Source organism: Zingiber officinale, chromosome 2A, assembly GCF_018446385.1.
Source record: "Zingiber officinale cultivar Zhangliang chromosome 2A, Zo_v1.1, whole genome shotgun sequence".
Lineage (NCBI taxonomy): Eukaryota > Viridiplantae > Streptophyta > Magnoliopsida > Zingiberales > Zingiberaceae > Zingiber > Zingiber officinale.
Window position 1 is genome coordinate 878,912 of NC_055988.1, and position 72,089 is coordinate 951,000.

Here is a 72,089-nt window from a genome sequence, read left to right on the forward strand (position 1 = left end):
TTATTTTGTATAAGAAAAGAAAACAAAATTATAGAAAAATGATGAAGCTGCCAGCCTGACATATCAATCTAAGGACTCGATGGTAGATTCTGCTGAGCTGCCGGCGGTCACCTGAATTCCTCGAGAAGAGAGAGACGAGGAGGATAGCTGCCAATCGGCACATCGAGGGCGGCTCTTCTTCCCGACGAAGCGGCGCGGAAGGGGCGGTTTTGGAAGAGGTGAGTGATGTCCTGTAGGGGCCTCCGGATCCTGTTGGACCTCTTGCGCTTGCAGCTCGCCAAGGAGACGGAGAGGCGAAAAGCGGAGGTCGTCGCGACGTTCTCCTTGTCGTCGGATCGAAGAGCCATGCCTATCGGCTAGAGTAGAGATGGAGGGGAAGAAGAAGGCCGGAGAGGGGAGAGGTATTTGTAATGGAGAAGCTAAGGATCGATGGAGGGAAAAAATTTCAAAAAAAAAAAAAATTGATGCGGACTTGAATTTTGATCGTGTAGCTGCCGCGGAATTTGATGTTACAAACTAACTCCCGCCATGAAGCCCCGCGCCAAAAGGAATTTGGTTTGGCGCAAAATGGATTGGAATGGAAAGTTTTGATGGGTAATTGGGAGAAGGGATTAATTGGTGTATGCTTGCTATGGATCAATCAGCATTACTACTTGCTAAACTTATTCCTATTGGGATCCAATATATATATATATATATATTTGATATATCAATTTGGTGTTCTTGGATGATAATAATATTTGGATATTGGTTATGCGAAAGATTACTTTAAACTAGACTCTTGGTAAAATTTTCACTTTTTCATTGATATAAAATTCTTTTAATTCATATTAAATTGCTTTTATCTTTCATTATATAATTTTATTATTCTATTAGGATAAATAAAGATTCTGCAACCATGCGATTTTGTAATGGATATTATATGGTGTTGCATTTTGGAGATGTAAATTTTTGTTGGACAACATAAGTGCATGTTTACATGATTTATGAGATGATACGACGTATAGTGAATCATACATAATCAAGTTTACGGGGAATAAAACATAATCAAATGTTGTTTAGTTCAGAAATGCAATAAAATTTTATTTGTTTGAAAGTTTAATGAATAACCTAATTTAATATTTTACTATATTACTAGTTACAAAACCAACCATATATATTATTATTATTTTTTAAACTCTACCTTTTTTTATTTTTTATTTTTCATGTTTTTCATTATTTTTATGTGTTAATTTTATATATTTTTTATGTTTTTTCTATTTTTTTACATTTTAATTCTTTTTTATGTTTTTATTTTTTTTTAATTTTTAATTTTTTTATTCCCCCCCCCCCATTTTATTTTTATTTTTTCCATTTTTTCTTTTTAAATTTTTTTATGTTTTTTAAATGTTTTATTTTTTTAAATTTTTTTATTTTATTTTTAATATTTTTTTGCTTTACATTTTTCTTTTTTATCATATTTTTCTCTTATTCGAGGGTATTTTGGGTAAAAAAAAAATTATTAACCATAGAATCAAGAAAACCCTCAATTTTTCGAGGTTTTTCGATTCCGGATTGTATGTCCTTTTGTTGACGTATCGGCATAGAATATTACTCAGAAATCATCGATTACCTAAACCAAATAGGGTTTTCGTTGACAACCTTGGATAGATAACCAAAGTTATCAAGGACAACGCCCAACCAAACGTACCGTAAGGATAATGTGTGGTAAATTGTTAAGATGAAGTAATAATCAAAAGTCAAGAGAATGTGACAGTCAAAGTCGAGAAGTACTTGTCCAAACTAATTATTTTCCCTAGGACTTGGCTCCCCTCACTTCTCCTAGACACATCTCCCAATTTACTTCCGGTCCGCCCAACATCGGTGGGACCCCATGGCTTCACCCATGATCACTTCTCCTAGGCACGGCTCCTAGTCTACTCCAGGCCATCCCTAGTGTCGACCAGATCCCCAGGGCTCCGCCCATCACTTCTCTTGGACACGACTTCGAGTCTACTTCCGGTTAGCTCCAGCATCAGTCAAACCCACCCCCGGGTTCTGCCCATCACTTCTCTTGGATACAACTCCCAATCGGCCCAAGCACTAGCCGGACCCTAGGATTTCACCCATCACTTCTCCTAGGCATTGCTCTCAGTCTACTCCCGGTTGAATTCACCCCATGCTCTGCCCATCACTTCTTCTGGGCACGACTCCCAATCTACTCCCGGTCGGTCCTAGCGTTGGTTGGGCCCCCAGGGCTCCACTATTACTTCTTATGGGCACAACTTCTAGTCTACTCTTGGTCGGCCCAAACGTCAGCCAGACTCCCAGGGCCCAATGCATTACTTCTCATGAGCATAACTACCATTCTACTTCCGATCAACCCCAGTGCTAGTCGAATTATTGACAAGGGACAACACTGTTAGGGAATCGTAACTATTTGTTAAAGAATAATGGCAATTCATTAGGGAATATTCTGATATTCTGTCATATGCAAGCCATGAAACCTTCCTCTACCTAATAGAAGTCTGTCATGCATCCTCCATCATCCGACATACTTTGACACAAGATATTTTTTGACGTCTCATTATCACAGAGGTTATGAAAGGTAATAAAAAGGGGGCCTCTCCGTTGGTCAGATACACGCATACACACACATCTACTATAGTCCAATGTTTTTCATGCACTTTTTGCTCTGCCGTTGTTTTGACTTGAACATTGGAGGGCTTGCGCCAATGACCTCTTCCCTGGTTCTCGCTCTAAGGTCCCTGTATGATCTCTCTATGAAGTGTGCAGACTCGTGGGTACCACTTTCGATCGTTTTTCCTTGCCCCTTGTGAAGATCATGTTAGATAATACAATCTGTTGTCGGAGATTTTACAGGGTATTAGCTGAATTTAAATTGCACTGAATTAAATTCAACTTACAGTAGAGATGACTTGAGTGGATAATCTCAGACTGCCAGCAGGGGCTGATTTCTGCTTTGAGCCGAGAAGATCGGCTGAGCCACTAGTCTGTGTTGCCGAGCGGGCGGTCGGCCGAGTAGAGGGCAGATCAGCCAAGCAGATCGGCCGAGATAAGGTCAGATCGGCAAGTCAGGTCGGTCGGTCGGCCGGTCGAGTCGGTCAGTCGGGTCGATAGGTCGGCCGTTCGGGTCGATCGGTCGGCCGTTCGGGTCGATCGGTCGGCCGTTCGGGTCGATCGGTCGATCGGTCGACCGGATCGGTCGGTCGGGTCGATAGGTCGATAGAGCAGGTCTTGACAGAAAGGAAGACCAGGTCTGTTTAGAGTAGATCTGCAGAACAGAAGATCAGGTCTGCAGAGTAGTCTCGACAGAGCAACAGCTCTTGATAGAGCAGTAAGGTCGGGCAAAATCCCGACCGGGCAAGCTGACCAAGGCATGCAAGTAGCAGTTTCCTTAAAACAGATTCGCCCCCACCTCCGGCTGTGCTTCGAGGCTTATTTGGGTGGTCTGTTTCCCAGGATACAACGGTCTGACCATGAACTCCACCAAGCACTGGTGGTCACGGCAAACTGAGTGGTACCCGAATGCTACCGCGAGCAATCTGCCGAGCAGGAGTTGCACGACAGAGAAGGGGAATGAGGAGGAGAGCTTCTGCTTGCTTTCACTGTGTTATCTACATAACCTTTTGCCTGTGGTCGCAACCTCCTTATATAGGAGCTCAAGACTAAAGGACAACATTAATGATCAATTAATGATCATTACTCAACGCCAGCTTTTCACTTGGTCGTTTTGATTATGCATTAATCTTTCTTTAATGCATCTGTTACACACGCAGCAAAAAGATATATGTGGCAAAATGTTGGTTGTTTCGCTTGGATAAATTTTACCCCAACTGGTCCGGTATTCGTGTACGCATGACACACATGATGCTCTCAATAATTATCATGCAAACATGTGGCAAAAGGCGATTCGCTCGCCCCCAGCGCCCCCGCCAACCCGTCCCTAGGCCAACACGGAGGAGGTAAATCACGGGTGACTACTAGCCATTAGTGCAAATGGCTAAGACATGGGGGAGGTTATGCTCGGTCACGCCGAATTTCGACCCCAAGACCTCATGTGGCAACTCCCCATGTCTTAACCATCACACCGCCCCGAGGGGACATAATTATTAAGCAAACAGATCCTATGCTTAATTGTCATTTGAACAAATCAAGACCGTTGAATGAATTGTTTGCTGATTTTGAAACAAAATTAAAGACACAATTGATTGATGATTATAATTAAACAACTTAATTATAAAAATTTAAGTTAATAATTTTAATTTAATAAGAATTTGATAATAATTAGATTGGCGTGGTTTGCCTATAAATAGGGTTAGCTTATGTGTAGGGGTGATAATCTTGATTTTATTACACTATTTTGATTCATACATACATGATTTGATATCTTGTTCATAGTTGAAACTCATATTTATATCACATTTCATACATTGTATTTATTCTTGAACTTAATTACAAATTATCTTATTAATGTGTTATTTGATACTAATATTTGATTGTTATTTTGTAGACAATAAAGGATCTTGGACTCGGATTAATTTGAATCAAAATTGTGCTCGAATTGGAGTTTAAGCAAGACGATCAAGCTTTGGAGTAATTTGGACCGTCCATCCAAGATCAAGAAAGATATGAGCTTTACATCGAAGATCTACTCCATCTAAGCCATGTGAAAGTAGATCACAACCATTGATGAAGACTCAGAGCTTTTGATTCAAATCTGAGATGTTTGGATTATTGATCAAGATAGAAGAATTCTGGATCGTCTGAGCAGATTAGAAGTTTATTTAAAAGGTGTGAGAAGCTACAGTGATCTTCGAACTCGGCGTTTCTCTTCTTGCTTTTTTTTTTGTACTGTTCATCTTCTTCTTCCTCCAATGCCCGATGCTCCTGTTCCCATTCCAAATCTAAAATTAAGTCTTCTCCACTGACGACGATCTCTGAGCTGTCGGTGTTCATCATCTGAGGTCAAAGAGCAGCAGAGCGAGGTACCCCAGTCTGTGGGGTTTTGAATTTCTGTTTCACTTCCGTAATATAGATCGAGGGAGGTTTCCCGATCTGTGATTTTCGCCATCCAACGGAGCTTGAAGGGAGGTACCCAGGAGTTTCCAATTCCATTCTGACCTTCATTTCCCAGCGATACCCAGATCTATCCAATCAATCGATTGGGTTAAGCTATTTCAGAATTCAACCTCTGTTATTTGAGTGATGAGATTGTGAGCTTGAAAGGAGATACCCAGAAGCATTTCTATGTCACAACAGAGTGAGTGGATTGTATCTTAGGGTTTGGTTGTAGAACGTGTTTTGTTTCATTAACTTTGGTTCTCGTTCCTTTGCTCAGATCTGATAATCTAATTAGCTAGTTTACAATGTTATTTCTGTTTTGAATTTTCCATTTCGTTTATTGCAATTTTTGTTTAGTTTCAATTGTTGATTTTAGCAAACCCCTGTTCAATGAAATTGATCTGTTGTGATTAGATATGAGATCGACATTGGACTAGGAGATTTAAATGTTGAATGTTTGACTTGAGCTATTAATTGTTTCAGCAGTCGAATCTGAAATCTTAGGTTTAAATTTAATGATGCGATGAATCTGAATTTTATTATGTTAATTTGATGAAGTGATAGCAAATCATGAGATCTTTTGGATTGTATATTAGAGCTAGATGAAGAAAAGCTTGATACTAATTATAGACTTGAATCTAGAATTCACACACATTTAATAATTATTCCTGTAAAAAATATGACTTAGGACTCCTTACTACAACTCTTCTCTTGAGTTTTAATGAGTTTTTGATCTTTATTAATTTTGAAGTGCCTAGTGACATGCAATAAGGTACACATCAAGGGGTGAAGCAATAAATAAAAGAATACATAGATTATCGATCTAATGATAGAAGACACTTTTACAAGAATATAATTCTCTCAATTGGAGAAGCAATTTCTCCTTTGGAAAATTCTGCACATCAAATTCTTGAAAGGGAGAGATAGATCATAGGGATTCTACAATAGGGATAATCCTATCTGAAAGCTAGAGATGGTGCGTTGAGCAAGTGGTTACAATGTTGACTGAGCGAAGATCTCCTAATTGAATCAAAAAACTATGGGTTGGTGTGATAAGTTCCATGCACACACTTGAACGAGCCAATAGAAACTCAGCACCAATGATCAAGGAAAGAACCCCTGGCGAAGGTCCTCCGACACTCAAGTCAATGTCTTGTCCGAGCGAAAAATAGAACAATAATTGAATTGTAAAGTGCGTGTGAGCAAAATGTTGAGTATTTTTTGCATACCTTTTCATCGGAGAGGACCGTCCCTTTATACACCATCTTTTTAACTTCCACAATCATGAGATGATAGGAAGTCAAGTGTTAGAAGTTGTCGAGTAAGGGAAGATGTACAGTCTGGGAGGCATATAATTATCACGCGAGGAATCTTCCATTACCCGTGTACGCCCTTTTTATAACTGACATCATTGATGAAGCTATTGGAGGAATATGTTATAATAAAATGTCAGATAACAGACAGTGTAGAGTAACATTTGAGGAATGTTCTATTGAATACTCATGTTATCATAGAGGAATATTCTTTGACACACGATTGTTATTCTCTGACAGATTGCTATGATTTTCTAACAATGTTGTTCCCTGGATACTTTCCAGCAGGGAGTTTAGCCAACCGACCACCTAATCAAGTGATAGATCAATGTATAATAGAGTTACTTCTTTCTGTAAGAACATACTATTTTTAAGACCACCCGTGTATATGCGGTGGGATGCTTGAGAAGAGTGAAATAGCATAGAAACGAGTTCCATAAGTTCGAGTGATTCTATTTCTGTCCGATCATATTCAGGGATGCTTACTTCCGAAAAATAGGGAATTGAACCCTTAAAAGGCCCGACCAATTATTTCGGCTTATTGTCTTTGCGCATAGAGGCTGATCTTCTAGTCACTTGGAGTGATATCTTGAGCCATAAGAATTTGGCCGAATTTCTTAAAGTTACCTGACATGCTCAGTAAGGCTAAGGATATCGAGTTCTGTGACTAGTCACCTTTTTACTTGGTCAGTTGTATATAGGATGGTGGGAGAACAAATATACATATCCGGAGTAAGACCGAATCACGAAAATCCCACCGAGTGTGTTCTCGATCGTCCTTTAGGCCGATAAGCCTTCTTTTTGACCTGGAAGGGTAATGGGCATTTGGATATAGTGTTTTGGCACCCTTAGAAGGACCGACCGTCTCTTGGGCCGATTGTCCTTGGATTAGGGTTCTGAATACTAGGCGAAGGATTAGGCCTCTATTTAGGGGTGGCCTTTTGACTATCACCTTCCCTTGACTTGGACCATCACCTTACCTTAACTTTATTTTTCCATGTGAACTTGGGGGTCCGCATCTAGCACCATGTATTAAGGGACATGATAGGCATAAATCTAGTCAATGTCATTAACGAGCTAATTAAAGAGATCAATACTCAAGTATACCAAAGTCAACTGCATGTTGATTAAGATTCAACAAGTGACTAGATCTTGTTTTTGGTGGTCTCTCTCCATTTGATAAGTCAAAGCAAATATCATATAGATCGTTAGCACTGTCAAACGACTATCAGAACTCCTTTTAGAGAGACACGCGGGAAGGGACAACTCCTTTATGAAATTCCAAAGTTCTATCGAGAGGGCTTCTGCCACCAGGACTTGGAGTGAGAACACATCGAGAAAAGAAGGTGGTGGAACACCCGAGTGCCATTATGTACCGGAGAAGAAATTGCAGGAGACGACATCGATATGGCTAGGAGGAGAGGAAAGGTCATGGATTAAGAGATGGGTGATATCCTGGACTCCTGGTCCAATGCTTGCAGCCCAACTTGGTGGAAGAGTACCCCAAGAAAGCACAGGGAGGAAGAGAAAGAGGAGGATGGATATGTTGGAAAAATGTGAATGAAACACGATATGTGGGTTCTTAGTTCCACATCGGTTGAATGACATTACAATTAATTATTTGGGTAGAGGGGGTGTGAATCCATGTCCAAATTATATCAATCCAAGGATTATTATGTGAACAGTATTGTACATAGCAAACCGTGATCGAGACACAATGTATCAATGTAAATCAAATCAGTCAATATTTGTCATAATTTTTGCATACATGTGCAAGTGACATGTTCTTGCATGAACAAGTGTCGAATGCAAAGTCTATCACATGCCTTAATACATGAGCAATGTCATGTATCTTACATTCAAAAATCTATGTTGCTTGCTACAAGCATATTCAAGTGACTCATGCTATTGTATGCATGTTGGACACTCCTTTAAAACGAGGTGAAGCTTGTGCATAAGAAAAGAATAAGCATGAGAATGAATAGATTTTTTGTTGAGCAATATTCACTCGATATATATCCATAATAGTGTTCAGGTATACACTCAGTTTGCTATGTCAACCTGTACTAGATTGTGTTGTGGTCTTGCAATTTTATCATGGGAAGCAGATATCTAAGCGTGACCTCATAACACTGTTAGAGGGGACAAATCTATTTTAAGAAGACTGCCTCGCGGTATGACTCAGTGTCTTTATTCCTCGGGCGACGCTACTTATGCAATTCGGACTCAAACTTCAAGTTTGTTCAGCGTCCATTTGGAGCCTTCGATATCAGTGATGCGACGATCCACAGAGGGTGCCACGTGGTGTAAAGAAGGCAGTATAACAGGCGAGGTGGCAACCACAGTTCGATCATATAGAGTACTGGTCAGGCGCTAGATCCCCACTTAGGAATACTAGGTACTAGTTGGGGTAGCCGCGACATCGGTCTGAGACACCTCTCAGGCATATAAGAAATTCATAACCTTACCTGACCAAGGAAATAGAGCGACACCGCCTACATTAAATTCTTACCGTCTCCTACATTAAAAGGCATCATTTGGCCTTAAATACATGAGAAGAGGAATAGCCAGAAGAAAAAAAATGATAGTCTTTTTCATTTGTCATGATTTCAATATTAATAGCTTCATTAAAAGCTAGGAAGAAGACAAAAAGAAGATCCTTTGTGATAAATGCAGTATCATTAAATGAAAGAAAGGTGAAAGGTTCTAGAGAAAATGTATAAAAGGATAGTAATAGAAAAAAAGAAGGGCTCTCTCTCAATTCCAGAGACTTCTTTTGTTTTCCTCTTTCAAAACTCTAATATCTACGCATCTCCAAGGGTAGTCAATGTTGGATCAACGGGGTCGGCAAAAGGAGGGTGAATTGTCTGTAAGAGGAAAATAAAATCTCTTCCCGTTCTTTTGGCTTGTATTAGTAGCACAATTCTAATTAAGCAACAACAATAGACGAAATAACAACTTAAAAGGAAAATAAGAGAAGACGATTTTTACTTGGTTACAATCTAGGTAGTTGTTAATCTAAGACAGTTGCAAAGCTCTACTAAAAATGTCTCCTTTGATGAAGGCAGATAAGCTTCTTACACTCTTTGAAAAACTCAAAAAGTTGCTAGGAAGTTAATACAGAAAGCTATTATATAATTCCTACATCCAGGGGTCTTTTTATAACCTCTGAAAAATCTTATCCGAAGCTGGAAGGCGCCTCCAAAAAGGTGGAAGGCGCCTCCAGTGAGGCAAGCTAAGACAATGCTTTATTTTCACCAACGATCGCTTTTGCCTAGTCTAAGGCGCCTTCAACTACACTACTAGAAAAAAACACTTTTTGAGACACAACAAAATATGTCTTAAATAATAAATTTGGCGCCTCAAAATATTTTTGAGACAACGATGAGACGATAATATAGCCTTCCCCAATACAAGCATCTCAAAAAAATATTGAGATAGTTGTACCAACTCAAATGCTATTTAAGACAATGATGAGACGGAATACGGCTTACCCGAACTCATTTTTTGACCTTCTCCTTGAGCAGACTTTCTCCTCGGCTTCTCATCCCTCAAACGTCGTGCACGTCCTTTTTGTCCACCGATGTACTCTTCTGTAGCACCTCGTCCCTCGGATGCACCGAGCTTGTCGGCTCTCTCCCGTGTCATCCTTCTCACTAGCTGCATCTTCCGCTCGACTTCATGTAATCCTAAGCTCCTACAAACTTAGACACAAGGATCAAATACAATAGGTCCTAACGAGTCAACCTCGAAGATCTCAAAGTAGGATCAAATTGCTGTCGTCTGTGAGAATTCTATACCTGAACTGAGATACTCATGGAGGACACTGGGCATGCTATTCTGACGTAAGCAAAGCTAGCCAAAATTGTAGCGGATGCTGGGAAAGAGGTCTTAGGGAAACATCAAGTAAATCAGGTACAACAGTAGCAAGTAAATCAAATGCAACAACCACAAGCAATAGTGCCTCAGGAGCGAACGAATCTCCCTTCACTCGTACCTCCCACGCAAGTGGAGCAACCCCACTTATCCAATCGACATCAAGTCCGAATGGGGGCTCTTTCAATTCTAAAGACTTCTTCTATTTTCTTCTCTCAAGACTCTACCATCTATGTATCTCTAAAGGTAGTCGCTACAGAAGTAGTCTACTCCCTTACCAACATACCGACGAGTTACCCTCGAGGATGTTGGTGCGGGAAGCATCCGACGATCGAATCTGAGTTTTGATTATGTCAAAGGATCCAAAGTTAAGTTGTGATCTAACAAGTTTGAATGAGTTTGCAAGAAAGTCTTAAGTGTTCTTAGGTAAAAATCTTAGTGGATTCTAGGCAGGTGAAACCCCCTAGGAGGTAGTAATCCTAGGTCCTAGGGGGCGGTAACCTTAGGTGATGGGAAGTTCTAATTGCAGTTAGGTAGGTGGAAATTCTAGGGGGTGGTAACCCTAGGTGATGAAAAATCCTAAGGGGCGGTAACCTTAGATCCTAGGGGGAGGTAATCATAGGCTGTGGAAAACTCTAGGGGTGGTAACCCTAGGCAGAAAGTCCAGTCGGTCTGGAAGACCGATCTTGCAACATGTAAACTCTCGTGAGTGGAGTAGGTGAGGACGCGTTCCCCGGTGAGGGAACAGTAGGCGTTAGTTCGACCTAGGGTTTCTGGAGGTGAAATTCGAAGTCAGAATCGAGCAATTTGGAGACTGTCAAAATAACTTTCTATTTATCTTATTTTATTATACTAACTTTCTTTTGCAGGGTATACTTTGTTTGCAGACTAATATGCCTTGCAGGAAGGAAAATGCACAAGAAAAGCCTTGGATGAACAGTCCCGAGGCGCCCTCTATGGAGCTTGGAGGCGCTTCAGGTGTCCTGGTCGACAGCCTTGCAGCAAGGCACGAGGACACCCTCCATGGAGCTTGGAGGCACCCTCAGGCGGATAAGCAGTGAAGATGTAGGAGTTTATTGACGTTGCGATTTTGGTAGGCTTGGAGGCACCCTCCATGCGGTTGGAGGTTCCCTCAACGGACTATTTAAGCCTGGTTCGAGCAGCATCTTAGATAACACTTGAAATCGCAATCCTTCTTCTGTGTGTTGCTCAAAGAATGATTCGACAAAGCTATAACTCGACTCCAACGACTAGAAGTTTCAAGTTTACTGATCTTAGTTGTTGGTATAGTTTACTGCACTTAATTAACTGTACTTAAAGTTGTAATATTTTGAATTGATACTGATTTCCCAAAGTAAACACTCAACGAGTGTGGGTCTTAGAGTAGGAGTCGCCACAGGCTCCGAACCAAATAAAATTCTTGGTGTTTGAGTATTTTTTTTATTTTTTCACTGCGTGTTTTACTCTAACGAACAAATTAGCCACAAGCGCTATTCCCCCCCCCCCCCCCCCCCCCCTCTAGCGCTTTCGATCCTACAGTGGATCTCAAAGCATGATCAAATTGACGTCGTCTATGAAAATTCCCAAGTCAGATAAAGTAAAGGGAACTCTCCCATTTGGCCTATATTTATATGCAACCTCAGAATATAACCTTTCTTCTTGTACTTATCGAGCGGCATTGGTTCAGACAGTTCTCCTCTCCATCCGGTTAGGAAAGTAAGGGAGTTGGCGACTTTAAGTAGAAAAACTTATTATTCCAACCTTTATGGGACGAGGGATTGCCTTCGAAAAACTTGTTAGAGTAGGTGCCTTGTAAAGCTAATTGTTGGCTAGGGCTTTATTGACTCTTATAAATAAGTAATCTTTATTTTAATATAATTTAATTCAGCTTGGCATTTACTTTATCTTTATACTCATACTAGATGTATAGATAAAGTCCTTGAATATACTATGGTGACATGTGATGGTACATATGATGGTCATCATGAAATATATCAATATTCATTGTATATTTTAAATTTATTCCTAGTCAATTGGACCGCCTAATAAAAAAGGATAAAAGACTGCTTGAGCTAAAAGAATAGTATTTGTGATATAGTGTACCATATTTCATTGGTAAGGACATAGAGATGTTCAAACATACAGATGGGTGATCATATGATGAGGTCATCGAACATCCATCATACGGACTCTTCAAGTGGTTATCATTTATCGAGTGGATAAGTCTTTGGTTGTGGTTATATACTAGTAGTCCTTATGACCTGGGACAACACTGAGACTCATATGCTGGGGTTGCACTTTGAATCATTTACCAACTCTGTTAGGGTTATTAGGTGGTGAGATTGGGTGTAGTAACGAAACATATAAGAGTTAGTGCATTATAGTCGAGACTTCACCGCACACCCACAGGTGTGGATATTCTATGTAATATATTATTTATAGTGTATAAAGTCTTTGATCAAAGCTATAAGATGTACTTTAGGAAAGAAGTTTTCTAGTTACACATGCGATATCACTATAAGATATATCACATGGTTGTCGAATTAATATACAATCCTCGATGTACCAATGGCTGTAGATGCGATCGGGATATAAGAGATGAAGAGATCGGACTGTACATTAACTATAATTGACTGATTCTTGCAGGTACTATTCAGTGATACCTAAGGAATCATGGGATGGTGCTACTTGACGCTCTTACCATAATTCATTGGATGTTAATCAGATTCTGATGTCATATAATTAAGAAGTTGATCATAGGAATGAGATATTAAGGGTATGCCCGAATAAAGAATAAGTATAGTACTGAATCACAAAGAGTTGTGAACCCATAGCTAGCTGTATCTCTAAACCATTAAGGGTCATACAAGTATTGACTTCCCTATTTCCCATTGAGAAAGTCAAATTCAAATAGTTGAATTTGGTGAATAAAGTTTGATGTAATCAAACAATATATTAACAAATAAAATTTGATATGATCAAATGTTAGAGTGATATTCAATCAATAGAAACAAAGAGAGTGGAAGAGTTCTATACAAAGTCTATAAATTAGATTTATATTATTGTAATAGCGAGTAAATATGCTTGCCATATCAATAATATTGAATCATTGATATGATTACAATGGACTTATATTATTAGGTTCTAAAAAAGTTTTAAAAATCCAATAGACCAATATGAAAAAGATAATGGGTCTTGTAAACTCAAGCCTAAAAGAAAATGCAATACATTAAAGATTGTATCAAAATATAAAAATTAAAAAGAAAAAGGAAAAGAGGAGTTCATTTTCAACGTAATATGAGATGAAAAAAAAATTGTTTCTTTTTCACCTTTATCCACTACTTACCCTCACTCCTCCACTAACCCCACTTCCACCACTCACCCCACTCCTTTTTGGAAAACACGTGAGCCACATTTTTTTTATCCATGGAGAGAACAAATTTTTGTGGTTGCTTCTTCCGTGGAGTGTTGTGAGTGAAGTTTTTAATTTGTTTCTTCCTTGAAAATTTTGAGTGGCAACCTCTACAGCTTTTCCTTGGAAGAATTCGAACAAAGAAGCTTCTTCTCTTTCTTGGAAATTCAGACACCTATTGTTCTTCCCTGGGAGAATTTAAGTAGCCCTTCCAGAAGATAGAGATCTTCCCTCTCTTTCATCGAAAAGTCTCATCTACTTATTATAGCTTCTCTTCAAGAAGCATTGTTGCTGCCCATATTCTTATAGAATTTTAGAAGGTGTAGGTCCTTATTGAGGGCTATTAGATAGCCCCTTGTGAAGGGGTAAATGGGCAGTCCTTTTCTCATATTTGAGGAAGACATTTCGATCGTCTCGACGAAAAATGATACTTGATCTCTAGTGCGATCAAGTGTTGGAAAGAGGACTCCGATCGTGGACCAGATTAGATGAAGAAAGTATGAGCTCGTGACAATCAATGAAAAGTTATTTCTCTGCAGCTAGAATAGTTGGAGTCATCCCCAAATACAAGTTGTTTGGAAGGTATGTTTATGCTTGTACTATGATTTATATGTGCATTGATACATGTGTTAATAGTTTTATTTAGGTTATACTTAAATTATCTAATATATTTATTTTAGATAGTCTCCATACCAACACTCCTTTGATTTAATTATTAAATCATAAATAAAATTTTAAATTTTCGCTGCATGTAGAAGTGTAAAAACATGATATCCAAATTTCAAATTCAATTCCAACAAAACTTACACCCCGCTCAAGACATGAAGTGGGAGGCTCCTAATTTGGAATGTCATACAAACGGAAAATCATTGCAACTCCACATAGAATCCTGATGGCGTTCACCGCCAATTGATACAGTGAGATACCGAAGTATTAACAAACATCTCTGAAGAATTTAGGGACGGGAAAGCGAAGGTCACTTTGACTTGACTGTGAAAAAAGGTGGTGAAACCCGGAGGAGGCATCAATGGTATTTGGTCTCCTCTTTATATTCGAATTACGTAATAAGTAGAAATACCATATCCAATCGTAAATTCTCCTCTGAGTCTTCCAGTGGCAAATGAGTGAGTGGTTTCATACCAAGGAGCAAAAGCCTTAGAAATCGCAAAAATACACGAGGGCTAAAAGAATCTAGGGCTAAAGGGAGACTAAATACTAAGAGTTAGAAATGAGAACTTACAAGAAAAATGGGGAATACAAAAGACGAGAGGGTGAAATCACTGGGGTTTGTGGAGAAGACGAATGTCAGAGGTGGTAAAAAAGTGAGGAAGATGATGAACACCCTAACCCTAATATACTACCTTTGATCCCTTGGCACTAGTCGTCGGATCAAGAGTGCCATAGCAGGCGAGATTTATTTGAGGCCGTTAGATAAGGTGCAAACGTACAAAAACATCCACTGTACCATCATCCGCATCTACAATTTCAAACCATAGTCGGTCACATCACTTGATGACCCAACACGCAACAACTCATAAATTTATTGGTCCAATGAGGTAAGTACATCATCAATCACGCCTCATAAACGCATAGATCTATGGGGTTATTTAGCAATAAACTGAGAAGATTTTCTCTCTCTCCATGTGGCAGTGATAATCAGGACTTTTTGGCTAAGTCAAATCTCTAGTCAGTTGGACTCACGTCTCTTTCGACTGTATTAAAGGAGAAGGCTTGTGATGCGGCGGTCCACAGAGAGTGCCACATGGTGTCAAGAAGGCAGTATAACGGGTGAGGTGGTAGCCACTATTCGGTCATATAGAGTATTGGTTAGGCGTTGGGTCCCCGCTCAAGAATACGAGGTACCGATCGAGGTAGCCACGGCACTAGTCAAGGTATCTGAGACACCGCTCGAGCATATAAAAAATCCAAAACTTTACCTAGCCAAGGAAAATAGACCGACATCGCCTACATTAAATGCTTAGCGCTGCTTACTCATCATTTGGCCTTAAATGCTTGAGAAGAGGAATAGAAGAAAAAAAGAAAAATGATAATCTTTCTCATTTGTCATTGTTTTAACAAAGATCCTTGTGATAAATGTAGTATCATTAAATGAAAAGAAGGTGAAATTTCCGAGAGAAAATGTATATATAAAAGAATAATAATAGAAAATAGAAGGAGGTTCTCTTAATTTCAGAGATTTCTTCTATTTTCTTCTCTCAAAACTTTACCATCTATGCATCTCTAAGGATAATCTACTCCCTTGCCAGTACACTGTGAGTCAACCTCAATCAATCAGCTTCATCCTCATACTTGGATAGCTCTAGATGAAATTGGCAATCGATCAACTTACTTAGTCGGGCTAATAACTTGAGATTATCTATTTAAGTCATGTTGACAGATAAATAATTACTATTCCTCTGACAACAGATCATGACATAAGTGGAGAGGCAATTATATAAACAAGGGCGGAGCCAGGTTGTAGCTCGGGTAGCCTTCAACCTTGAGAAAGAGATTTACTATAAATTTACTGTAGGAGAAATAAAAAAAATGGGAGAGAAAAGGGAAATAGCCTAGGGAAGGTATCATCGTTGACACTTGTAGCCCACCGCCCACACAATCAACCCTGGTAGATCATCCGGAGAGGCTCTACCATTGTATACAAAGAGAGAAGTGAGGGAAATGAAATCTATTGATGCAAGGAAGAAGACGAAGTGGGAGAGCCTAGTGGGGACTGCCGCTGCTGCATCATTTGATTTTGGGAATTCCGAAGTTCGAAACTCCCTCGAAGTTTTCCAATGGCTAGATTGAAGTTTGAGCAGCCCTCCAATTCACGCCATTTTTAAAAATGTCGAATCTGCTCTCACTACGCTACGTTACAATTTCAGAATTCTAGATTATTTATGAAAGGACAATATGTATCATGAAGAAGTTAAGGATGTCCCTTCAGATGAGTCTAGTAACTAGCGCATGAGATATTATCATCATAAAAATTGAGGTTCGAATCTCAATAAAATCGAGATAAATATTTCCCTTATGTACTAGTCATTATTCCAAAGACTAGTAACTGCCCGTGATTTACCTTCTCCATGTTGACTTTGAGACGGATTGACGAAGACACTAGAGAGGAACATATTCGCTTTTTGCCACCATGAAAAAATTCAGGATAAAACAAGTAACGTTTATTTTGTTTTCCATTTAACTTTATTCCTGTTCTTGAATTGGATCGATCAGTTATTTACTTTCAAAATTCTGGATTGCTTTAGAAGGTGAACCAATTAAAGTCATAACATCCACAAAACCATAGACTCCTTCGGGTCTTTGCATATCCATGTACAGATAAATGGGATGAAAACGCTTCTTATGAGACCGAACAACAAAAAACCTAAAACGTAAGCAATTAATTTAAAAGCTGCCATATTACACCACTAAAATGATACTTTGTCACACCACGAACCAATCAATACAGTCTACTTAAGAATCTCATGAAAGAAATATTAAATTGAGCCCCACGAAAAATCTACGGATTTTGAATTAATGAAGAGAAATGGAAGGAATTAAGGACTGTAGAAAAGGGCTTCCAATGCATTCTCACTTGCATTAGTTGACACGTTATTACAAAAAAAAAAAAAAAAAAAAGAGAGAGAGAGAACACGAAACAATAACTGACAATTTAAAAAATAAACAAATAAAACCACTGGCATCAGGCGTTCAAGTAATGGCAGGCTTTAACTTCCGAGTTGACATAAATTTCCTAAATAATGACAGGAAAAAAAAAACTAAAACCATTAGCAACAAATGATAATGATGGTCTTGGGACATCCTCACGTCATGTTTGTTCAAGTACCGCTTAGCCTTCACTGCAAATTGCATCCAGAAACCATAGTTTAGATTATGGAATAAGCAGTTATAACCTTCATCGATGTCAAAATCAAGGCTCTAGAAACATAAAGTAAGCACTATTCACAAGGAATGCATCCACAAAGAATTTGGATCCCAGTAACCATAATTCAAGAAAGCCATACTTTAGACACTATGGCAAAAGCTGTTTAGCATCCATCAATCTCCCACTCAAACTTTGGGGGGGGGGGATTGGAGATATGGTCCACGGAGTTGCATCCCCAAGGAATTGCAACCCTAGTCACCACAATCCAGTGAAAACTTGCATCAAACCAAGCACACTGTGTTTTGCATGAAATAAGACAGGCAACTCCATTCTATCTCATGAAGAACGTTCCCACATTTGCAAGAACAAATGAAGTGCATTAGATGTATATAAAACAAAGTCATCGTATATAGAAACCAACCTCTGCATCTTCAACTGCAGCAGTTTTCCCGCTGTTCTCCTTCACACCATCTTCAGTCACTGCACAAATCATGAGAGAAACATTAAACATTTTAGACCACTCAGACAATTAATCGATCAAAAAAATTGTTCAAACACTCGTGCAGAAAATAAATTGTGGGCTTAAATAATATTTCTAGTCCAGAATAGAACCCTCTGCACCTGCATTATTATTCCAGGGGAAAATAAATTCAAGAGGAAACTGCCAGAAATATATATTCAAGGAAATTGTAATAGCCACTAGCACAGCACATGTATAAACAGAAATAAAAGGAACACTGACCATTTTCTACAGATAAATAACAAGTAAATCATTATCGTTTCATCCTTCTACAGATAAATACTAAAAGATAATGAAGATGCTAACTGAAAAAGATATTTTCTAGGTTGCTGTATTAATGTTACACATCATGCAGATAAGCACAGAAAATGGAGTTGCGAAAACAGCAAACAAGGTATCATAATGAAACTCATCTACTAATCTTTGTATTATATATCAATGTGGGTTAAAGTTGAATTGCTAGACAGCATGTAATCTTCTTTTCAAAAAAAATGGCAGAGACATAAATAAAAGTAGCTTATATATCCAGTTATTCTCTTTCAGATGCATGGAAGAACATTATTCTACACATTCTATCAACTGTTACCTCCATCTTCGGGGATGTCAGAAGTCCATAAGGTAAGATTATCTCTTAATAATTGCATGATCAAAGTACTATCTTTGTATGATTCTTCACTCAGTGTGTCAAGCTCAGAAATAGCCTCATCAAAAGCTTGTTTTGCAAGATGACAAGCTCTGCAGTTTGATAACAAGTACGAAGGAAATCAGATGATGAGCTTATATTTTTTAAAAAATATATATTCTAATGAACATTACCGTTCAGGTGAATTCATGATCTCATAATAGAAAACGGAGAAATTTAAAGCCAATCCCAATCGAATCGGATGAGTAGGAGTAAGATCTGCCTCAGCTACTTTTGTAGCAGCCTAAGGAGTCAATATTAAAGAAATATCAAATTCACTAGGTAAACAAAAAAAAACCTGAAATAGAGAATTATAGTAAGTCTGAGACTATAACAAAAAAAAAAAATGAAGTGATAAATCTCATAATGCATAAATATCCTTGCAAAATACAGTGATCATAATGTCATGTTACATCATATAGGATAGTTCAGACTTTGGTTATGACAAGATAAAAGGAAAAGTTAGTAAAGGGTCAGACATCAAATTGTGAAGAAGCAAAAATCAAGCGAGGACTTCACTTATATGTAAATGAGGGATGCCCATTTCTTCTCATTTGTGGTTTGCCTCAGGTAATTATGAAAGAACTTGTAAATTCAAAATCCAGATTAAGCTTCTCATAATGCTCCACCCACAACAATGGATGCAAACTTCAAATTCTAACCATAACAAAAACTGGTGTCAACTAACTGAAATAGATTACAATTATCATTAAAGCCCTATAGTGAAAAGAAACAGGTGGTCACGCTTCAAGAAACCCTAATAAATAATAGACCTTGGCCATTATCTCCATACATCCTCAATAATATCAATAACAAAAATGCCAAGTCCCCACGGAGTGCCTAGTTGGCTAGAGGGTGACAGTTTTGCTCAATTCCCAGCGGGTGCATGCCCTCGGGAAAAAACTTCTCCCACTCTCTAGCCACTTGACGGTCGACTATAAACTGATCTCCTGATTTAGGACGAGCTGTGAGGGTCGCCTGGGTGAGCATAATCACCTTTTGCTACAATAACAGAAATACCTAAAATATTTATTTGCAATGTGAAGCCACCAATTTCACAAAAAAAGTTTTCTAGCACTAGTGAAACAAAGGATGAAAGAGACAATAGTGAGGTATTGGTTCGACAACTAGTTTGTCAGATGATGTCCTCAAAGTGCTAATTCCCAAAGCAAAACAGTCTGGTTCTACAGCCTACTTAGTCTTCCAACAGATGTGAAAAGGTTGAGACCTCTCCACTTATGTGCTAAAAAAAGCAATCATGTTTAAGCATGGATATCATAGTGATTCTTAACAAGAACGAGAAATTTAATTCTTGTGAACACAATCAGAGGGCTACAATACTTTCATTTAATAAAACACTCCAGGAGCAAATACAGCTAAAATATCTAATGCATAAATAGAAATTCATTCTAGTGGGGGAAATTTCTACCAGATATTAATCTAATTTGTGACAAATAATTGGCGTCGTATTATTGTGAACACAATCACAGTGCTGCGATACTTTCATTTAATAAAAACTCCAGGAGCAAATACAGCTAAAATATGTAACGCATAAATAGAAATGCATTCTAATGGGGGGAATTTCTATTAGATATTAATCTAATATGTGACAAATATTATAGAAAAGGGAGAAAAAAAAAATCTACCTCATACGCCTTGAAAGACTGCTCTGCGGCTTCCTTTTTATCGTCGGCAGCTTTGAATTCTGCCAGGTAACGATAATAATCTGCCTTCCTGTGACAGAATGAGAAAAAGTTTGATAACCCTAAAAGATCCGTTCAATAGCATCACGGTGGATCTTAATAAAACTCACATCTTGTGGTAGAAGACAGACGATTCGCCAGCCGACGCAGAGGGGATGAGGTGTTCATCGAGCAGGGCAATAATATCGGTACAAATGTTAAAAAGCTCCGACTCCACCTTCTGTCGGTACTCCTTGATGTTCCTGACATGATTCTCGTTCCCCTTCGCCTCTTCCTTCTGCTCGATCGATGAGAGAATCCTCCAGGAAGCCCTCCTGGCGCCGACCACATTCTTGTACCCCACCGAGAGCAGGTTCCGCTCCTCCACGGTGAGATCCACGCCGAGATTCGCCACCTTCTTCATAGCGTCCAGCATCTCTGCAGCGCCAACTGAGGTCGGATGATCGAAGAAAACATGAACCCTAGCGTTCTGTATCAGAAAACGTACCATCGTAGCGCTCGGCTTGCTCGGCGAGCTTGGCTACGAACACGAAGTTCTCGCGCTCCTGCTGCGACGCCATTGCCGATCCAAAGCTCCTCTCCTCCGCGATCGAACTTCCCGTGACGTGGGGCAATAAATGAAGACTCGCAGCGGTTGCGGAGCCATTTATCATTTTATGTTAATCATTTAACTAACAAATGGCAAAAATAGGTATTCAATTAGCGGTGGGAAAAAAAGTTGGCGATGACCTGTTTCGATCCGACTTTTAATTCATCTATAAAATATATCAAATATAAATTATTAATGTAGGATGATGTTGTATTTTAAATTTTTGTATAATTTAAAAATTATATATATATATATATATATAAATTATTTATACATATATAAATATGTAAAATTTAATAAAATTACGTTTTATATTATTTTATAGTTTTAACACGTAATTTATGGCTGGCTTCTTGCAGTGACTTAAATCTTTTTTTTTTAACAAATAATTAAGTGATTTCTTGGCATGTTAAGTGGGTTTGACTCGAACAGATTTATATTGAGTTTTAAAAGAAAAAATCAACTCGATTCGAACCCGACCTACCCGAATTAACAGCCTGAATCCAAGATTTAACAAGTGCAGACGTTTAGATTCATGCAAAATGAAAACACAAGAAACATACATATCCATAGATAAGGGTTTATTTTTTCTTTCTGTTTCAATTACTAATATGAATCAGGCAACGATGCCGAAAAGTATTGTCTTCGACAAACACACTAAAATGAAAAGTTTGCACTAGTATATAATTAATCAAGTTCATAAATTTATCATCCAGTGTTTTGCATTCCTGCAGCAATACCCTTCATGGTCAAAATGAGAGTATCCTCCAGTCCAGGGGCGTACTCGCTGCTGGGGTTGAGCCTCACCAACTCGGCAGCAGGTTTGTTAGACTCCGTGATCTCCTTCGAGAGATGAGGCCCGACATGGACATTGTAGGAGGGGTCTCTGATTCTCTTCAAGGTGTACGCTTGGCAAGCATTCAGCGTTTTTATATACGCATGACGCAGACGTAGCCGTTGCTTCAAGTATGGGTCGCCTTCCAATAGATCTTTGTGACCAGCGACCTACGAAAAGAGAACCAAGGTGATGGGAGTATTGTAAGTCTTTAAAAGTATTGAAGGAGGGAAACTAGCTGGGTTTCTTTTGGGGTGTCATTAAACCCCAAAGTAATCTAACGGCTAATGCTGGGAAAAAGTAATAAAATTTTTCAGAGTATAAAACTTGTAACTAATGGAATCAATATATTGTTTTTGTTGTATCTCAATAATCAGTTTGGAGTTCTTAATAAAAAGTTGATGAAAAACAATATCGATCTCACCTGAAGAAGAAGACATTTTGTTTCTTCATAGTTGGCTCTGAGTTGCTCACCAAATTTCCACAGATCCTCAGAGACCAACAACTTATCATATAAAGCAGCTATTCCAGGGTCTCCCTTGGCGAAAACCATCTCGACCAAATCAATGGTGACCCTGAAAAATGGCCATTCATTGTACATTTGTCGGAGAGTTTGAAAATTATTGATATCCTTTTGCAAGACATGCTTGAATGCAGCACCAAAACCAAGCCACACTGGTAGATGGAACTGTGTTTGTGTCCATGCAAATATCCAAGGAATTGCACGAAGTGATTCGATGCCCCCGCTGGGTTTTCGTTTCGATGGCCGGCTTCCGATGTTCATCCTCCCATACTCCAGTTCAGGTGTAGCCTGTCAATGTAACCACAATTGCATTAAGGAGAGGTGAAAAGAGAAGAGAGCATTATCCACAAGCTTGACTGGTTGACGGCACATTCCATTTAGGTGACGATGGTAGAAGTTGATAGGACAAATGGCTGATTTCTCTGATAAGGTGTTATAAAATTTACTGTTTACCATTCTCGACACAACACCACCCTGATAAAGATATGATGTGCCAAACAACTAGATCCATCAAACACATCCCACTTCTAGAAATTAATGTGTCAGATACCTACATCGACACCACATTACATACTCGTCGAGAAGACTGGACAATGAAGTTAACATGTATGAGCGACTTATGTTGCAACTAACCTACATTATTCCTAAACTAGAATAAATACTCAAATAAGAGAGTTAGGAAACTCACTAGCCGGAAATACTCAACAAAACGCGGTTCCCCAAAGACAATAGATCGATATGCCTGTGTAGCAACAACAGTCATTTCATCCATCAATGCGCGCCATTCTGGCTTTGGTGGAATAGGGGGATGCATTCCATGTTCAAGTGTAGCAGATGTGAAACGTTGGAGTGTTCTGAAGCACAAATGTTCCTCCCCAAAGGACTGCTCAATTACTTCACCTTGAACAGTTACTCGAAGAGATCCGTGAATTGTATCTGGTGGCTGAGATAGGATAGCCAGATGAGCAGGACCACCACCTCTTCCAACAGTTCCACCTCGACCATGAAACATGGTCAGTTTTACTCCATACTTGTTGGCAACTTTTATAAGCTCCTCTTGGGCTTTATATAACTGCCAAGCTGCAGAAAATCGCCCGGCATCCTTCCCTGAATCTGAATATCCAATCATGACTTCTTGCTTCCCGTTAATCCTGTTTCTGTACCAATCTATAGAGAAAAGTCTGGCCAAAGCTGCGGGGGCAGCCTCAAGATCTGCAAGTTTTTCAAACAATGGAACTACTCTCAATGGATTTTTCACATGGCACTCACGCTGCAACAGCTCAACAGCCAAGACATCAGATGGAGCAGTTGCCATTGATATGATATAAGCCCCGAAGTTGTCAGAAGGAAGTTCTGCTATGACATGGAATGTGTCTAGAACATCAGCAACTTCATCTGTCTTTGGTAGGTCAGGACCAAACAAAGGGCGTTTCCCATTAAGTTCAGATAAAAGCCATTCTTGACGTTGCTCCTCAGACCAGTCACGGTAGGATCCAATTCCCAAGTGTTTGGTAATAGAATCAACAACATCACTGTGCCTGTCAGATTCTTGCCTAATATCAAGTCTAACAAGAGACAGACCAAAGGTTGATACTTGGCGTAAAAAGTCAAGAAGGCTCCCATCTGCAATAGGTCTATCACCACAGTCACAGAGGGATCGATAGCAGAGTTCAAGAGGCTCCAGAAACTACAACAAAGGCAGCACAAATAGTTATAACCTCTATGGAATCCATCAGATGTGGAATAACATAAAAGAGAAATATTAAAACAACCCTTTGTAACATGGATAGAGATGCATACCTGTTCAACATTTGTGAAAGTCACTTCCTCGGGAATATCAGAATATCCATTTGAAAGTAAATGACGAGAGCGTTCGCGTGTGTTGTATAGCTTATCTCTCACGTCACTAAGTATAACACGGTAAGGCTCACTCGGAGGAACTTGCTTCCAGAATTCTGTTAAATAATAAATATGAAGCAAACAATGAATACATAAAGCTTTCATGAACATAAATTTGAAAATATCACACTACAAATAGTACAACTTGCTAACTTACAATTTCAAAACATAATGTAGGATTTTTGTCAGATTTTCCTATAACAGAAGCAGACTAGTAAAATACCAAGAAAGATAAGCTTAGAAGATGGTGACAGATGATATAAAATTCATTTGCATAATATTAACAAAAAAAAAACATTTACATAATTGTAATTAAATTGACAAAAATATTAATGAAAAAATAGTACCTATGTAGTGCTTTGCATCTTTTCTTGAAGATTGGTGTTGAATGTCAGCTCGTACTCGAAGTTCAGTATTGCAGCGCCACATAGACAACTACAAGAAAATATGCCATTTCTTCATACAAGAACATTGCAAAAGAAAGAACGACAAACTACAATAAGAAGACCATGTAATACCTCGAACATCAGATCTTCAATTTGTGAGTAGTACAAGTTTGCAGCCATCATTCTGGCCAGCAAGCACACGTCTCTTGTTACTTCTGGAGTAACTCTCGGGTTTCCTAATGTATAAGTTTGTAAGAACAATGAACAATCTACTGTATTCCATTTCCCGTTTCAGGAAATGTGCAAATCAACTACATTTACATCAAAATAATAGCAAAATCAACATGGGCCTATTTGGAATCATATATACCATCACGATCACCACCCATCCAAGAGGAAAATTGAATAAGTGGTGCATTATAGGGCACACGCTCGTCTATTCCAATGTTTTTCAGTGCTGTGTCAACACGTCGCAAAAATTTAGGAACACCTTTCCATATGGTTTCATGGAAATAGCTCATTCCAGCACGCATTTCATCTTGAGGGGTCGGTGGAGTTCTTCGGATTTCATCTGTTCTAAAGGCAGCTTGAATCTACAAGTCAACAAATCAAAGGTACAATGATGATATTAAAAAATATTATAGGAATGTTGTAATAAATACTAGAGAATTTTAGAGAAGATATGAAACCTTAGGCAAGGCATTTCGCTAATCGGACTACATTGTAGGATTGTTGAGCTAGTTTAAACATTTTTGTTAGCATGATTTAGATATTTTGTAAATTTAATATAGACTGATTGACTATACTATTAGTCTTTAAGCACAAATTGGTTCTTGATCGTATCCTGTTCTTAAGCTATTAGTCTTTAACTTTATTCCATTCAAGTAGCATGTTTCAATAGGAAAAACTAATGAGTACTTTTTCATATTTACTAGTGAAGTATTTTACTGATGGTTTTTTTTTTTACCCTTGTTCCTCCATGAGATTTCCTAAGTAAATTTGGTGTGTTTGCATTTTATTTTTATGCTACAATATTGTGCAACTAACTGCTAGGACATCGTCGTATCCATTAGACATGCTTAAATTAAATCTGTAGCATCCCAACAAGCGATTTCAGAGCAAGATAAAGCAGGATCACAGATGATGATCAGGATACAGGGGCAAATATGATGAAGTTGGATTCTACCAACTATGACATGAAGAAATTACTCACGATGGATATGTTGTATTTGAAAGGCTAGGCAGAACCTATAGATCTAAAAGGTACGAAGCCAGATGACAAAGAGTGATGCAAATTGATAGCGGGCTAATAGGCTAGCTTGTGTTTCAATACCAATTAGCTAGTGCTCAGATTGGAAGATCAGATTTCTATGTAATGTCTAATCATTTTATGCTGTAAGACAAACTAGTTGCTTCGAGAATGAAAGCCATAATTTTTAGCTGATAAAATTAAACAAATAAAAAGCAATAGGATGTGCAAAAGATCAATTGCAATTTGCAATAAACAATAAAAACACAACTATGAAAAAGCAAGATTAGAAGACTGAGGATATTTCCATTCCAAGCTGATTTAGCAATATGTTTGTTTCCAACAATGTAAGAAAAAAATGGAGAATGTAATAGTATGTCAGGGTCTTCAATGCATATGCAACATAAAATGAATTACAAAAGTTGTGAGCCAAGCATTGACCACAGAGAGGATGAACCTCCAGAGGGTCAATTATTGGCTATTGCATATATTACAAATGTTCATTGGTCAATATCTTCTGATGGTGAGATCTTCATTTACCACATTATCAGGGATGGGAACGATGAAGAGATGCAGAGGCAAGAAAGTTCCCAACCTCAGTCTAAAGGAAAATTGAATAATGGAAGTAATTTCGATGAAACAATGCATGTAGATTAAAAGAACTTATGCTCATAAGGAAATAATATTTCACGCTAAAATATAGTGTAAATTGTAGGTGCATCTCCTGTTGTCCAAGGGAATGCATCAAGGGTAAATTGCATGTACACATTTAGTTTATTGCTATTACATGTTTGAAGGTTGAGCTTCATTCGCAGAACCTTCTCGCATGTCGATTAGCAAAAAAAACAAAATATTACACCCGTGTCAATAGGCATAGAACAAAATTTAAAACCATGGTTTGATGGAATATCACTAAATGTTTCATTTTTTTAATAAGAAACGCCCTTGTTAAAAAGATGATATAGTTGATTTTTAAAGAGGAAACTCATTCTTACATAATTATCAACTTGATTCCATGCAAAAAAAAAGATCTTTTTTCCTATTTTCTGTATACTTGAAATATCAATGGTAACAAAACATTAAACAAGCTGGTGACTTGGGTTGTTAAATTAAAAATTCTCTATACACAGGTTTACGTTATTCTCTATTCTCTACTTCAATATTGAAAAGATCATAAAATCAACCATGAAGCTTCCAGCTCTATGAAAAACTTCAAGGATCTAAAAAAGATGCTCGTTCATAGTAAAGTGAAGTATGTGGGAGAATTACCTCTCTCTGAAGAGCCTCATCAAGCTCCTGCTTATCATCAGGAGTGATGTCTTTCGCATTCAACTGAGTTAAACAATTCCTTATCCTGAAGAAAACATTGATCATATGTAAGAAAAGTGTTGCTTTCGTCCTTTACTCTAGCAGGTGCCAACTTCATTACATTTACAGCTACTTGCCGTTATTAAACAAGAATAACACACCAGGAATGGTAAAGACAAGAAATTTCTAAGATTTAAAGATACAACTATCCATTCATTTGGATGTTAGATAGTGCAAGAATCGAATAATATTATGACGTATGTTCTGAAAGATTTACAATGTTAGTATGATCTCATCGTGAACTTTAGGATATTTTTGTAGGAAAGAAGAGGAAAGGTACAACGATATTTAGCCCCCCCCCCCAAAAAAAAAAAAAAAAAGAAAAGAAGAAATTGTTACAAAATCCTTTCCCATATTTATATAATTAAATCCACAAATTGACAACACTAACTAATGCATCTAAACTAGACAATCTAAGAAGAAAAATGACATAGTTGCTTGGAATTCTGGCAAGTAGATTATAGTTGGCAGTTATTGACAAACCTTCCATGCTTTTGAAGCAAAGATCTTCTGATTGACTGTGTTGGATGTGCAGTTAAGACCAGATCAACTGTCTGATTTTTCAAAGCATCAAATACCTCTTCTTTCGACTTATTCAACTGCACTACAAGACGCTTTAGTGTTTCCTCTATGTCTGATTCAGTTATTGCAGAATTTTCATCAACAAAATCTCCCTTTTTGAGCTTTATCCTTCTATGATGGGCAATCTGGACCTCCTCAGCCAGATTTGCCAAGTTAAGCATGTGGGAGAATGATTTTGTAACCACGATGGTATCACCCGCATCCAAACTAGTCAGCGCCTTTCCCAGTTCCTCTAGCTTCTGAGGTTCATGTTTTTCTTCATATTCAGCAGAAAGTTCATATAAATCTTGAACCTGAAAAGGAAAAGGCAATAACATGTTAAAGCTAGGATTTGAATGTTCTAGCTCACATAGATGGAGAAGCAAAGCTTTCTTTTACTATTAGTGAAACATCAACTTGCTTTGCCAGATTTGAAACAAAAAAAAAGATCAAATAACCAAACCAAACAGCAAATTTGATAGAATATGATCGGTTAGATAACAATATGAATCTTTGTAAAAAACATTGCATCACTAACCCCGCTTAGGATTCTCAGTAAATCCTTCACCATTCACCTCGGAACTTATTCAGTGGTTCCCTAGCTAGGGAAGCTAAACAAACATCTAAACTGACTACAACCAGAGCAAGAAACGAACAACACCATTCGGTTCCTCTTTAAAAAAAACCCTGAATGTATCAACATAAGAATCACCGAACACGATGTAAAATTCAAATTATTTACCACCCACTTCGACCGACCAATAAGTCCTTCAAAAGGAAAACAAAAGATAGTAGATTTTCCTCCTATTTTGTACATTTAGATCCAAACAAACCGCACACATCGAAACAAACAAGTAGAGCGAGCATACCGTCTCTCTGATTCCCTCGCCGTGGAGATCTTGAAGGACGTCGAGGAAGCGATCCAAGAGAAGTGCATCGTACTCGACCAGCTTATCATCCTCGGAGACTTTCGCCGGAGCCAGAAGCCTCATGTGGGCATCGATGGATGCCATCTTCTCCAGCTTCGTCATCGCTACCAGCCGATCGATTCACACCTCCCTCTCGATCTCCACGAAGCTAGCAAACAACGAGGCGAATAGGAATACCTGCTTCGGGAAAAGACGGCGAAGAGGAACAAGGGAAGCGGCGATCCGCTGCCAGTCGCAGTGAAGGAGGGTTTTAATTTATAGAGAAGAAAGAAGATCACTGATAGAGGAATCTCCGGGAATAAACCTTTTCTTCACCTTCTTACTTAAATAGTGCATAAATTATTTAATTATTAAAAAAAATAATAATTATAAAATGCAATAATGAAAATTATAAAATGTCACTTTCTCATTAGGATGCCCAACAAACCGAACTATCCAAATAAACAATATTTATCACGTTACCGATTTAATTTTGAATACTAAATAAAAAAAATATTGGTTTTAAATTAATTTTAAGCTTATGAAAAATAAATGGAATCCCAACAAATTTATCATCTGTTCTAGAAGCATCGTTGGTTGTCAATTTCAGATTTTCAAAGATATTTATTTTTTAATAATAAATTTAGAAGACAAAATTTAATTTTCTTCTTTTTGCCAACGTTCAACTAACTTACTGAATTGAATAGGTTTCTTTATTGTTTAAATCTTAAATAGCGTGCAATCTCAAATGTGCATTTTGTCACCCCGATGGCGCATTTTCAAACATTTGAATAAATAATCAATAATGAAAAAGAAATAATTAAGAGCAAAATTAATTAACAATTAGCAGCAGTTAGTAGGTAGAAATCTTAGCAGACAATCTAGAAAACTTCTTGTTTTTTTTTATTATGGCTATGTTATTTTCATACATGTTGATATAGTGATAAGGGTGGACCCAAAAGGTAGATCAAGGTCGGGGACATCATATGATGAGACGGTCAAAATTAAAAAACGGTCAACCTCTAGAGTCACCAATCGGAGCAAGGACATATGGATGATCGGCTTTTGAGCGGTTGATTGGACCTTGGAAGGTCAATCGGGCCTTAGGGTGCAATCTCAAATGTGCAATTCGTCACTTCGATGGTGCATTTTCAAACATTTGTATAAATAATTAAGTGAAAAAAATAATTAAGAGTAAAATTAATTAACAATAATTAAGAAACAATTAGCAGCAATTATTGAGGTAGAAATCTTACCCGACACAAGTAAGCCATCTAGAAAACTATTTGTTTTTTTTATTATCACTCTGTTACTTTCATAAATGTTGACTCTGTTATTTTCATAAATGTTGATATAGTGATAAGGGTGGACCTCAAAAGGTAGGTTAAGATCGAGGACATCAGCTGATGAGACGGTCAAAATTAAAAGACGGCCAACCTCTAGAGTCACCAATCGAAATAGGGACACATGGACGATCGACCCTTGAGCTATCGATTGGACCTTGGATGACAGATCAGGCCTTAGGGTGTAATAAGTAGTGGTAACCCGACCAATTGAACCTTCCAATCGCCAATCGGATCTACAGACCGATTGGACATATCATGCCTTTGATGCAAACGAAAAGGCCGAGTGAAGACCGAGTCACTCATCACATTCTGCAAGGTCGATCGAGCAGTCCTAGAATGCATGCATAAATGATCGAAAAGGTCGATCATTTTAGGAAATGTGTCAAAGTTATTTTATGATATGTTCTTTCTTATGAGTGCCTTAGAATGCATGCATAAATACAATAATGACACTATAAAAAGGAATCATCATCTACAAATGGAAGTATGTGATGCTACATGTTACTACATGCACATTGCTACCGTCTTTCCATCATTTTCTTCTCGTAACTCAATCACTGACTTAAGCGTCGGAGAGTTAACGTCGAAAATCCCTTCTCTGGCTGACAGTAACGCTCTCTGGATTATACAAGATAACACGGAGTCTTCTTTTGATCAACAACAAAGTCACATTCTCAACTAATCATCTTTACAACTTTTGAACAGGATCACGTATAATACATGAACATGTTTTTTTTACTAGTTAACTAAGCATTTGGTGTCCATGACTTTCGATTGTAATTAAAAGGTTAAAGGCAATACTCAATCGGGAGCTTATTGTAAATCACTTCCCTTCAGTTTTTATTGAAGAAATTGATTTTTTTTTCTTATGAGAAAAATAAAAGAAATAAGTAGACTGTAAATTATTGGTTCTTAAATTCTGTTGTCAAATTGAGCAACAACGTCCCATCAAAGTCAACCAGAATCATTAATTATCAACGGTGATCAGTCACCTGTTTTGTCTTGCCGATAACCGTCAAAGCAATGTCAGAAGTCAACACCAAGAATAATTCTCACTTCACTTTGACGCCGAGATCCACGTGATGGGTTAGAAATTCTAATATTTTTGTGAAAAATAAATAAATGATGTAATCAGATTTAATCTAAATTTAAAAAAGGGAGAATACACTCTCCCATCATAACTTAAATTTATAGGTAGTGCCCGTATTCTAAAAATTTTATTTCCACTCCTTAACCTATAAAAATTAATTTACTTAATTATATTTTATATTATTTAGATATAAAAAGTAAAAACATATATAATTCTTTATATTAAATTATAATCTAATATATTTTTTATCAAATTTTTTTTCATCTCAATTAAATAAAAAATATATTAGATTTTTTTTAAATAATACTTAATTAATAAAAAATATACTAGATTTTTTTAAAATAATACTAAATATATATATGAAGGAGTTGAAGCAAATGAAATTTTGTATGTCTGAATTAGAAATAGACTCTATACAAAGTTAAAGTTATGATTAAAAATTTTTTTTCATCTCACAAAAGTTTTTTTTTTTGCTGAAGTTAAATCGAAAAGCGCTCCTAATAAATGGTCTAAAAATTTAGTATTATATGATTACGCGTCCCATGTGAGAACTTAACATCCCTCTATTGATACCAAAAGGTAGAATTCGTCTTCCCAACGATCTCACATGATCAACTCCATGATCATATATGAGAAAATAAATTGAAAAATTATAATTGGTTAGTCTGGATAGGGGTGAGCAGTCAATCCGTTAAATCGACCAACCCGCTTATACCGACCCGAATCAAACCGAAAAAAAATGATCCGCCGGATATAAGGCCGGATGTAGGGTCCTAATATTTCATTATCTGATCTAGTAGGGCCGGATAGTCTTTTATCCCAATAACCAAACCAACCCGATCCGATCACCCCTACTTGTAGCAACTAATGTTGATAAGCTGTTACACGTTGTAGCAACTACTGCCGATAAGCTGCTACACGTTGTAATAGTTATTTCCAATTAGCTGCTATAACGTGTAATGAGTAATATCTATTATCATTTTAAATTTTTTTATTTTTTTTTGTTATATTTATATTTATATTTTATATTTCATTGGATATAGGGTCGGATATCCAAATAACTAACAACCCGTTGGATATCTGAAACATAAGAACCGCCGGATATAGGGCCGAATGTAGGTCCCGATTTTACATTATCTGATCTAGTAGGGCCGGATAATTTTTTACCCCAATAATCAAACCAACCCGATCCATGATCACCCCTAAGTCTGGAGAACTTAACATCTCTCTTGCAACCGGCTCGCAAAGAGACCCATCACCAACCTCGATAAATCGCCCCCAACAAATAATAATTATAATTAATTAATTAATCACACCTGATCCAACGATTAATATTCTTCGTGAAAGCATAACCTTGCTTAAATTATCACCTTTTATGGAAAATCTGCCCCTCTTTTATACCTCGGGAAGGCTTCCCATATGCCATATCATTGGTACCCATGTGGATGGTAAGAAAGGAGTAAGTATATTGGGTCATTAACTCGGCATTGTTCTCTCTGCCACTGCCACTTTATTTGGTAAAGTCCCACGGAGGGAGGGACACTCGTAGCTCTCTTCGCTTCATGCATCTCTTCGCTTCCGTCGCAGACAATTCTTCGTTTTCTTTTCGTTCTTCCTCTTTCTCGATTCTCGAACGATTCCGTTCTCACTTTCCGCCTCGCAAGTTGAGATTTTTAATCCGCGATCCTTTTGATTCCCGCAAAGGTTTGTTTATCCTCTTCTTTTTGGGGAGATGATTTGATGTTCGTGGGATTGGAATCTCGGGTGGCGATGGACGCGCGGAGATGTTGAAGAATTCGATGGAGGACAAGCAGATCGACCTCGAAGCGCCGCTGCTCTCGGTGCGGAGATTCTCGGCGGGGCCTGCGGCTTCTCCGACGGAGGAGGGCGAGCGGCGTCCTCCGCCGCCGAGGAGGGCGTCTCTGCCGTTCTATAAGTCGGATTTGAAGTCGGGCCCGGTGCGCGTCCCCGGCGTCGTTCCCTTCGTATGGGAGCAGACGCCGGGGTTGCCCAAGACCGCGGCGGGATCCGATGCGATTGGCGATGGGAAGATGATGAAGGCCCCCAAGCCTCCGCCTGGAAGGATCATCCACAACGGAAAGTGCGGAAACTCGTCGCGGGGTGATGTGGCTCTGGTTTTGAAGGTCGGCAGTAGTGTACGAACTCGTAAAGCTGTGACCTTCGCGCCCGATGCTGGAACTGCCAAATCCTACGAGTCTCTTGAGGTTGTTCCTAAGATCGTTGCGGAAGAGAAGGTAGAGAGGACCGAGAAAGAAGAGAAAGCAGAAACGGCGAATAGGATTGAGATGCCAAGGAAGGCAGAGATTACGAAGAAGGTGGAGAATGAAGAGAAGATTGAGAAAACTGATCAGAAGGTAGAGAAGAAGCTGGAAAAGCTGCCCGTCTCAGTCGCGGAGACTCGTAATGAAGACGACGACGACGAAGACGACGCCTTCTCCGATGCGCTTGATACACTATCGCGATCGGAGTCATTCTTCATGAATTGCAGTGTAAGTGGCATCAGCGGAAGCACAAATGCGGCCAAGCTCTCGGACAGCTTCCCGAAGGATCCTGAAGCCAGGGATTTCATGATAGAGAGGTTTTTGCCCGCTGCACAGGCAATGGCTACCGACTCTCCACACTATACCTTAAAGAAAGCAGCTGTACCTCCACGAGAGGCTACGAAACTTCTTGAGAGGGCCGCAGTTACTGATCCTGCAAGGAAGCCAGCTCCTATTCCCCTCCAGAAAAGTTATACTTACCTTGAACAGTATGCTAAGGAATTGGAGGAAGAGGATAGCTACGATGAAGATGATGAAGATAACTATGATGATGCTGGCCATTTTCCATCTAAAGGTTGCGGATTGCTTCCTAAATTCTGTCTTCTAAATCCAATCCCAGGGGTGAAAGTTCGAGGAGGACGCTTGTCTCTGCCAAGGGGAAAAACTGCAAGTCCTCAGAACAAGAATGCATATCCATTATCTCTTGCTCGCGTTGAAGAGGTAAAGTATCAGCAATATTATCTGTTCTTGGTTGTTTTTTTCCCCTTTGGCCTGTTATTGAATTGCCTTTTCTTGAAATTTCTTGTTTAGCTCTCATGGGAAGCTGTTTATAGAAAAAAATTAGGTCAGGAATATTCCCCCCTGACCGAAGCGATAAGTAAATCGAGGAGTGAATCTGATTCCCTTACAGCTGATTGTTCATCTGCATTTGCTAATTCAGCCACTGGAGGTACAACCCCTGATAAAAATGATGGACATCCATTAGGTGTTCATGAAAGGCAGGATTCTGTTGGAATTCTAAGCAGAGAAAGCAATTGTAGCAAGATTGACAGTTTTGAGGCCGGCGAGCAAAGCATCGACAGCTGCAGGAAAATAAATCATAGCAGCGGAATGGGCTCCGAATCCATGAGCCCTTCGCTGGACAAAACTCTTCGTGTAGATCCAGAGCATAGGCCAGGATCTTCAGAGTCAAAGGCTAGTTCCTTCAATACTGTCAATGATACTAGAAGTATGATTAGTTCTTGTGAGATTAGTATAGATAGTTGGAGTAGAGAAAGTATATTTGCTGGAGCTAATGAAAAAAAAGTATTGCAACCAGAAGTCTCTAAAGTTTCTGAGCCCATTTCACCCTTCTCTTCAGAAAAATTGAACAATGGGAATATGAATGTTGACAGTAACAAAAATTGTGGAAATGATAGTGAGCCACTGCATTTGAAGAGCAACACTAATCCTTTGTTGTCACTTCTGCCTCCACCATTGCCAAAATCACCATCAGAGTCTTGGCTTTCTCGGACTTTGCCTTCTGTCTCTTCAAAAAATTCCTCTCCACAGTCGTTATTAGGCATCCGACTTCAGAATAGGAGACAAGCTGTGGAAAAATCCTCTAATGACATGGAACAAGAAATAAAAACGAAGCCTTCAAAGCCGCAACGTCGTCAGATTCAATTTGCTGAGGTATCCCTTCTTAAAATCAAAAAATAGGTATGATGAATTATGGATTTCGTATTAATCCATCTAAACTTCGTATCCTTTTAGGTGCTGGCAAAACCTGAATCACAAATATCAGAAATTTGATGTGTAAACTTTCTTTTCTTCTGCCATCGCACTATATCTTGCGACTACAGAGGATAGAGAAGGCAATACAATGTAAGTGTGTGTGTTTTTCAATTATATAACTTATATAACTTGGATGCTACTTTCCTATCATTCAGGGTACTCAACTACTGTATTTATAGGTGCTTTGGCCTCATGGTGATTCTGCTGGCAATCTCAAATCATTTTCCTCATTAGTTTCTATATTATGTTGTATGTAACTTGAGTTATCACTTGATGAAAATATTTGATTCTTGTAAATTATAAATTGTTCGACAGGATGACTAGACACATTGTCTCAACCACATGTCAATCAAATAAATTTGCAGTAATCTGCATGCTGTATTAGTTCATTTGTGATTCCGATTCCCAACAAGTGTATACATTCAACTCAAAAATGTAATATGATACTTTGCCATTAGTTCTTTATGCATCTATAAATTATTTCATTGATCTATGCATTAATATCTATAAGTAATTGGTGAGTGCAAAATCGATTTAGCTAGCTAGTAGTACAGTTTGTCACTTGTTTAGCTGGTCTTTCTTGCTAATCATAATTCATGAACAATTCTAGGTGTCATAATCTCACATAATCCACATAACTGGGTATTTTTATCTCAATAACAGGATGCTGCATTATGTAGGCGTTTTATATTGGTACCCTTGATCCAAGTAGATACAAAGAATTTGATGACAGTTGGAGTAAATTGGTAAACTGGACAGCCTAACATGTAATAGCCTGTGCACTTCTCCTTCTCTGTCTGAAGCATAAAGCTGAACCCAAGAATTTGTTGTTCTCTTCTTGGTGTTTCCTAAATGGAGTCAGTTTGCATTCTTTTCTGTGACATGCATGCTCTCTAGGGGTCTGAATACTAGTCACCTGATTCACAGATATATGCATTCAAAATAGAACAATTTTTTTCCTAGTTGATAACCAAATCAAGATTGAGGTTTTACCTTGTGCAGCTACTTTCTGATGGGAGTAATCTGGTTTTATACTGGATTGATTTTATAGGAGTTTCATCATGGAAATAACTAAACAAAAGATGCATTTGGATCTGTTTAAGTTTATGTGATCTTAACCCTCTGTTAAACTCATTCCCTCCAACAATATGTTCTATGGGTTGATTCTTTCCTCTTCTAGTTTAACAATAATCTCAAGTTCTTCAACCTTTACAACCCAACAAGATTTATATCTCTAGATTAATCCAACTTGCTTTGTGTATGTTGTCTAAATATTCATTTTGGTTCCACATCCCACTCTGCTAAAGCTTGTAATAATTGAGGTTACTTAGTGTATTAGGATTTAGCGGCCACATGTTGGTTAGCAATATAATTAGACCAATTGGTTGGATTCAAAGTTGTCTTCAGAGTTTGGTACAAGTCCAATCACAATTGTAATTCGGAATTAAAATACTCTATACCCATATTTGCTGGTCAAATGAAGCCATTTCATTGTTGAGGTGTTTGGTAACTAATGCCTAACCTTGTTTAGTGACGAATCTTAGACATGCACCTTAGTTTTCTTCAAATAATTTTTTTAAATGCAGCTTTTTTCTCACTGATATAGTGCCATGAACAAGTAATCATCAGTAGGGGTGTAATCGAGTCGAACCGAATTTTTGAATGTTTGAATTTAACTCATTTATAATCGAACCGAACTCGAGGTTTATTTAATGAATATATTCATGACTCATGAACTTATTTAAACTTTTATTAAGTCTAAACGAGCTTAATAAATATAAATTATAAATTTAAATATTTATTAAAAATTAAATTATATATTTAAAAAAAATTATAATATTCTCATTATATAGTATCTTCAATTATATGTATTGCAATAATAGTGATACTTAAATTCTTCTCATGACTATCAAAATTTAGCTCCTCATATACATTGTCTTTATAACTATCTTGTCGTTGTTTGGTGAGTGCTTCTACATTGTCTCATGACTATCAAACCTTTCTAAGAAATGAATTGATTTTGTCATAGTATCCCCTTATACTTATTGACACTTTCTCGCATTTCATCTCCATTGATATCATGTTCTTCCTTTGAATCTTCATTGATATCATATTTACTTTCTGTTTTCTTCCTTCCATCATCCAACTCTGAGGATGCAGACTTTTGTTTCAAACCGTGTGAGAGTTACTGAACATGCGTCAATGCACGCGTGAAAATGGCACAATGATGAAGGTAGATCAGAATTCATAACTATTGTCTATTTGCTCTTTCACGTTTTTTTTTATTTTCCTAATGACCAATCAATTTTTTTATTTGCGCTTCCGGGTACTTTTACTATGCTAAAGGTAGATCAATTCTTGAACATAAGTTCTAAAAGATCATATAAGCCCCGTTGGTTGGCGCAGTCTGTAGTTATATGAGTATTTATTATAATAAATCTTGAGGTTAATTTTCAATATATGCAAGTTATTTCGTTGGATCATCTTTCATATAAAGGGTCGTTGCACTAGGATAAAATACTCTCATAATATACCTATTTATATCTTGTCATGAGATCAACGATGATGCTAGACCACTTTAGATGAGTTGATATCATATTTTATTTTAATAAAAACTCATATATTTTTAATTAATATTTTCTAATATATATAGCTCATAGGGTATTTATCATCAAAATAGTTAATAGAAATTAAAGATAATTATGCGTATGCAACTCTCAGAGTTGTGAATTCATTTATTTATTCAAAATTAATATTGAAAAAATATTTTAGATAAATAAAATATTTTTTAAAGAAAGGAAGAATAAAAAGTAGGAGTTTGTTCTAGGAGTTCCTGAAATATTTTAATGAAAGTAAAAAATGTCTTTGAGAACATTTTAAAGCTAAGATAAGATTTGCACTCTTATCTTAGCTAAGATAAGAGTACAAATCAAGAAATCTATGAATTTTTAAAGTGATTAACAGATTTATTTACATATGCAAAATTGCATAGGCCGCAAGAAGTGATCTAACATTGCATTCCTCTCTGGGTGTACCACAATTTGAATTCAAAAACTCAGGAATACATTTCCAAATTTTGCAACATATTTCTTTAAAATAAAAGGCAAACATCAATTCAACATAAGTTTAAAGGGGTGCAAAAGCATGATTTTAAAAAAGAAGAATTACATGTTAAAAATGTGCCACTTAGCTTTTTTTATATGATAAGTTTCACTATTTATCTCTGAAATAAGAAGAATTACATTTCATTCTTTGAAAACAGAATACTCTATAGAGATCGCATATATAAAAAAAATACTGGAGAAAGTTATTTTTTTCAAGTAATGATAAAAATCATGAAAAGTGACATAGATTTAATAGATTATACTTATAAGTTTTACTTCCGTATAACTTGCCTATACAAGCGTGAATCTACTAGTAAAGGAAATTTGAATATTTCTAATGATTCTCTGAGCCTTCATAGGTGAGGATAAGGTAAACTGATTCTCTTCTTGAAATATAATTTGATTAGCAATATACGTAGATGGATTGAGCTAGGTTGTAGATTACATTAGGGAAATCTTACTGTTTACCTGCTTCATATTTGAATATCTTATTGGGAGGTAGTTGCTAACTGTTCTTTTATGAATGCCTTGTAGTTGTAGAAGTTTAAAGACAGAATGTGAGATAATTCTTACAAAAGAAATATACATGGTAGTTTAGTTATTGACTATTACTTGCTCAAAGAAAACATTCTTATATTTTTTTTGTTTTTCATTTTTTTTTTTTACTTGAAATTGCCTTGTAGTTTCTCTATGCTATTTCTTTAAGTACTTTAAAGAATAAGGGTGCGAATATATTAAAAATTTTGATATATATATCTAATTATATCAAAAAATTAATATATCGAAAATTTTTGATACAGTATCGATATGTAATTTAATAGTAAGGTATTCAATATATCGTATTAATATCATAATTTAAATGTAAATGGTATAACATTTATACCATATTGGTACGATATTTAACAAAATATTAACTGCCAACTATAATATTCTCTGCCGAAATATATACATATTATTTCGTTATATAATATGTGATTAGTGCATTAATAAAACAGTAAATTACTTGCAATACAGTATATTATCACAATTTATATTCAATAATTCAATTATTATAAAATTAAGATCATCAGTAAATTTTTAAATAAAATATCCTATATATCAAATATCGAAATAATCAAATTAAAATTTTAAATTCGATGAATTCAGTAAATTTGTTTTAATTGAATTTTTAATTATCCTAACAAAAGTAAAAGTACCTTACAAATAATAACTCCACCAAAAATATATTATTATATATATAAGGAGCACCAATGGATTTGTATATGGAATAATAGATGGCAGATGTAATTTCTAACAAAATTTGTTTAAATATAAATTCTTTATATAATATATAAAAGAAATAATTAGATTTTTGAATTATAAAGCAACACAAGAATAATGACTAAGAAAATTAATCTTTATGTATAACTAAAAATTATTTCAAAATATTCATAACATAGATTTTATTGATCTGAACCGTACATTGTCATCAAGTATCGTAACCTCCCTTGAAATAACTTGATCTGGACCATCCAAAACTGTGTGGACAAAGGAGGGGGATTTTGTGAATTTGAAGCACGCGTGACAAAGAAATCGTCGATCACCGATCGCCGAGCCCCGACCTTCGCAGAGTTGAAGTTCTCCCAACCCCCTAAGCTCGTTCGGTGAGATAGTTTTCTTCTATACTATTAGGCTTATTTTAGGTATACATCCGACTCATTTACACGCGTTTTAATCCAGGTTTCGAAAATGGATTGGATACTGATTTAAATTATCGTTGACGCGGTCGTCATGTCTATTACAGGTATAAATTATGCTCAGCATGGAAAAACCGGTGCACGTCACTTTTTAATTTTTGATCTTTGAATTCATACTTTGATTTGAAATGATCAATTTTTTTTAATTAGTTTTGATAAATCATGTGGAGAAGCTGCAAAATTCAGAGTACAACAAAAAAAAAAAAAGATGGAGAAAATTTTATCAAGTATTCTAATACTTAGATTCATATGCTTAATTCTGATAGTTAAAGTCAAATAATTATTCTTCAAATTTTTTGTATTTCTATAAAATAGGAGGTATTTCTATGTTCAAATGGCGGTACTGTAAATACATGTGGATTGGAAAATGTGAAGATAAAAAAACCTGATGCTCAATTTCAGCGAAGCAAGGGCATCATCTGTTCTTTGATGTAGCCTTGGATCAACTTGTCAAAAACAGGCCACCTAAACTATACAATAACATGAAGAAGAGAATGAGAAATTAGGGGTAATTTAAAAATCCAATTACGTTATTTCATTCTTTTCAAAAAAAAAAAATATTTTCCAATTAATTTGGTTCAATTTCGGTTTTAGAAAATTTCATTCGGTTAAATTGAATAAGTCAAATAAACCTAAATAAAAAAACTGAAGATGTAAATCTCTCTTGTTAACAAAATTTAATTTTAATTTTAATTTCAGTTAAATCTCTCATGTTAAAACAATTTTTAGTTAAATTTACCATGATTTCATCATTGTTAAAAAATCTCGATCAATTCATTTAATTTGATTTTTGACCGAATTAATTAATATTTTATCGATACCATTTTATAGAATTTATTTTAAAATTTTAATTGATTCAATTAGTTTGAAAAAGATCGGTTTACATGATTTCGATTAATTTGATTTAATTTAGTTTTAATGAATACTAACGCACAAACTCAAGCAAAATTATCCTAGAGAATGATGTGGATATCATCATCAAAACAATCTAATTTTGTATAGCTGCCAAAATTATGCTTAAAACAAGGACTTTTACTTAATGATATCCACTATATGATATCCTTAGAAGTGATTTAGATCATGCAATTTAGTTTAACTCTAAGATTGAATGAAGGGAGAGGCGCGTTCAAGCTATAATACACGGGTATCATGTGCCTTAATTAAAGATCTCACTGGTTTAAAGATGACCATTTTCAAAGAAAGAATTTGGAGATTGAGAATTTTATCAGGATTGAATGAAATAATACGAAGTTCTCGTTACACCTTATTGTCACTCTACCAATTTTCTAGTTAAATAAACACTCAACTAAGACAAGACATGGACAATATGAGCTTCATATATTCTCCATCTCTCCTAATCTCCATGTTATTTTCTTTAAATGCATGTGAATTGGAACAAAATGTGAAGATCAAAAATCATAAACTCACTTTCAAAAAAGCAGGGACATCATTAAAATGCTTTTCTACGTGAGATAAGCCAGAGTGATTTGACGTATAGCGTTGAATCAATGAAGTTTCCAGTAAAAAAAAAAATAATGCGGGGTGGTAAAAGATGAATATCTTCATCTCAGTGATTCTGTCAATACTTCCCAGAATTAACATGAAAGAGATAAATTATGAGTGACTATTAGCTTTTGGAATAATACTAGCACATAAAAGAGATATTTATCTCGATTTTACCGAGATTCGAACCCCAGACCTTATGGTGTTCGAATATAATTTAAAAACGTTCGGTTAAATTGAACAATCTAATTTAAAATTTTAGTTAGATTATGTAACACCCCGGCTTAGGCGGGCGCCACCCGAACCGAATCGGAAACGCCACCATAATTGCTCATCGGGTTGATGACTAACTTCACAGACCACTGAAGGTCCTTTAAGCGTGCTTTGTCCTCACTCGCACACACCCTGGGAAAACTTCCCAGGAGGTCACCCATCCTAAGATTACTCCAAGCCAAGCACGCTTAACTTTGGAATTCTTAAATTTGGACTTCCGAAAAAAAAAGTGAACCTTGGTGATATAAATAGTACAATATAACCTTTTAAGTCATATTTAACCGGAATCTCAGAACTGGGGTATTACAATCACTCGCTAACAGACTGGGAAAACTTCCCAGGAGTCACCCATCCTAAGATTACTCTAAGCCAAGCACGTTTAACTTTGGAGTTTTTAAGTTTGAGCTTCCAAAAAAGATGATGCACCTTGATGATATGAATAATGTCATCTAACCTTTTAAGTCATATTTAATCAGAATCTCAAAATCGGGGTATTACATATTATTTCTATATTTCATTTAAAAAATTAGTTTTGTTAATTATTTCGGTTCAATTTATATTTTAAAATTCCTTATTTGAGTTAAACAGGATAAATTGCAATAAAAAAAAACTGGTAAATCTTTCCATTATTGTTAAAAAAAGTTTCAGTTTTAATACGTCATTATTGCAAAAAATTCAACTAATTCGATTTACAACCAAATTAACTCCCTCCCTCCAACAATATGTTTATGGGATGATTCTATCCTCTTCTAGTTGAACAATAATCTCAAGTTCTTCAATCTCCACAGCCTAATAAGATTTATATCTCCAGTCTCTTTGAATGATATTTCTTCCCTTAAGATAGTGCTAGATTAATCCAACTTGTTTTGTGTATATTGTCTAAATATTCATTTGGGTTGTTCTACATCCCACTCCGCTAAAGCTTGTAATAATTGAGGTTAGTAGATTTTTTTAAGGTTAATCTTCTTTTGATAAAGACTAATGATCTTTTCGGATACTTTCTTGTCTGATAAATTTCTTTGATAATGAAATGTATTGTTTTGGATCTTCCTTTACAGTGTATGAGCATGCCCATACTTTCTTTTCCTTCGCTTAGCCTTGCATTGAGTTATGATAAAAGAATACTTTCTGTCACATGTGATATTATATATTGATGATGAAAAAATATTATTGTTTTGTTTTCTTGAATGATGGAAGTAGAGATTGTTATAGCATCTTCAATTATACATATTGCAATGATAGTGATACTTAAATTCTTCTTTATGACTATCAAAGTTTACCTCTTATGTACATTGTCTCTACAACTATCTTTATGTTATTTAGTCAGTGCTTCTACTTTTATTGATTAGGGAGGTTGTAACCTTTCTAAGGCATGAATTGATTTTGTGAAAGTGTCCTACACATAATGACACTTTCTTGCATTTCATCTTCATTGATATTATCATCTTCCTTTGAATCTTCTATTAGTTCAACCATCAATATTCTCTTTTATAGTTATATTAATAACTTTAGTGCCACTTATTATTCTTTCATGCTTCCTTCTTAATTTTCTCTTCTTACAATAGTGCTAAACGTTAGGATGAAGTCCTTCAATAAATTTTCATTCTGACCCATCACAAATTTAGTTAAAGAGTCAAAGGAAGCAACTATTATAGTGTGATCTGTTGAATTTTGGATAACTCCTCTCATCTGCATTGTCATAATCTTGAAGTGTAAAACAAGCATGAAGACCATCTTTAAACTCCTCAAATGTTGATGATCCGTGACATAGGATCAACCTCCAATAATGATCATCTGGATGGGTCAACATACTTCAAACGTAGCGCAGACGATGGACCCATAATATTTCTAGAGTAATGACTAAGAGTCAATTCTCAAAAATTGACGATCTAAAATTTACCTCATCATACAGTTAATATCTGTATACCTATATATCTGTATTTATCAAACTAATGAATCTACCATTTTGGAGGGGTCAACATCTAATAATTAAAGTAATTTGATTATTTAATTGAATCAAGTAATTGTTTATCCTAAAATATTACATTATATATTAATAATTTATTATAATATTTTTAATGCACAAATAATATGGAAGTGACAAAGTCCACGTGGCAAGAGGAGATGCAAGATTTGCCCATGACAAAATGGTGGATTACAGGGCCGATCTGATCTCGATCCAAAGAGAGCTGGGCTCGGGAGCCTGACTGTTGGGCCGAGCTGAATTGGAACAGGAGCACTAGACGACATTCCTCCATGGCGGCGAAGTTGACTGGGCAATTCACGCACTCGAATGCGTGAGCGACTCCGAGAAGGTTGTCGTCTCCGTCTCCGGGAACCTCGAAATCTAATCCACCACCGGCTCCTCCACGTCGTTATTAATCATATTTAGGAGTCTCTATCAGCTTCCTACCGAGCACTAATTGCAATTAATCGATCGCCTGTTGAAAAAAGAGTAACTTTTTCCATTCACGATGATGTTCGGCGTTCCGTAAAAAGCGGAACCTGCAGAGCTCGGCGATAGTGGCGAGCAGGAGGTGCCGACCTCGTCACAGGTCGCCGCGGAAGGAGGATGATACGGTGCATAATGGTGAGGTCCAATAAAGTTGGACAGTCAGAAGTAAAGAGAATATGACAGTTAAATTAAAAGTAAAGGGGGGCGTGACAATCAGAAGTCAGGGGAACGTGGCAGACAGAAATTAAGGCGACATGACATTTCGACAGTTAGGGAAAGAAAAAGTAAGACCGACTGAGGATATCAGGGACAAAGTACCCAGTTGGGTTCTTGCAGACCAGGATCCCAGATCTGAGACACCCAGGTTTATGGCATGGTGGGTGGCCAGGGTGATGCCTGACTTGCTCTGACTGGTCGAGTTCCCGTAGCTCGGCTATGTCCGAGCCTGGTCCCCCTAGTGGACCTTCTCTCGACCGTCCCGAGCTGCCCCTAGTCATACTCGGACGAGACAGAAGGCGCTAGATGACAACAAGGTTAGGGAATCGTAATTGCGTATCAGAGAATGATTGCTGCATGCATGTCAGGAAATATTTCAAGGGTTGGTCATCCTCTGTGAGTGGAACCTTCATTTGTCACATAGAAGGGTGTCACGTGTCCTCCATTACCCAGCGAGTTTTGACACCCGACATTCTTTGACAGGGGCCAGACTCTAGAAGTACGTATGATCATAAAAAAAGAGAGGTTCTCTCCATTACACAAGTACATTCTCTCGTACATTCGTACTTGTTTTCTACTTTTCTTTCTTTTTCGTACGTACACTGTTCTTCTGGGGAAAAAAATACCTGACTTGAGCGTCGGAGGGTCTGCTCCGGAGACTTTTTCCCTGATTTTTTGCCTCTAATGTTCCGTGTACTTGTCTGAGTGTGCGTAAAGCTCTACTTGTCAATCCAGTCATCGTCGTCCGTCTGCATACGAGAAGGGTGTTCCAGTGGCCTCTCCATCAATATCATGGACAACTTGTCCGGTCTTCATCTGACTCAAATTCCAAACAAGATCAGAGGGCAAACAACGGCGAGGAGGGCGAGATCGACGTCCAAGACAGGGGTAAGCAGCGGCCACGGCGGTCACCCAGAGCGAGAAGCTTGCGCCTCCGGCTTGACGATACAGCGTAGTAGTTGCCGATGAAGACCTCGCTGCAGGACTGCACCCCTGCCTAGTGCCACGACCGACACACCATCGACGTCGCGTTCCGATCACGGCGGCAGGTTAGGACCTCCAGCACGTTCTCCAGCACCAGGTCGGAGAAGGGTGGCGGCCGGTATGCTCGCCGGTCGCCACTACTTCCCATCCTCATCTTCGTAGTCTGAGTAGGAGAAGAAGAACACCCGCTGCCACCGCTGCCGAGACCCCGAATAGCAGCTCTTCTTCTCTTACTCCTCCCTCTTGGCCTTTCCATTACCCTCATCGGAAACCACTTTGCAGAAGGATGGCACCGAACCATAGAAAACCCATTTTTATGCATCCATAGACAACGCTTGAAACGAACACTAAATGATCTCATTTACTTAAGATCAAATTTCTACATTTTTCCATTATTCTTGATGCTTAAGCCCCACTCAAAATTCACATTCTAATTTATCTATTTTCCATAATATTTTAGGATTTAGATGAGAGTTGATACGACCATAAAGGTAGGTCCCTTAACAACGAGTCAAAATGAGGAAGACTGGCGTGAGTATCCACTCGGGCAAACATCCTATCTCGACTCAGGTATCGAGTAACATGGTCATCTCAGCCGAGCGGGGAGGATGGCCGATTAACCCTTCTTCCCAACAAGCAGACAAGGTTTCACCCGTCTACAGTTTATCCGATCGAATCTAAGGGCTAATCGGACATATAACTTTGCCATAAAATAAAGGGCCAAATGAAGAATGCACAACTGATTGCATTCCGTAAGGCTGAGCTGGCAATCCATCGACCGAGTGGCTCTCGGACCGCTCAACGCGGGTCCATGGGGCCCACGTTGTCGTAGTCTTTTGGAAGTTTGTGCCGCCGCCAACAAAAAATGTCCACTAGATAAATCATACTTTAAAAGTTTCTAGCTTGTCACATCACTGAGATATACATGCTCGTTTAAAAAAATGTATCATGGACACTTTTTAACTTGTTTTTTAAGAATGTTTTAGAAAACGTGCATATACTTTGGAATGTGTGCATAGACACTATAATGACATTATAAAAGTGGGTCTCCATCTACAGATGGAGATATGCGATGTTTATTATTCTACACACTCTCTGTTAATGCTTATTGCTACTATCCTCTTTTCCCGAGTCAAGTAGTGACTTAGCGTTGAGGGCTAACTCCGGGACCCATTTCCTGTTTACAAGATAACGTAGAGTTTTCATCCAGTCAACTATAGAACCACATTTCTAACTAATGGTATTCTCATATTTCAAATTGAATCAATATTAATTTAGTATTTTTAGATAAACTCCATTCACACTTCTTTTTGTTTGAGATTTTTAAAAAGTAAATAGCCAAAGAACTTAGCGGGCTGAGATCCCCTTAGCTAGATGAATTTACTTGTATTTACAACACTTTTTGTATCCTAATTTACTCCTTTTCTATCAAGTACTTTATTACTTCCCTACGAGCAAAAAGGTAATATAAGATACTCTCCCAAGATTATTGGCTTCAATAATAAGATATATGATAACGATATGCATTCTTAAGTAGTTCTTTGCATAAACAAAGGGTAACAATTGCATATGAAAATGATAAGAGGAACATTAAAGTTATAATACACGAGTACCATGTGCTTTATTCAAGGATCAATCTCACTAGTTTACATTCCCTAGATGACTATTTTAAAAGAGAGAATTTAGATATTAAGAATTTGAATTTAGAAATTGAGAATTTTATCGATGACTGGATGAATGAAATAATAGGAGGTTCACCTTATAGATATTAGGATATTATTAAATCTATCACGTGTGACAATCATGTGGTAAAAAAAAAAGTGATTCACATACCTCAATGTCTTAGTCAATCTGTCCCTAAATTAATACGGAGGAGATAAATCAGGATGATTGCTAGTCATTAATACAAGTGGTCAAGACATAGGAAAGGACATGCTCAGACGTATCAAGTTTTGACCCTAAAACTTCATATAACAACATTCCATACCTCAACCACAACACCACACCACCCCACCCCACCGCACCGCACCCGAGGAAACAAGTTTAACAATCAGCAGATAGTTAAAGTTGTAAGATCTCTGCTGAATTGCAACAAAAGTTTGACAACGAACCATAATAATGAAAACACAAAAAGAGAACATTCAAACCAACTAACTAAGATAAACAACATGTTATTTTCTTTAAATGCTTTAAGTTCAGTTATTTTTAAAATTTTATTTTTTTAAAAAAAATAATTTGCTCGATTAATTCGTTTGAGATTTAGTTTCAAAAATTTTATTCGGTTAAATAAAATAATCCGAAATAAAAAAATAAATTGGCAAAAAATTTGGTATGAAGAATTTAATTATTGTGATTCATGATAAATTTTTAGTTCTAATTATAAAAATACAGTTAATTGAACTTTCAACCAAATTAATTAATATTTTATATTTGATTTATTTATTTTTTCTTTTTGAAAAACTTGATCTCGGTTAATTTAAAAAAGTTTAATTTATTTAATTTTAATTAATTCAATTCGATTTTAATTGAATAATCATGCTTAAATGCATGTAGATTGGAACAAAATGTAAAGATCAAAAAATAACAGGAAGAGAATGAAATATATAAAATATCGATTACTTCGGTGAAAAATTGAATTAACTGAATTACTCAATTCTTTAAAAGAATGATAGATTTAATTAATTTTTTTAATAACGTTAAAATCATGAGAGATTTATCAATTTAATTTTTTATATTTTGATTTATTTGATTTAATCAAATAAAAAAATACCAGAATAATCAAATTAAAATTTTAATTTAGTCAATTTGATCGATTTGTTCAATTTATTAAATTTTGACTCCTATCAATAACAACAGTAAACATACCTTACAAATAATAGCTCCACCGATAATAGATCTAATTATAGAAGGAGAAGCCAATGAATTTGTATCTGGAATAGACTATAGATCTAATTTCCTAAGTACCATGGAATTATAAGTATATTAGCATGTCATAAACTATACAGCAAGAAGAGAATGAGAGATTATTTCAACAACAAAAAAAAATCACAATAAAAATTAATTAATAACTAGGACCGAGTATATAAAATCGTATCGAACTAAATTGAAACTAAATAAATTATTTTTTTAATCAATCATCAAAATTTTTAATAAAAATTAAATAAATCAAACTAATAAAATATTGATCAATTTAGTTAAAAATTAAATTAACTGAATTAATTAATTTTTTAAAGACTGATGAATTTAATCAAAATCAATTTTTTAATAATGAATAAATCAGATTAGATTTATCCGTTCAATTTTTTATATTTTGATTTATTCAATTGAATTAAATAAGGAATTTAAAAACGAAACCGAATTAATTTAACAATCGATTTCTTTGAAATAAATAAAATACCGAAATAATCAAATTAAAATTTTAAATTCGATCAATTAATTAGTTTATTCAATTTATTTAAATTTTTAATTATTCCTATCAATAACAAAAAGAAAAGTACCTTACAAATAATAATATATTATCATATAAGGAGCACCAATGAATTTGGATGGTAGATCTAATTTCTAACAAATTTTTTTGAATATAAAAGTAAGAGAATTTATTCTTTATATAATATGTAAAAGAAATAACCAGATTTTTGAATTATAAAGGAACACTAGAATAATGACTATGAAAATTAATATTTATGGATAACTCAAAATTGTGTCAAAATATGCATAACATGATAATAATCTATAACCTTTTGAAAACCTATACTAACGGCATTAGGAGGACCGCTAAAATAACGTATCTATCTTTTTTGAAAGTCTATACTAAGCAAATAACTGCTTTGGGCGGTTGTTGCGGATGTTCACAGTCGACTCAACTTAGTCATCTGCATATAATTGATATGTGAGAGAAATTCTAAGTAAGAAAAATTTAATTCCGTGAATCGACGACACTGAACAAAGAAATTGATTCTACTCCTACAAGAAAATTACAATTAACACAAAAGCCTTAAATAAAAAAAAAATAAGAGCTATCAGAGAGTTATAAATTAAATAAAAGGTGTTTGAAAGGATGCCTATTATTACATCAAGATTGATTGAAATGAAAATGAAAACAAACAAAATCCATATAGCCTAAAATGAAAATGTAACATTGAATATGTGTTGTGCCAACAAAAACTATCAAAGTGTGATATTGCAACCTACATTAATTCAATTTCAGCACTCATAACAGAATCAACCAAAGAGTCTCCAAATTAACTAATTTGAAACCCTCATCAATCGGACATATAATTTAGAAAACACTACTATATATTTCACCATGAGTCATGTTCTTGTGTGCTAACTATTTTAACTCAAGGATACTCGACTATTTCAAACCCGGGGATATGTTAGTGAAGCAATGGATTTTGTACTAGCTTTTTCTTAAGAAAAGGGGAAGAGAGTATTTGTTTGAGAAACTTCCCGAGAAGCAAGTGCATGCAATTAAGAAGCCTCAAGATGATAACAACTGAACTAAAACACATTCCTCACACAAAAAGAAGACACTAAGGATCCAACCAAAGCCTATTTTAAACGTTTTCACTTTTTCCATGAGTCTTAGCTTCCTTAGACATGCCTATAGTCACACCCTTTTAAGATCTTCCTCACTCATTGTTCTTGTAATGCTATAAACTTGAACCATGGAATCTCTTGATTAAGGTGCCTAGCTTGAAGGAAGATTGCATGAGTTTGAGCTTTCTTACTATACCTACTAGGGCATTGCTTCCTTTTATAATGAACTTTCACGCTTTTTATATACATATTAAACGACCAAACTGAACCGGCCGAATCTATGCCTAGCCCTATCAAATATATAATCAAAGAGGTGATATTACTAGGACATTGGAATCTTGATAAACATCCTATCAACATTCGGGGTGTCACTCATATTGACATCTATTCATAGCCCTACCAAATAGGGCTGAGCAATAGGTTAATAATTAAATCGACCGAACTAAATAATTCAAAATCGAATCAATTATTTTTTTTTGACAAACCAAACCAGTTGGATTTCCCTACAAAAACCAAATAAGCCGAATTGATAAAAAAAAATCAGCTAATTCAGTCGGAAAACCGAAAAACTAAATTTTAATAATATGAAGATCAACACCAACATTTAGGGTTTTAGTGTTTAGGATTTAAGGTTCTAGTGTTTATCGATTTAGGATTAAATCTCACCAAAGTTTTGTTGAGTTTTAATTCAAACTATTCCTTTTGTTTTTGGTAATGCATATGTGTATATATTTAGTCCCACATTGCTAAGCTAAGAAGGTTGGAAGACCTTATATATGGAGTCCTTCCATCCTTGCTTAGCAAAGTTAAAGGGACCTACACGCATGCGCGGACCGGAAATCAGGTGGTTTCGGAGGGTTCAAGCCTGAAATCCATAAACCGGGCGTGACGCACGCGATCATCGCGCGCAAGGGGGGGTGCAAATCCCCAGCTCGTGGGCCTCACGCTTGCAGGCGACCTGGTTAGTTTTTGCCAGTCTCTGGTTTGGTTCTGTCCCTCGCACCTGGTTGGTTCTCTCCGCGTAAGGAAGCGAAGCGATGCACCTGGTTGTTCGGTCAGCGTCAGGAAGCGACACACGCTTTGGGAAGCAGTGCTTCAGAGTGAATAAATATGCAGTCTGCTTTCTGATTCTTCACTCAATCAATCTGTGCGCTGCTTTGCTTTCTCTTCTTCCTTTGTGTGTTCGTCCACTCCCTTCCTTTCCTTGTTCTGAGTCTGAGGCTTGGTTCTGCGATCTGAGGTTGAGTCCGAGTGCGACGTTTGTCTTGGAGTGCACCTACGGACGACGTGAGTGGTTGTCGGATCTTGAGAGAATTTTGCCGAAGAACCTCTGCATCGTGGGCGACAATAAATTCTCTAAAGGCAGTCGGCATGCTGACGCTTCAACCGGAGATAACATTTTCTCGACCTCTTTTTTTATTTATCTGTTCACTGTATGCTTATTATTTTAGTGCAATGACATTACTGAGTTGCTGCTCTTGTTACAACAATAACAAGTTTAGCACCAACATTAGTGTTTGGTGCTGGACTTCAAAGTTCAGTATGAAAGTGGTTATGAACTTAAAGTTTAGCACAACCTGGTGTTCAACTCAAAGTTCAACATCAATATTGGTGTTTGACTATTTGGTGCTAGACTTCAAATGTTCAGGGGTTTAGAGTAGAATTTTAGAATTTGACATTTAAAATCCAGGATTAGTACCATGCACCAACGTGATGCTGAACTTTAAAGTTAGCACCAAAGTGGCGTTGAACTTTGAAATTCAGCACCAACATTGGTGTTTGGTACTTGACTTTAAATTTCAGCACCAATATTGGTGTTTGACTGTTTGGTGTTGGACTTCAAAAGTTTAGAGTTTTTTTAAGGTTTTAGAGTTTTAGTATTCAACGTTTAGAGTTTAGGATTTAATACTAATATGATACTAAACTTCAAAATTTAGTGCCAACGTGGTGTTGAATTTTGGGTACTGAACTTTGAAAGTTTAACACCAATTGAACTTGAAAGTTCAACACCTACATGGAGCTGAATTCAAAGTTCAACACCATAGAGTTCTAATTTGCAAGGTTCAATTTGGTTTAATTATATAAATTAATTTTTGATTTTTAAAATTAAAACTGAACCGAATTAATCTATATTTTTAGAAAGTAACCTAATCAAATTTTCTTTTTCAATCCGTTCACTCGTTTAATTTTGTTTAATTGAATTTTTGGTCAGCCCTACTGCCAAATAAGAAAAATCGTACATCACATTGCTATTTGGAGGTGCTCATCTCTTGACTCATACGTAGCCAAGTCCGGACCTTATCCGAAAGCAAGTTGCTGATTGAACAATGGAAGAAAGTATGGTTGAGAATTTCATCCTCTTCTTGGTAAAGTGGAATGTCTTGCAAGACTCATACAGTTTGTCGTCTTTAGTGCGTAGTCACAAGCAGCAACACTGCATAATTTAATTCGAAAATGCTGCTATTGAGTATGTTGTGGGACATCTAAAAGAGAGCTTAAACTGACTTTTCTTGTTGCATCGTGAATTTCGTTAGAGGGAAGTGAATAACGATTAAAAAAAATTATAGAGCGCATGACAGAAAAGTAAAGATAAAAGCGTAAAGCAACACTAACTCAAGTCATTTTACTTGGTTCGGAGCCTGTATCGACTCCTATTCAAAGGCCCGCACACAAGGGTGCTTTCGATGGGCAATCCACTAGCAATTCGAAATACTTGTTGACAATTAAAGTACAAGAATGCTAATAGAAAAACAATACTGACAAAAGGGAAGAATTAAAAGAACAACGCGTTGTCAGAGTATCTTCGCAGCGTCGCAGGAGCACAAGAGAGTGAATCATCAGTTGTTTTATGACTTCAGCCTTTACCCTTCTTATATAGAAGGTTTGGGGCGCCTAGAACCTCCAGGCCGCCCTGAATATGACGTAGCCTGATAAAACTTCACCTCCGGAGGTCCGGATCCCTCCCAGGCGCCCGGACCACTGTTCTCCAGAAAATCCTTCTCCTGCAAGAAAGAGTTAGTCCGAGGCAAAATGCAAATAATATTATCCTACAAAACAAAGTGTTAGGACAGTTTAAAGTTAACAAGTAGAGTATTAGCTAGATTCCGTCTCGAGGAGACAAAATCTAGTCACGATCTCAACTTAGATATCCGAAATGGGTCTAAGTCAGATCGATGCCTAATGTTCCCTTTCTGGGAACGCGTCCTCACAGTCACTCCCCTCCAGTGACTTACCTTCACTTATCTGCCAGACGTCCGATCAGCTCTTCGACCAGTCTGGGCTTCGTGCCAGCTATCTGGTCAGCCCGTCGACCTAGCTGGACTTCGTGCCAAACGTCTGGTCAGCTCGTCGAGCCGTTTGAACTTCGTGTCAGACATCAGGTCAGCCCGTCGACCTGTCTGGGCTTTTCCTGCACACTCGATGAGAGTGTTAGATAATAACGAGACTAATTTAACTTATTTTGTCATTCATCAAAACTTGAGTTAGACCGTTAGTACTAACCGCACCAACAACTATGAGGATAGATGTAGATATAAGTCATCTCTTATCCAGGACTTTCTTTTTGGGCACTAGACCTAGTAACCAACCGGTAAGGGGGAACTCAATTCTGCTATCGAAAAGTCACGGTCGAGTGATAATGACGGGCCTAAGGTAAGATTTCTAATCCGTCATGAACAAGATCTACACTAGATATTCATATTCTATTTACCATAAGCATGAGGTATGGTTTCCATATGGAACGTTCATGCTTCTTGCTCATATCTCTCATGAAAGTAAAAAAGAAAAAAGAGTTGTTCATCATATATATATATATATATATATATATACCTATGAACCTTACATCTCTTACACCAAGAGCAAGAGCACGCACATCCTTCCTAGTTGTAACCACTCTCCACTTAATCAGATTATCAGATCATCCGACAATAACATGGCTCCAAAAAAACCTTCTTATACATTCTTAAAACACTGCTCAAAATCAAAGCCGTACTTGTGTACGACGGGGCCTGAAGCGCATACTAAAAAAATGACTCTTCTGCTACGATAAATAATAATAAAGTTCAATTTACAAATAACATATATATTAAATATATAAATAAATTAAAAATAAATATATTACATCAACGAAAAAATAATAAATATTTAAAATAATTATATAAACACTACTTGTATAGCTATTTTAGAGGTAAAAATAATTATCAAATCTGCATAATTCAATTGTCGAACTCTTTCTTTCTCAATAGATAACATTGGTAGCTCATTGGTATCCTATAATACTGATACCAATGCGGTAGTCACAGGCAGTAGCAAGACGACAAGTAGTAACCACTATGCAATTAGGTCGCAGTTCGCACAAGCGACTGAGGTAGCGTGTGACAGCCCCGTGCTATACAATTAAGTCACGCGAATAAAGGCCAACTACCAACCCGCTTCGAGTGAGATAGCCACTGTGAGAATCGACGCGATTAGGTTGCACAAACGATCCTTGTTGTATGATTAGGTTACAATTAGTGTCATATGTTGCAAGACGAAGAAGATGGTCGAAGAAGAAGATTATGATTACCTCTTGTTTCGTGGATCCGTGCCTTAGTAGAAAGAACACCGAAAAAGAAATCACGTGCAAAGAAGAGCAACAGCGAAGAGTAAATTATGTGCAAATAAGAGTCATGCGTCAGTGTGTGCCTCGGAACCGTGAGAATAGGTTTAACAGCCATTTAGGATTCATATCTCTCATTTTTTTAATAAAAAAATGGGCCCTTTATTGGGCTGGGCCCTGAGGCGATCGCCTCTCTGGCCTCATGGAAGTTACGGCCCTGCTCAAAATCAAATCATTAAATCACCTAGTGGCCAAGATGTGCATAGTCCAAAAGAGTTGGAACTGAATAGCCAAAATAGCCTTTGCATCCTGAATAATACACTCTCTATAACTAAAATGGACCCGGGATAATGGTTCGACGGTATGATATCTTCTCAGTTTTTTAAATATTTAAAAATTGAGTCTCAATTTTTGTTAATTAGCATATAGATTTTTTTTAGTAAACGGTTGACCTAAGAATTCTAATCTAATGGGTCACTCACTGTGTGCGGCTTTCAATTTATGATGGTGGCACGTGAAAAATTTTCATGAGGTTAGCCAATTAATGGGCATAAGCTGAATTCCTAATGCCAATTATAAAAATGGACCTAGTGTATCCAAACTGGACCCAACACAAGGCAACTATACTTGGGACATGCTTAGGCTAAAATGGATGTGATCTGGTTGTCCCAGGTTCAAGCACAATCTCGGCACCTCTAGCACCTTTTCTTTAGTATCAGTGATGGTAGAAGAACCAATCTTCAGAACCGCCATTTTTCATGGAGAAGTATCTGATTAATGTATGCCTCAAAGGTCACATTGATTTAGAAGTCATTCGTCAATTGTTGCTCCACAAAAATTGATTTTCCTTCTCTCCAAAACCGCCCCTCTCTCCTCTTGATAAATACGGTTATTTAGAGTTATCAATGTAATGACTCGGCCCCTCGGTCCCTTATGCGGCTCAATTGGCGGCTCATTTAACGACCTCTTATGTCGTCGACCGACGACCCTCGGTCGTACCGTTACTCACTAAGTCTTCCTATCTTAAAATCCTGGGGAAGACAAAAATTCACTGGTCAGGGGTGGGAAGACCTAGTAAGTAACAGCACAGCCGAGGGTCGTCGATCGACGACATAAGGGGTCGCCAGTTAAACCACCCAAGGGACCGCCAAGGGGCCGCCAATTGGGTCGCCCAAGGGACTGAGGGGCTGGGTCGTTACAATAAAAAGGACACTCACTTGGCTACCAGGATTCATAAACTCTAAAACTTAGCCTGGAGGTCTAGAGTTCGAATCTTGGGGAAAGCAAAAATCCACTGGCCAGGGGTGGGAAGATCTAATGAGTAATGGCATGGCCGACGACATAAGGAGTCATCAGTTGTGCTGCCCAAGGGACCGCCAAAGGGCCGCCAGTTGGGTCGCCCAAGGAGTCGAGGAGTCGGATCGTTACAATCAATTCGGATGGTTCAAATCAGGTTAAATTTTTTTTTAAAAAAATAACTTAATCTGAATCTGATTCAAACCTAAATACAACCTAAAAACCCTAAACTTGAACCTGAACTCGACCAACCCAACCTGACCTGAATAACTCGATTCAAAACGATTTTTTCCACTTTTATCTCAAGATATTAATAATCATAAAAACATCTTAATTTAAAAAATAAAATTTAATTTAATTCAAAAATCTACTAAATCTCAAATTTGGATCAATTCGGGTCAAATCAAATTCGATCCGAATCCAATCTGAAAACTTTCAATTAAAAAACCCCCAATCCAAATTCAACTCGAATCTAAAAATTTCCAATCTGATTTTTTTCGAGTCGATTTGGATTAAAACATAGAATACTCAAGAAAAGAAAGAGACAAAATGTTGAAATCTGAAAATAAGAAGAAATGAAAAGAAACGAAAGTAAGTTATGTCTGTCACCTATTTCAACTGGCCCAGCATCAATTGATGACCCTTCACAACATCTCAGGCTGTCAAAAACCAAACTAATCAAATCTTTCCACGGAATAACTAAGACTTGCATGTTTCTCTGTTCATTTGATTCCATTTCATAATACAAAATTTAAATAGTAGTTGTAGCTCCAAAATAAAGCTCGGTTACTTTCCACTTGCATCAATAATAAAACATTTAAACGAACTGCTGACATGATAAGTGAAGAAGACCATAATTTTTTACCACATTTTACTACTGGACAAGTAAATAATTTCCTTGTTGTCTCTTCCTGAATTTTTCAAAGAATCCACCTTTGACATTGATTTTGCTTATTATAAATGTTCGGTACTTCCAAATGATTCTTTTAGCAATCTTTCATATGCAACTCCAGTGAGTTTCAGTTGTTACTATTCCCCTTTTGTTGACAACAAATTTCCCTTATCCTTACTATACTATAATTTGGTAACTCGACGATAATAGATGTGCAATATTTTGACCAATATAAAGTCTTTGCAGATTAAGAACTATTACAAAGATTTTATCAGTAATATAAAATCCTATCAACTTGAGCTGGATATATAATATTTTCCTATGATAATTTAAGTCACCCCAAACCATAAATTTTATCCAGTCCTTCCGATGCATCATTTGAAACTTTCCTCTTTTGGCTTCTAGACAACGTGAAACACATTTAATATTCTAAAGAATTTTTAAAAAATGAGGAACATTTTGAATGAAATGTATGGAATCAAAAATGTTTCTGAAATGATTGAATTATATACCTGAAATAATTTGGAAGACAACTGCATGAATAGGAATGAACAAAAGTCCAATTAAATTGAACAAAATAAATGAACCGACCGAATTAAAAAATTTAGTTCGGTTATTTAAAAATTCCAAGGTTTTTCTTCCTAAAAAATTAATTTTGTTCTTGAAAATTCATTTCTTCCTTAACAAATTGATTGTATCGGTTAATTTGTTTCATCTTTAGTTTTAAAATTCATTATTTAAATCGAATAAATTAAAATAAAAAAATAATAATAGGTAAATTTATAAGTAAGTGAATTTATAAATCTCTAACTAACTAATTAATAAATCTCCTATAAATTTAGTTAATTAAGTTAACTTGATTTTTTACTAAATTGATCAATATTTTATTTATTTGATTTATTCAATTTTTATTAGAACATTCAATTAATTGATAGTAAAAGGTAAATACATTCATCCAAAACTCCATCAATCCATCTCAAGGTTAACACGGATAAAATAAATCATGAATAACTACTAACCTTTGGAGAGAGAAGTACAAATTTTGAAACTCTCTCGTTCGTTTACCTTGATAAATTAAAGTTAAACCGAAGGAATTACAATGTGCATGCATGTGACCTAATTTTACAAAACAATTTTATAGCAAACTCACATAAAATAGAAGAACGTTAGTAGATTACACGCATGAACGGATAGGTCGTGCTAAACATGGTTAGGTCGTGCTTCCCAGCAACGTCGTCTCAGCCTCGATATTTCACAATAAGCCGCTATTATTTTGCCACAACCCTTATTATTTCACAACAATCTCTATTTTTTCTAAACAACCAAAACTGAGTCGCATCCAAAAGCTATAAAAAGGACACAATTGGCCCTAACTGAGAGGATACAAAGAATATCGGAGGCAGAATCAAAGAGGGGGGTGGTGACAGCAACCCTATTTGGAGAGCTGGTAAGGAGAGGAGGCTTCGCCGTGACCCGTAGCGATACAGTGCATAGTCTACATTAGGTTCCTTCTAAACTTTAATTCCATGTCTTTGCCTTGTAACTCCATCATCAAATAGTCTTCCTAATTCTAAGATTAGAGAGTAACTTGATGTATATGACGCATATCATTTAAGCTTGGTTTTAGCCTGCTATGCCCACTCTATCCGACTGTGCATTGTTAGAAACACACAACTGGCACATATGCGATCGAGAGAGGGGTCGTACTTATTGACGAACCGATCTCCAACTTCTAAAATCAACTTATTGTTTGTGATTTGTTTTAGCATGTTATGTCCACTCTAGCCGACCGTGTGTTGCTACTTGCTAGACTCAACTTAGCCGATATCCAAGAGGAAATCCTAGCCGACTCATTGCATAGAAACACACAACCGGATCATATATGAGAGGGGTCTTGCTTATCTGTGAATCCTAATCTTTGACATCTAAAACTAATGTGGGAGCTCGGGCTACATGGGACTGAAAACTAAGAATAGGAGCGTTGTCATGGAAAGAACTAGAGTAACAAAAGATGCATTTGGATTTGTTTAAGTTTATGTGATCTTAACCCTATGCTAAACTCATTCCCTCCGACAATATTTTCTATGGCATATTCTATGGGATAATCTAAGTTCATCGAAAAGATAAGAGAGACAAATTTAATGAAAAAAGTTATAAAAGACAATGTTGTCTATAAACGCTATAAACACTTAATGAAGGATAACAACAATGAAACATACAATACAATGAGTTCAAAAAAAATACCAACACCAAAGGGCAAAATACAGAACTACCAAATTCAGCACAAATACCAACACCATAACCAGCAGTAACAACCATATTCCATTGAAGTTATATGCATAAGTGCTTAATGGATAGCAAAGCACAAGGTATATATGATAGGAAAGAGGAAGGATCACTCCTCATCTGCCTAACATCTGCATTATCATCATTACATGCTTCTAAAAGGAAAGAAAGGCAGGTATCATAATATCTGCCAAATTAGAAAACAGAAATATTGGATACTTGTGTGTTGTACATAAACAAGCATGACAACAATAAATTGACTGAAAATCATAAAGAGTAAACCATAAAAAGTCCCAGATTCATGTGTTGTACATAAACAAGCATGACAACAATATTGGATACTTGTGTGTCGTACATAAACAAGCATGGCAACACTGATTTTTTTTTCAAAAAACATTGTAGAAATGAGAAAGTCCCAGATTCATAACAAACTAAACCATAAAAAGTAATTATAAACATGAGCAATGTTGTAGGCATTTAACATGTCTAGAAGAAAAAAAAACTAAATAAAAAAGTGTGGTAATTCTGTTTAGATCACTTGACCTTTTGGTACATAAATTGTGTTAACTTAAACAATAATTATGATATATGAGCTTCGACTCCATGCATATATTAATAAGCTATCATTATGCCAAATTTGAATAGGGCCCTTCCATTACACTCGCCCTTTGTGTCTTTATAGGCCAATCATGTTGATCAGAGTTTGTCTAATTCTGATAGAGGAAGTTTGCCAAAAAGGGCCAGGTGAAGAAATCCTTGCTTTTTGAACAACTGTTCTTACTTCTTACTTTACCAACCTGGATGAAAGAAGCCTTGGTCGAAATAATCTCTCACCACCACAAGAAAATGGTCGTCCTCCAAGGACACAGCTTTAAAGTAGGAAAGCCCAAGCGAGAGTACCCAACATGCTCTTCTCCCAAACTGGAAATTGAAACAACGTTGTCAATCACAATAAATATAATCAAATTAAAATCATAAAGATGATATGGAAGTGTTCTTCGCTAACTTGTAACTTTGTTTGCAGGGTATAAAAGATGTCAAAGTAGTGCAATGGAAACTCTTACCAACCAAAATTACAACAAGCTATATTTTTGTTGCTCCTCTTAATATGATTATTCTGACATAAAGGATTCAAAAGACACAAAAGTTGCAAGTTACAGAGCTTACGATTTGGAAAATAAGTAACAATTCTGATAATTTATGTTTCTATGAGCACAGAAAAATTGGAAAACAAGTAACAATTCTGATAATAAAAGAATTTATAGTAAGTGTAAAATAAAGGGAGATAAAGGAAAAACCCTAGGCTGAACCACATGAAATGTTTAATCATTGTCATCTCATATGGAAAAACCTTAGTGCAGTATTGCATTTTCAAAAATAGCAAAAACAGTTATGTTAAACATCTGTTATATCTCCAAATCCATTTGCCCCTCAAAGCAATGCATTGGTTTGCATAATACATAAAATTAAGGTTTATAAGTATGAATATTTGACAAAAATGTGCATCCTATTTGACCTTGGCAGCACATGATAGGAACATTAGCAAAAAAATCAGTAAATATATATTTTTGGCAGCCCTACATCAACTGCAAATATAATGCACATGACTTGTAAAAATTAATAAAGTAGGATTATAATTCCATAGATCAGCAAATTACCATTCCAACTGAAGACAGACTCGATTAGTCTTTCTGAAGGTCAAGTAATGACATAATTAGTGCAGAAGCCCTTCATTAATTAATTAAGATGCACTATAAAGACTACTAATTTTAGAACCATGAGAGTTTACTTCTTTGAAAATGTTTGGGTCGTCCAACTATCATGGTTTCCAAGAATCACTGCTTTTGGCAATTTTAGGTTTGAAATGCTTCTAACAAGTTCAACATTCTCATTACCAAAATCACCTGAAATAAGGGAAAAAAAATTTACCAAGCATAATAAAGTCAACCATGTATAAATTGCATCATTTGGAGATAACCAACAAAGGAATCAACATGCCTATGAAGAGTACCAAATCAGCCTGCAAGTCATATAAAAACGTGTCAGTTTCATTGCAATGCAATTTCCATCTTTCTTGAAAAATATCTTTCTATATCAGAAATATGACATGCATACAAAGACTAAATTTTTATACACTTTGTTTAGGGCAAATACCAAACTGATTGCAAAAAAAAAAAAAAGAAAATGATGAGAAAAAGGACAGTATAGTGTATCAAATTGTATGCCAATTTTTTTACATATGAGAGATCTCATAATATAGGCCAGACAGTAATTAGTTATATTTCTTATTAGAAAGATCAAATTCATATTTATATTTCCTCTTCTGTGTTGACTAAATATCTTTATCACTCATCCGATTTCACTATCTGCTATTCTAGTCGGATCATATCTTAGTCATGAGACTGAACATCTACCAACTATTTTGCCAACAGGTGTCATTAAAATAAGGAAAAATATTAGCTAAACTGTAAGGAAAAATATCCCGTTTACCTGCTTCCTCCTCCTTTTCCTTCCTCTTATTTTCCCGTCTCTGTCTCCTTCTGTAGAAGAAAAGGGTAGGGAAGCTGAACACAGTAGGAATTGAACCAAACCAAATCGGTTTGTTTTCACCTTGACCGTAAATAAACCGGATTAGATGTTGGTGGTCGGTTGGTGGAATCCCTCTTTTAGCTCGTCAGCATAGCAAGTTAGCAACAAAGCATGTTACAAGCAGTGGCTTTCTCCTCCAACACACTTGTCTGAATTCCTTCCTTTTATCTCCAAGAGTAATGGTCTCAACACTACAACAAATGCAGCATTAAGAGTAATAGAAGTATATGATTGCAACATGCTGTTATAATGAAGATTTGTCTCATAAAAATATCATATATGCTTCATGGAGCTGAGTACATTTCATCCTCTGCAAACCAAACTTCGCAAAAGCTTAGTAGATCAAGTGATCAATAAACATGCATGATAGAACATGATAAATAATATGTTGCGAGTGAATCAAATCTTTCATCATCTGAATCGTCTATGTCATCATCTGATCCTGTAGATGTGATAGTTACATCTGGTTTCAGTTGGGTGGATTGAAGCAATGGAGGCAAACAACACTCATGTACGGTAGAAAATCCTAAATTGACCAAATCTTCTTTCCCTCATTTATAAAGCATAATATTAAAGAGAGAAATTATTTATGCAGGAACAGTTTCTTTTCAAAAAAAAAAATGCAGGAACAATTTCATCTCACTAAGACATTCAAGGAAAAAAATGTCGTAAATTCATTGAAGGAAGATGCACTAAGTACATGAAACTAAGAAAACACAATGAATCTTAATCATAAGGATTGGAGCAGAAGCTTAACCACTGGCATCCAAAATTTCTCTAGAGATTTTCATCTTTTTGGTGGTCCCGTTGTACAACTCCTCGAGGCTACACGACAGCTGTTTCTCAAGCATGATCACCAATGTCAAGTAGCCACTGATCTTGATATCCAAGGTTGAGATGAAAATAATGGCATCGAGTCAAGAGTTTTATAACTTTGTCTAGAGAATGCATCCCAGAAAAGCCTTCTAGCATTCCTTCATGATTCACTATTGCTTATCTGTCTAGGATTGCAGAAAACGTCAGAGGAAGAAGTGCCAAAATTACATTCCAAACACCAAAACAAACCAATGGCGAGAGCATACTCATTGATGACGTTGTAGGTGCGAAGTACCTTGTTGACAGAGTTGTAGAAGCTTCCCAAAAGTCCACTGACGACTTCAATGACTACCACTGCAATCAGATCCAGTGTTCTGTAGGTAACAACAGTCCGCGCCTTCCACTAAGAGTTCTTCCTCTTTGTTGTTGAAGCCGCCGCATCGGTGGTCGAGGACGACGAGAACTTGATCATCTTCGAATCTCTCGGCGACGGATCGATGACGTCCATCTAGGGATCAGAACTGTAGGTAAATCGTCCTCGAACGCACGCGACGTTGACAGCTGGGAGTGGCTCGAGGTCGTAGACTTGAGCCGGGGGGTGGGTAGACAGGGGAAGTTCGACGGTTGTGATGGAGGATTACGCCGCATCGGAGGGGAGGGCCTCGGGATGCCGTTTCTGCTGATCGAGCGGAGCAGGGGCGATGAGAGGCAGCGATGAGACAAGAGGAGGCGACGAGACAGGAGGAGGAGGAGGCCCGTTGAGCTCCGAGAGGATGTTATCGACCCAGGTGGAAATGTCCGAGGGGTTGTAGTGGACGGTATCGGCCGCAAGTTGGAAAAAAAGGGCATCATCGTTGTTGGCGACGACGCTGCTTCCCATGGCCATCTCCGCCTGCTCCAGCTTCTGCGCGATGTCGGCCATGTTCGATGATCGGACTTTGTACCCTAACGTCGTCCGCATGGTGTAAGGTTGTGATTTCTTCTCCCACTAACCCTCTGTTTGGGAGCGGAGCAGGTGAGTAAAGGGGAGGGAAAGGTAAAGGTCAAAAATATTTTTACACTTGTTTAGGAGAGAGTGAGCCATGAAGGGGAAGGGGAGAGAAGGGTTAAAGCTTCCCCTTGCATATTTGGGAATCAGCGAAATTTTTTACACTCCAAATTGGGGTGTAAGGAAGGGTAAGGAAAAATTATCCCAATTTTATCCTTATTTATATTTTCACATACAGATTTATTAAAAAAATAAGAGGATATTTTTGTAAATTTATATATTTAACCTTCATTTCTATCCCTTTGAACTTTCCCTCCCTTCCAAATAAGGGCAAGATAAATATATTACTTTTCCTCCCTTCCCCTCCTTTCCCCTTCCATCCCCTTTCATTAATGAACCTTACCTCACCCCATCCAAACAGAGGGTAAGAGGACAGAAAATAAAACAAACGGAGAATTTTATCTAAGGCGAAGAAGTAAATGGTCCGGGCCGGATCTCGAATGCAAAATTGGAGTCTCAAGAATAGAATTTCTCAGAACCGAAATTGAGGAAGGAAAGCTCAAACTATAATCTCATATTATCAAGAAAATAACTAATTTAAGGAAGAGCAACTAAAAGAAAAAAAAGGGATTGCATTCATGGATGGGCAAAATAGATGAAGACTTCAGATTGGGCCCCCAAATTTAAGTTCAAAATTGGGACCCCTTTATGAAAAAATATCACCCCATGAAAACAAATAGATGAAGACTTCAGATTGAGCCTTAATCAAAGAAATCAAAGCCTAAGTAAAAAATCTTCCGGACCTGGAAATTCCACCTGAAAATGCTTATATTGTTCTAGAAACTGATGGATCCATGATGGGCTGTGGTGGCATTTGCAAATGGAAGTCTAGTAAATATGACCCAAGGAATATGGAAAGGATTTGTGCTTATGCCCATAGAAAATTCCCGGTTGTGAAATCAATTATTGATGCTGAGATATATGCTGCTATGGAAACTATGACATCGCTAAAAATTCACTATATGGATAAAAAGGAAATTATCCTGAGAACTGACTGACAGATCATTATTAGTTTCCATAATAAGACCTCAAGAAATAAGCCATCAAGGGTTTGATGGCTTGCATTTACTGATTATATTACTGGCACGGGTGTGAAGGTAAATTTTGAGCATATAGATGATAAATTAAATATTCTTGTAGATACGCTCTCAAGACTTGTTGAGGAACCAGAAGCCTTGGCGGTAATAATAACTGAGGAAGGAGAAGTTGCAGCAGGACCGTCAGCCCTCAGTGATGCAGAGGGAGAGGCAACATGTTCATCTCGATTCCCATTATTAACAGAATATGAAGACTTGGTCAGCGAAACACTTCCAAAATTTTTCTAAAGGAAGAACATGAAAAGAGAAAGCGGATGGCCAAGATTGAAGATGAAGAAATTGGCAATGTGATGGAATGTTTCCGAGAGCTGGAGCTTATCCTACAAATGAAAGAAATAGACTTTCACAGAAGGAGACACGCGGAAGGAGGATGGGATTCTTACTACCATAAGAATCTAGAAAAGATAAGAGGGCATCAAAAGGATCTATTCATAGAAATGCAACGTGTGCAAAGGATAGGGCATGAAATAAAAGCAATACCACCATAATTCTGAAAGCAGTGGTGGGCAAGAATATGTGTCACTTTATAAAGGATTGAGCCCGGGGAGCTGTCCTTTCTTAAAGTGTGTGCTGTAAAGTAAGAAGTGTATGTTGTAAAGAGTGAAGTGTGTATTGTAAAGCTTTAATGGCAGACATAGGGTGAATAATGAAGGGGCGATGGGGCCAAAAGGGGTACCTACCTTCATCATTTCACAACCTTCTCTCGCCTATTTAAAGCTATGAGTGTTAGAGGTTTGAGCATCCTTGAGCAAAACCAAGAAGCTCATTCCTAAGTGTGCTACTCTAAGTGTGCTAGTTTCAAGTATCCTTTAATTTCTTTGGAGGAGAATAAAATTCCGGGTTTTAACCCAGGTTTTGTTCAAACTTATTTCCGAAAGACGATCCTCTCTTTTGGTATCAGAGCTATGGAAGGCTAAACTTATAATTCAAGGCAAAAGGTAAGGAAGGAATCAATTCTATTTCATCATATTTTCTTCAAGTTACTTATGAGAAAATATTACATGAAAGAAAGAATCCAGGGAAGAAAGATGGAGACTCGACATACATCCTTACTAAGGTAGTAAGGCTAGTAAGTGCGTAAGACAGTAAGTCTTAAAACCCAAAGGAAGGTGTTCTTTTGTATTATTTCCTATAAGAATTCCTCTAGTCATTTGCAATAAGGCGACCAAGTTGATTAACTGATTGTAAAAGAACGTCGTGCACATAAGCCTCCATGTTGAGCCGTTGCCAGTCGTGTGAACATGAAAATTTTATCAACATCTAAGCTGTAAGCAATAGACTAAGAAACCTTGATGAGTGAAAAATTTAAACAAAGTGTGAAGGAATGGTATGTAAATCCTGAACCTCGAGCCTTGAATATCTAGATTTAGCAGGAAATCCTAAAATAGAAACTTCTGATTTAACAATAATATCGGAGTTTTATACGACAGGCTTTCTCTTTTATCCAAGGTTTCCCTGAAACATTTTTATTCCTTAAAGGAAGAAAATCAGGATCTAAATCAAAAAATTACCCAGCTTCAAAGGAGCTGTTAAATCCAACAGTATTTATGTTGAATCTCGCTTTTTCAATAAAATATCTAATATAAATAAATATTATAAATTTATATTATAATTAACTTTTTTATTAAATCATAACTAAATAAAAATATATTTAGTATATAGATATACACCTAGATATTTATTATAACTAAACAACAGTAGGTAATATAAATAAATTATTATTATTCTTACTATATTTGTATTCTAATTAATTTTTTGTTATTAAACTGCAACTAAATAAAAGTACTCACCAACACATATTTATTATATAATTTTATACTTAAATATTTATTACAATTAAATATATATATATATATATATATATATATATATATATAAGTAAATAAAAAATATTATAATATTTACATTCTAATTAATTTCTTAATAATCAAGAAAGGCTTTGTAACTAAATAAAATAAAATTGGCAAATCATAGGCTTCATTAAAAAAAATGATATATAATTTTTCTTTTAAAAAAAACTCTCTTTGCTTGATTGATAGTTGCATCAATTCAAAGTGGTACCTACTCTGTACTACTTGTAGGATCGGAAAGACGCTAGAGGAAGGGTGAATAGTAATCGTCGAAAAATTGATAATTAAAAACGAGTACGTAGCGGAAGAAAAGAAAACAATACTAACACAAGTTGATTTTACTTGGTTCGGAATCTTCAACGACTTCTACTCCAAGACCCGCACTCGTTGAGTACTTTCATTGGGCAATCCACTATCAATTCGTAAAAAAGTGTTACATAAATTGAGTATAAGAACTATAATAATAAAGTTACCGACAAACAGAAAAGAAAACGAAGTCTCTCGTTCCTCGAGCTTTGGAGCAATCTTTCGGTCTTGTCGAAGCCTTTTCGGAGTTATTGTTATGGTTTAAACATAGTAGCGGTTATTGTTCTGAAGCTCCGGGTCGAAGGCCTTTATATAGGTCCATTCCGGATGCCTGGAATCACTCCGGGTGCTTGGAATCACTTCGGGCACTTGGACCATATGACTCGACCAATCGACGTGCTCCACATCAGCTTGTGGATGAATTTTCGGGTCCGGGCGCCTGGACCAACTCCAGGCGCTCGCAACCCCTTCTAGGCGAGCCTGGTTCGAGTGCCTTGACTCCTTCCGGACGTCCGGACCCCTTTTCTTCAGCAACTTTCCCTTGCATAAAAGGTTAGTCCTGGGCAACACAAAAACATATTTACCCTGCAAAACAGAGTTAGAACAACGTAATAAAATATGAGTAATAATTAGATCATGTCTTCTCGAGACTAGGATCTAGTTAAGATCTCAACTTAGATTTTCCAAATGGACCTAAGCTAAATTGACGCCTGTAGTTCCCTCAACGGGGAACACGTCCTCACTAGATCTTTCTCCTACAGTAACTTACCTTACTTACCATTTGTAGTCTCTTGACTTGCCTTTTAACCCACTAGGTCTTCTTGCCAGTTGTCAGGTCCCGCGTACCCAACAGAACGTCATGCTAGATATCAGACCCCGCGGACCTGTCTGAACTTCCCATCAGCTATCGGCCCTCACAAACCTAGCTGGATTTCAGCCTGGTGTCAGGTCTTTCAGGCCAGTCAACTCCTGCACACTTGATAGAAAGGTTAGACAAACATCTCGTCTAACTTTAACTTATTTGTTATACATCAAAACCAGATTATTAGTGCAACCTGCTGTTGGTTGCTACTCGGAAAACCTAGAGGTTCCACTGTACAAAAATTTTGTACAAAGGTCTGAACCTTTTCCTAGCTACCATGTGTTCTTTTAAATTAAATTTTGGATCGCCTGCGGAACTTAACACGTTTGATCCAAAACTTAATCTATTCGTTCTTTTAGGTTTTGACTTGAGTCTCCTGCGGAACTTAACACGTTCGACCCAAATCACATTAAGTTATTAATTCCATTAAATATTAATTTCCATAATTGGTTCCCAGTACTGACGTGGCGAGGCACATGGCCTTCTTGGATATGGGAGCAACCACCACCGACTAGACAAAATCTTTTATAGAAAGCTAATATTTAATTTCCTAAAATAACTTTAGGTTAACTGAAAAGAACAATCAAATCACAAGGAAAAATAAAATAAAAGAACACAACATCGAAAAACATATTCGAAATACTAGAATCGTAAGCCTCTTGTATTTGGTATTATTTCCATAAATAACTAGCATGATGCGGAAAAGGAAAAACTACTAGTTATACCTTCTAGAAAGACCTCTTGATCTTCTACCGTATTCCTCTTCTAACCTCGGACGTTGTGTGGGCAACGATCTTCCGAGATGAGAACCACCAAGCACCTTCTTCTTCCTTACAAGTTTCGGCCATCAAAACTTCTCCTAGGATGAAGAGGTTCGGCCACCACCACCATGCTCCAAGGGATGCTAGAAAAGAGGCTTCTCCTTCTTCTCCTTCTTAGATCCGCCACCAAAGCTATCTCCACCATGAGAAGGTTTCGGCCACACAAAGGAGAGGAGAGGAAAGAAAGGGCCGGCCACACCAAGGAAAAGAGAGAAAAATAGAATAGAGTCCTTAGCCTTCAAGCCTCCTCTACCCCCTCTTTTATAATCCTTGGTCTTGGCAAATAAGGAAAATTTAATAAAACTTCCTTAATTCTTTTGCCATTGAAAAGGAAAATTTATTTAATTAAAATAATTTTCTTTTCAAATTATAATGGTTGGTCACTCTTTCCCCAAAACAAGGAGAGTTTTAATTAAAACAAAATTAAAACTTCCTAATTTGTTTCTAGAAATTTATAAAAATTTCTCCAATAATTTTAATCCCTTCATGATTGGTTAATAAAAAGAAATTTTATAAATTAAAATCTTTCTTTTAAACATGTGGATAATTTCCAAAAAGGAAAGTTATCTCTAAAAATTAAAATCTCCTTTCAATCTACAAATAAGGAAAGATATTAAATCTTTTCTTAATCTTTTGTAGAAAGTAATAAAAGAGAATTTTTAATTTTTAAATTTTCTTTTAAATCATGAATATAATTAAAAGGAAAGTTTTTACCAAAATTAAAATCAACCTTTTAATCTACAAATAAGGTGAGATTTTAACTCTTCTCTTAATCTTTTGTAGAATCTTATAAAAGGAAGTTTTAAAATTTTAAACTCTCTTTTAAATTATATTATCCACATAAGAAAAAATTTTAAAATTAAAATTCCTTTTTATTTTAATAGGGCCGGCCACATGAATTCACCCATGAACATACCCATGGCCGGCCCTAGCTTGGTCTCCAAGCTAGCTTGGCCGGCCCCTATAGGGTGGGTAAGAAGGTGGGTATAGGTGGGTATAGTACTCTATAATTAAGAGGCTACGATAGGGACCGAGAGGAGGAATTGATTTTGGTCTCCCGATAAAATTAAGCATCCCGTGCTCACCCCGAACACACAACTTAATTTTATCAATAATAATTCATTCTACTAGAGAACTATTATTGAACTACCGCACCAATCCCAAATTACATTTTGGGCTCCTTCTTATTATGAGTGTGTTAGTCTCCCTGTGTTTAAGATAACAAATGTCCACTAATTAAGTAAGTTACTGACAACTCACCTAATTAATATCTAGCTCCAAGAGTAGTACCACTCAACTTCATCGTCATGTCGGACTAAGTCCACCTGCAGGGTTTAACATGACAATCCTTATGAGCTCCTCTTGGGGACATTCTCAACCTAGATTACTAGGACACAGTTTCCTTCTATAATCAACAACACACACTATAAGTGATATTATTTCCCAACTTATCGGGCTTATTGATTCATTGAACTAAATCTCACCCATTGATAAATTAAAGAAATAAATATCAAATATATGTGATTGTTATTATATTAGGATTAAGAGCACACATTTCCATAATAACTGAGGTCTTTGTCCCTTTATAAAGTCAGTATAAAAAAAACGACCTCTAATGGTCCTACTCAATACACTCTTAGTGTACTAGTGTAATTATATAGTTAAGATAAACTAACACCTAATTACACTACGACCTTCCAATGGTTTGTTCCTTTCCATCATGGTCGTGAGCTACTGTTTATAATTTATAAGGTACTGATAACATGATCTTTTGTGTGTGACACCACACACCATGTTATCTACAATATAAATTAATTGAACAACTACATTTATCACAAATGTAGACATTTGACCAATGTGATTCTTATTTCTAGATAAATGTTTATACCAAAAGCTAGGCTTTTAGTATACACTCTAACACCTACTCCAACAATATCTTCAGCAAAACACATTCTAAATGTCTGGTCAGCCTAACAACCGTCTGAGACATATCTGGCAGACAAACAAAAAACAATGTTCTAATAGTCTAGCGAGCTTGTCGGGGAATATTTCTTCGAAATTGCTTCATTGATTAAACAGTTATAACAACACATTTCTTTCACAACTTCAATAATGGCATGATTCATAAACAACAAAGAAGGTATATCTGCGGTAGAAAAAAATTCCTCGAAGGATTATTGCACGACTCTTAGGTTGTACTTTTCTCATCTTCTAACAAACTCTAAGGGGCCCAGGACCACCTAACGATCACGGAGGTTATGTGAGGTAATATAAAAGGGGGGATTTTCTCCGTTGGCAAGGTACGCAAACTTTTACATCCAAACCATACTTTTGCACGAGCATCTCTTCCACTATTCTTCTGCTTGCTGCTCACCGGACCCGGACTAACTTGAGCGTCGGAGGGTCTTGCCAGGGATACTCACCCCGGTCTTGGTCACTAACGCTTTGTCGGATCGTCTGAGTGTGTGTAGGATTAAAGAGGAGCTTCGTTTCGGATCCAAAAAGTCTCCTACCGGTCAAAGAATCTTCCGTCAGAGCTAGTGCATCATCTCCCTCGTCTTCAGACAGGATCACATGAGGCCAGAGAGGCAATCGCCTCAGGGCCTAGTCCAGGGAAGGACCCATTTTTTTAATTATACAAAAAAAAATGAAAGGCACCTACCTTAAACATCCGCTAAACCTCCAAGGAACGCACCGACACATGACTCTTCTTTACATGCAATTTCTTCTCCGGTGTTCTTTCCACCAAGGCACGAATCCACCGAACAAGAGGTAATCTTAATCTTCTTCTCCGACCATCTTTTTCATCCCTGCAACATGGGCACCAATTGCGTCCTAATTGCCAATGGCAGTTGTTTTGTCGAGCTAATCGTGACGATTCTAGCGGCGGTTGTCATACGGGACACGGGGCAGCGGTCGACATCCGCTCACGTGATCTAATCGCGCGGCACAGTGGCTGTCACATGCTACACTGACCGCTTATGCGAATTGCAACCTAATCGCGAGATGGCTACCGCTTGCCATTGCCTGTAACCACCGCATTGGTCTCAATGTCACAGGATAATTAAATGAGCTAGTAATGTTATCGATAGAGTAAGAAATAGTCCGACAATTAGATTATTCATATTTGATAAATAATTTTGCCTCTAAAATAATTAGGCGGATAATGTTTATGTAATTATTTTAAATATTTGTTAATTTTTTTATTGATGTAATATATTGTTTTTAATTTATTTATGTATTTATTATTTACAAATTGAACTTTACAATTATTTACCTAAAAAAGTTACTTCTTATTATTATTATTATTATTATTATTATTATTATTATTATTATTATTATTATTATTATTATTATTATTATTCTTCGCTTCAGACTAAGTCTGAACCAGGTACGACTCTGAAGATAGTAGATCAAGCTGTTTTCAGTAAGTCAGCGTATTTCCTATAATTCCTCCTAGACTTGGGGAGCCGATCCATGTGACCTGGAGAAGACCTGATCAGTATAACGGACATGTCAGAAGGTCAAGTTGACTCCGGCTCACAGTCGCGATG

At 36.8% G+C, this 72,089-nt stretch overlaps 3 protein-coding genes and 2 long non-coding RNA genes across 5 annotated transcripts; 3 read left to right on the forward strand and 2 right to left on the reverse strand.

The window, feature by feature from the left end:
- Positions 1 to 13,738: 13,738 nt before the first annotated feature.
- LOC122040434 lies at positions 13,739 to 18,746 on the forward strand. Its single transcript, XR_006128624.1, has 3 exons — positions 13,739 to 14,247; positions 18,394 to 18,462; positions 18,612 to 18,746. It is a non-coding gene; the product is annotated as an uncharacterized LOC122040434 (long non-coding RNA).
- Positions 17,373 to 21,114, reverse strand: LOC122040433 (14-3-3 protein 9-like). Its single transcript, XM_042599747.1, has 7 exons — positions 20,941 to 21,114; positions 20,564 to 20,870; positions 20,397 to 20,484; positions 18,885 to 18,994; positions 18,655 to 18,803; positions 17,970 to 18,028; positions 17,373 to 17,522 (listed from the first exon to the last, which is right to left on the reverse strand). The coding sequence occupies exons 1-7, from the start codon at positions 21,104 to 21,106 to the stop codon at positions 17,520 to 17,522; spliced, it is 882 nt and encodes a 293-aa protein (XP_042455681.1). The 5' UTR covers positions 21,107 to 21,114; the 3' UTR covers positions 17,373 to 17,519.
- Positions 21,115 to 21,587: 473 nt separating this feature from the next.
- Positions 21,588 to 29,086, reverse strand: LOC122040435 (phosphoenolpyruvate carboxylase, housekeeping isozyme-like). Its single transcript, XM_042599748.1, has 10 exons — positions 28,733 to 29,086; positions 27,786 to 28,177; positions 27,204 to 27,288; positions 25,056 to 25,278; positions 24,818 to 24,921; positions 24,647 to 24,734; positions 24,201 to 24,355; positions 23,089 to 24,087; positions 22,302 to 22,688; positions 21,588 to 22,047 (listed from the first exon to the last, which is right to left on the reverse strand). The coding sequence occupies exons 1-10, from the start codon at positions 28,892 to 28,894 to the stop codon at positions 21,751 to 21,753; spliced, it is 2,892 nt and encodes a 963-aa protein (XP_042455682.1). The 5' UTR covers positions 28,895 to 29,086; the 3' UTR covers positions 21,588 to 21,750.
- Positions 29,087 to 32,735: 3,649 nt separating this feature from the next.
- LOC122040437 lies at positions 32,736 to 35,750 on the forward strand. The gene is made up of 4 exons (XM_042599749.1): positions 32,736 to 34,209; positions 34,300 to 35,163; positions 35,245 to 35,355; positions 35,445 to 35,750. The coding sequence occupies exons 1-3, from the start codon at positions 32,992 to 32,994 to the stop codon at positions 35,281 to 35,283; spliced, it is 2,121 nt and encodes a 706-aa protein (XP_042455683.1). The 5' UTR covers positions 32,736 to 32,991; the 3' UTR covers positions 35,284 to 35,355; positions 35,445 to 35,750.
- A 29,687-nt stretch (positions 35,751 to 65,437) lies between these two features.
- Positions 65,438 to 66,120, forward strand: LOC122040438. The gene is made up of 2 exons (XR_006128625.1): positions 65,438 to 65,634; positions 65,705 to 66,120. It is a non-coding gene; the product is annotated as an uncharacterized LOC122040438 (long non-coding RNA).
- Positions 66,121 to 72,089: the final 5,969 nt, after the last annotated feature.

Coding starts and splice junctions, on each gene's coding strand:
- LOC122040435 (XM_042599748.1), bottom strand. CDS start 28,894: ATGACGAAGCTGGAGAAGATGGCATCCATCGATGCCCACATGAGGCTT. Junction 27,289..27,785: donor TTGCTTCAAAAGCATGGAAG/GTTTGTCAATAA, acceptor TGTTTTCTTCAG/GATAAGGAATTGTTTAACTC. Junction 24,922..25,055: donor GATGGGTGGTGATCGTGATG/GTATATATGATT, acceptor CTTATACATTAG/GAAACCCGAGAGTTACTCCA.
- LOC122040437 (XM_042599749.1), top strand. CDS start 32,992: ATGTTGAAGAATTCGATGGAGGACAAGCAGATCGACCTCGAAGCGCCG. Junction 34,210..34,299: donor CTCTTGCTCGCGTTGAAGAG/GTAAAGTATCAG, acceptor TTTCTTGTTTAG/CTCTCATGGGAAGCTGTTTA. Junction 35,164..35,244: donor GTCAGATTCAATTTGCTGAG/GTATCCCTTCTT, acceptor GTATCCTTTTAG/GTGCTGGCAAAACCTGAATC.
- LOC122040433 (XM_042599747.1), bottom strand. CDS start 21,106: ATGATAAATGGCTCCGCAACCGCTGCGAGTCTTCATTTATTGCCCCAC. Junction 20,485..20,563: donor TCTGTCTTCTACCACAAGAT/GTGAGTTTTATT, acceptor ATTCTGTCACAG/GAAGGCAGATTATTATCGTT. Junction 18,995..20,396: donor AGTCTTTCAAGGCGTATGAG/GTAGATTTTTTT, acceptor TTGACTCCTTAG/GCTGCTACAAAAGTAGCTGA.